Raw genomic sequence first — 60,948 nt, forward strand, 5'->3', positions numbered from 1 at the left:
AGGTATATGGAATAAGGAAAACATGAGTGAATTGTCTCTGAATTAACCTTTCATGTCTCAGCATCACAAGACCCAACTTGGGCTCATAGCAGGACAACAAAAGGCCTTGATTTCCTGAGGAACACTCCCCTGTCATCCTCTCAAGAAGGAGAGTAAATTTTCTTCCACACAGCTTCTGTGTGGTCATTTCTACTTCCTGTGAAGAATAATGTTCCTACGAATTTTTTTTAAAAACAGAAAAGAGAGGATTGAAAGAGATTAAAGATGGCAGCTGAGTAACAGCTTCCCTGCAACTGGGAACAGCAAGTCTGGGAGACAAGACTCCAGGCATCCCTTTCAAGATACAGGGAACCAGCAAAGGACTTCTGGACCCCAAGAGGAGGACAAAAACAGTGAAAAACTGGCAAGTGGTTGCGTGTGTTCGATCAACCTAATCACGCCGGCAACCGTAAGTACAAGCAGCAGTGAGACTGCAAACCGGAAAGGCCTTACCTGTGAACTGTTTTGGTGTTCTTGGACTTGGCACTCAGTTGAACTGCCTTGGGAAGAGCTTGAACACGAGTGTGGAGAACTTTGGGCATTGTCTGGGGCCCCAGACTGAGCCACTGAGCTGGGTGCAGGAAGCCATTGTGAAAGAACTGCCCGGGCAAGCTCCGCCCTCAGGGTCTCAGAGCAAGGATTGGGTGGGTCAAAGCAACCTACTGACTGAGCAGCCTAAAGGCGGGGACTGAGCTGCCTTACAGCCTTAATCCTTAGGGGCAGAGTGAGACGGTTTTGGCACACTGGAGCCTTGGGCTGTTGCCCTGGGTAGAGTGCTGTTAAGTCACAGCTAATTGCAACCTCAAACTCCTGGGCTTGGTGCCACCCAAACCTCCATAAGAGCTGTGCAGCGACCCCCGACAGGTGACCCGCACCCACCGGGCCTCCACATTCCCTGACCAGGAACTGTGGGAGCCACGCAACCCTGCGTCCTCCCTCCTGTGTCCTCCCAGCTTCCACACTAGCCTGTTCATCTGGACAGGGACTCTGGTAGCTGCGTGCCCTTTGGAGCCCTCCCTGCCTCTGTGCAGAGCTCTTCTCCTGGCCAGAGACTGCTGGAGCCTTGGGCTCTCTGTGCCAAAGTCACTGAGCACCTGGCACTCCCAAAACCTTGTGCACCACCCCCAGCCCTGTTGCGGGATCCGGTTGTGTCACAAACCGGAGCTGCTTCCACAACCAGAACTCCCTAGCAGCCCCAGAGGAACTACACCGGGTCACTCCCTACAAAGATCCAGCAACAATAGAGTGATCCCGCTGGGGTCTAATCTTGGAGAGACACCTCCCCAACTCTGAGGATAGCCAGAGGCAATGGTGAAAAACAATCATGAGGCGAAATCAACAGAAAAACTCTGGCAATATGAATAATCACAGTAGATCAACTCCCCCAAGGATCAATGGGGTAGAAACAGCACAAGACCCCATGCACAAACAAATAGCTGAGATGTCAGAAATTGAATTCAGGATCTGGATACCAAATAAGAGCGAATTAGAATTCGAACAGTTATCTCAAGAATTCAACGGATTCAGGGCGGCGCCTGTGGCTCAAGGAGTAGGGCGCTGGTCCCATATGCCAGAGGTGGCGGGTTCAAACCCAGCCCCAGCCAAAAACACACAAAAATAATAAAAAATAAAAATAAAAATAAAAAAAAGAATTCAACGGATTCAAAGACCAAATGACCAAAGATTTCGACACATTGAGACAAGAAGTTGCATCCCTCAAAGATCTGAGAAACACAGTAGAATCCCTCAGTAACAGAATGGAGCAAGCAGAAGAAAGGATTTCTGACATTGAAGACAAAGCTTTCGAATGCTCCCAAACCCTCAAAGAAGAAGAGAAATGGAGAGCAAAAACAGACCACTCTCTCAGAGAGCTCTCAGATAATTTGAAGAAAACCGATATTCATCTTATAGGGACCCCAAAAGTGACGAAGTGGCTTCACAAGGCACAGAGTCTCTTCTCCATGGGATTATGAAGGAGAACTTTCCAGACATGCCAAGAGATTCCGAAATTCAGATAGCAGACAGTTTCAGAACTCCAGCAAGAACTCAACCCAAATAAGACATCCCCCAGACACATCATAATCAATTTCACTAAAGTTAATATGAAGGAGAAAATTCTGAAAGCTGCCAGACGAAAGAAAACCATTACCTACAAAGGGGAAGAATATCAGAATAACTGCAGATCTCTCTGCTGAAACCTTTCAAGCTAGAAGAGGATGGTCATCGACTTTTAATCTCCTAAAACAAAATAACTTTCAATCCAGGATCCTGTACCCAGCTAAACTGAGTTTCATTTATGACGGAGAAATTAAATACTTCAACGACATTCACATGTTGAAGAAATTTGCCACAACTAAACCAACTCTCCAGGACATTCTTAGACCTATCTTCCATAAAGACCAGTGTAATTCTCCACCACAAAAGTAAACCCACCCAGAAAATTTTTGATCAAATTCCAACTTCCACAGTCACAAAATGATTAAAAATGTCCTCCGGTCTCTCGAAAGGCTTATCAATACTCTCAATTAATGTGAACGGTTTAAATTGTCCTCTAAAGAGGCATAGGTTGGTGGACTGGATACAAAAACTCAAGCCAGATATCTGCTGCATCCAAGAATCGCATCTTACATTAAAAGACAGATATAGACTCAAGGTGAAGGGATGGTCATCTATATTCCAGGCAAATGGAAAGCAGAAAAAATCAGGCATTGCAATCCTGTTCACAGACACAATAGGCTTTAAACCAACCAAAATAATTAAGGATAAGGATAGACACTTCATATTGTTAAAGGTAATACTCAATATGATGAGATCTCAATTATTAATATTTATGCACCCAACCACAATGCACCTCAATTTATGAGAGAAACTCTAACGGACATGAGAAACTCGATTTCCTCTACTTCCATAGTAGTTGGAGATTTTAACACCCCTTTAGCAGTCCTGGATAGATCCTCCAAAAAGAAGCTAAGCAAAGAAATTTTAAACTCAACCATTCAACATCTGGACTTAACAGACATCTACAGAACATTTCATCCAAAAAAACTGAATACACATTCTTCTCATCAGCCCATGGAACATACTCCAAAATCGACCACATCCTAGGCCACATATCTAACCTCAGCAAATTAAAAAAAATAGAAATTATTCCTTGCATCTTCTCAGACCATCATGGAATAAAAGTTGAACTCAATAACAACAGGAACCTGCATACCCATACAAAAACATGGAAGCTAAACAACCTTATGCTGAAGGATACATGGGTTATAGACAAGATTAAGAAGGAAATCACCACATTTTTGGAACAAAACAACAATCGAGACGTGAATTACCAGAACCTCTGGGATACTGCAAAGGCAATCCTAAGAGGGAAATTTATAGCACTGCAAGCCTTCCTCAAGAAAACGGAAAGAGAGGAAGTCAATACCTTAATGGAACATCTCAAGCAAGTGGAGAAAGAAGAACACTTCAACCCCAAATGCAGCAGAAGAAAAGAAATAACCAAAATCAGAGCAGAATTAAATGAAATTGAAAACAAAAGAATTATACAACAGATCAATACATCCAAAAGCTGGTTTTTTTAAAAGATCAAAAAAATAGATAAACCTTTGGCCAACCTAACCAGGAAAAAAAGAGTAAAATCTCTAATTTCATCAATCAGAAATGGTAATGATGAAATAACAACAGACCCCTCAGAAATACAAAAAATCCTTAACGAATACTACAAGAAACTCTACTCTCACAAATATGAAAATCTGAAAGAAATCGACCAATACCTAGAAGCACGCCACCTACCAAGACTTAGCCAGAACGAAGTGAAAATGTTGAACAGGCCTAAATCAAGTTCTGAAATAGCATCAACTATACAAAATCTCCCTAAAAAGAAAAGCCCAGGACCAGATGGCTTTACGTCAGAATTCTACCAAACATTTAAAGAAGAACTAGTACCTATACTACTAAACCTCTTCCAAAATATAGAAAAAGAAGGAATATTACCCAGCACATTCTACGAAGCAAACATCACCTTGATCCCCAAACCAGGGAAAGACCCAACAAGAAAAGAAAATTATAGACCAATATCACTAATGAATATAGATGCTAAAATAATCAATAAGATCCTAACAAACAGAATCCAACAACACATCAAAAAAATTATACACCATGACCAAGTCGGATTTATCCCAGGGTCTCAAGGCTGGTTCAATATACATAAATCTATAAATGTAATTCAACACATAAACAAACTTAAAAATAAAGACCATATGATTCTTTCAATTGATGCAGAAAAAGCTTTCGATAATATCCAGCATCCCTTCATGATCAGAGCACTTAAGAAAATTGGTATAGAAGGGACATTTCTTAAACTAATAGAGGCCATCTACAGCAAACCCACAGCCAATATCATATTAAATGGAGTTAAATTGAAATCATTTCCACTTAGATCAGGAACCAGGCAAGGTTGCCCATTGTCTCCATTGCTCTTTAACATTGTAATGGAAGTTTTAGCCATTGCAATTAGGGAAGAAAAGGCGATCAAGGGTATCCACATAGGGTCAGAAGAGATCAAACTTTCACTCTTTGCAGATGATATGATCATATATCTGGAAAACACTAGGGATTCTCCTACAAAACTTTTAGAAGTGATCAAGGAATATAGCAATGTCTCAGGCTACAAAATCAACACCCATAAATCTGTAGCCTTTATATATACCAACAATAACCAAGCCGAACAAACAGTCAAGGACTCTATTCCTTTCACAGTAGTGCCAAAGAAGATGAAATATTTGGAAGTATACCTAATAAAGGATGTGAAAGATCTCTACAAAGAGAACTATGAAACTCTAAGAAAAGAAATAGCCAAAGATGTTAACAGATGGAAAAACATACCATGCTCATGGCTGGGAAGAATCAACATTGTTAAAATGTCCATACTACCCAAAGCAATATATAATTTTAATGCAATTCCTATTAAAGCTCCATTGTCATACTTTAAAGCTCTTGAAAAAAATAATACCTCATTTTATATGGAATCAGAAAAAACCTCGAATAGCCAAAACATTACTGAGCAATAAAAACAAAGCAGGAGGAATCACACTACCAGACCTGAGACTGTACTATAAATCCACAGTGATCAAAACAGCATGGTACTGGCACAAAAGCAGAGAAGTAGATGTCTGGAACAGAATAGAGAACCAAGAGATGGATCCAGCTACTTACCGTTATTTGATCTTTGACAAGCCAATTAAAAACATTCAGTGGGGAAAAGATTCCCTATTTAACAAATGGTGCTGGGTAAACTGGCTGGCAACCTGTAGAAGATTGAAACTGGACCCACACCTTTCACCATTAACTAAGATAGACTCTCACTGGAGAAAAGATTTAAACTGAAGACATGAAACTATAAAAATACGTGAAGAAAGTGCAGGGAAAACTCTTGAAGGAATCGGTCTGGGTGAATATTTTATGAGGAGAACTCCTCAGGCAATTGAAGCAGTATCAAAAATACACTACTGGGACCTGATCAAACTAAAAAGTTTCTGCACAGCTGAGAACATAGTGAGTAAAGCAAGCAGGCAGCCCTCAGAATGGGAGAAAATATTTGCAGGTTATACCTCTGATAAAGGTCTAATAACCAGAATTCACAGAGAACTCAAATGTATTAACAAGAAAAGAACACGTGACCCCATCTCAGGGTAGGCAAGGGACTTGAAGAGAAATTTCTCTAAAGAAGACCGACGCACAATCTACAAACACATGAAAAAAAGCTCATCATCCTTAATCATCAGAGAAATCAAATCAAAACTACTCTGAGATATCACCTAACCCCAGTAAGAGTAGCCCACATAACAAAATCCCAAAACCAGAGATATTGGCAAGGATGTGGAGGAAAGGGCACACTTCTACACTGCTGGTGGGAATGCACACTAATACGTTCCTTCTGGAAGGATGTTTGGAGAATACTTAGAGACCTAAAAATAGACCTGCCATTCGATCCTATAATTCCTTTACTAGGTTTATACCCAGAAGACCAAAAGTCACAACATAACAAAGACATCTGTACCAGAATGTTTATTGCAGCCCAATTCATAATTCCTAAGTCATGGAAGAAGCCCAAGTGCCCATCGACCCATGAATGGACTAGCAAATTGTGGTACATGTATACCATGGAATACTATGCAGCCTTAAAGAAAGATGGAGACTTTACCTCTTTCATGTTTACATGGATGGAGCTGGAACATATTCTTCTTAGCAAAGTATCTCAGGAATGGAAGAAAAAGTATCCAATGTACTCAGCCCTACTATGAAGCAAATTATAGCTTTCACATGAAGACTGTAACCCAACTATAGCACAAGACTATGGGGAAAGGGCCAAGGAAGGGGAAGGGAGGGGGGAGGTTTTGGTGGAGGGAAGGTAATGGGTGGGGCCACATCTATGGTGCATCTTAGAATGGGTACAGGTGATTGCACTAATGTACACAGCTATGATTTAACAATAAAAAAATAAAAAAGAAAAGAGAGGATTTGCGAATGTTGACAGGCAGACCTTCTTGAATGCATTGCAATAATTGAAAAAATATTCTAAAGATGTGTTGTAAGTATGTAGAACAAAATGCTGCAATCTTCTCGGCGCCTGTAGTACAGTGATTACAGCACCAGCCACATACAATGAAGGTGGTGGGTTCAAGCCCGGCCTGGGCCAGCTAAACAACAATGAAAACTGCAACAAAAAAAGGCTAGGCATCATGGTGAGCACCTGTAGTCCCAGCTCCTTGGGAAGGTGAGGCAAAAGAATCTCTTCAGCCCAAGAGTTTGAGGTTTCTGTGAGCTGCGACCCTGCAGCAATCCACCAAGGGTAACATAGTGAGACTCTATCTCAAAAAAAAAAAAAAAAAAATGCTGCAATCATAAAGTCTCGGCCTAGGATCATTAGGAGCAAGTTATGCCACAGACCTCATTTGTATTTTTTCTGGGATTATCTGGCTGTCTTTGGCCACTATACTCCCATTGTAGCAGTGAGTGGATTGAGGCTTATTGTCATAAGCAAACCTCCTCTTGTCCTGACCCATACTCATACAAGGAAGTTTAGATTTTAATCCGTTTCCCGCATATCTGCCTCCACAAAGAGGATGTAGTGGCTAGAAGATGTGAGTGTCAAGTTCTCCTACAATTCTAGCCTTGTTATAACTTAAAATTATCTTATAAATTAGTCCCTTATGAATTTAGAATACTATAGAGATAAAATGAACAGACTTTGGAATCAGTACTGAATTCCAATCTCGTTTACTTTGTGACTTGGGGCTAGTCTCTCAATCTTTCGATCTCAGTTTCATTCCCTGTAAAAATGGAGATGGTAATTACTACATCAAAGATTGTGGTATTCACAGAGATGTTGGTGTGGATGTGGAGAAAAGGGCACACTTCTACACTGCTGGTGGGAATGCACACTAATACGTTCCTTCTGGAAGGATGTTTGGAGAACACTTAGAGACCTAAAAATAGACCTGCCATTCGATCCTATAATTCCTTTACTAGGTTTATACCCAGAAGACCAAAAATCACAATATAACAAAGACATCTGCACCAGAATGTTTATGGCAGCCCAATTCATAATTGCTAAGTCATGGAAGAAGCCCAAGTGTCCATCGACCCACAAATGGATTAACAAATTGTGGTACATGTATACCATGGAATATTATGCAGACTTAAAGAAAGACGAAGACTTTACCTTTTTCATGTTTACATGGATGGAGCTGGAACATATTCTTCTTAGCAAAGTATCTCAAGAATGGAAGAAAAAGTATCCAATGTACTCAGCCCTACTATGAAGCTAATTTATAGCTCTCCTATGAAGGCTATAACCCAACTATAGCACAAGAATATGGGGAAAGGGCCAAGGGAGGGGAAGGGAGGAGGGAGGTTGGCATGGAGGGAAGGTAATGGGTGGGGCCACATCTATGGTGCATCTTAGAATGGGTACAGGTGAAACTTACTAAATGCAGAATACAAATGTCTACATATAATAAGTAAGAAAATGCCATGAAGGCTATGTTGAACAGTTTGATGAGAATATTTCAGATTGTATATGAAACCAGCACATTGTACCCCTTGATTGCACTAATGTACACAGCTATGAGTTAACAATAATTAAAAAAATTAAAAAAAAAAAAAACAAAGATTGTGGTATTCAATGAGATGAAACACAGAGCTTAGCTCAGCCCCATGGATTTAGAGTGTTTGATTCATTTATTATTTCATTTGAGAAGCTATTATCACTTTTACTTAATGAATTCATCCCTGAGAGACTAATCCTCAAGAAGAATACCAATTACATCAAGTTCCTGAACCCACCCTGAATACTGGACCCTGGGTGAAGGTAATTATTCTACAAACCATCCGGTAAAGTCTCTTGACCAGCCAGTCAGCCATGGCGGGGACATCAACATAGCCATGCTTATTCCTTTCCAATTTCCGCATTACATTATATTTTGATTTTACCACACCATTTAACAAAGTCTTTTGTGATACTGTGGTAGACAGTATGGAGCCCTATGGGCTATAAGAGCCAGTAGTATTATTGAGTTGGCTTACAGCTACTTCTACATGTCATGGTTACTGAACTGAAAGAATCTATAAAGGGAAAAAGCTCTGTTCATTTTGCAAATATTTGTTGAGTGACTATTTTGGTGCCATATACAAAGGATATGGTAGTCTTCCCTCAGATTACAGACTAGCAGGAAGAAAGATAAATAAATAATCAAGCTGGGCGTCGCCTGTGGCTCAGTCGGTAAGGCGCTGGCCCCATATACCAAGGGTAACGGGTTCAAACCCGGCCCCGGCCAAACTGCAACCAAAAAATATGCCGGAGGTAGCGGGTTCAAACCCAGCCCCAGCCAAAAAACACACACACAAAAAAAAAAGAATTAACTAAGTGATACACAATAGTAAGAAAATGAATGACCCAATTTAAAAATGAGAAAAGAATCTTAATAGACATAAATTCAAAGAAAATATAAAAATGACCAATAAGCACATGAAAAGATGTTCAGCATCATTAACCATTAAAGAAATACATTATAAAAACCACAATGAAATACCACTTCATGGCCACTAGTGTGGTTATACACAGTAATCAAAAAGATGAACGAGGGCGGCGCCTGTGGCTCAGTCGGTAAGGCGCCGGCCCCATATACCCAGGGTGGCGGGTTCAAACCCAGCCTAGCCGGGCGTTGTGGCGGGCGCCTGTAGTCCCAGCTACTCGGGAGGCTGAGGCAAGAGAATCGCCTAAGCCCAGGAGTTGGAGGTTGCTGTGAGCTGTGTGATGCCATGGCACTCTATCGAGGGCCATAAAGTGAGACTCTGTCTCTACAAAAAAAAAAAAAAAAAAAAGATGAACGATAACAAGTGTTAAGGAGAATGTGGAGAAATTAGAACCTTCATACATTGCTGATGGAAATGTAAAATGCTGCAGCTGCTTTTGGAAAACAGTCTGTTAGTGGGCAGCGCCTGTGCCTCAGTGAGTAGGGCGCCAGCCCCATATGCCGAGGGTGGCTGGTTCAAACCCAGCCCTGGCCAAACTGCAACAAAAAAATAGCCGGGCGTTGTGGCGGGCGCCTGTAGTCCCAGCTGCTCGGGAGGCTGAGGCAGGAGAATCGCATAAGCCCAAGAGTTAGAGGTTGCTGTGAGCCGTGTGACGCCACGGTACTCTACTGGAGGGCGGTACAGTGAGACTCTGTCTCTACAAAAAAAAAAAATGAAAGAAAACTGTCTGTTAGTTTCCAAATGGTTAAACATTCAGTTATATCACCCAGTAATTTTACTCATTAAGTATATTCTCATGAGTATTCAATGCATATATCTGCACAGAAACTTAAACACAAATATTCATGGCAGCATTGTTCAAAAAGTGGAAACAACCTAAATGTCCACTAACTGATGAAGGGGTAAATAAAAGGTAGCATATTCACACAATTGAATATTATCCAGTCATAAAAAGGAATGAAGTACTGATACATGTTACAACATAAATAAACCTTGAAAACATTATGCTAAGTAAAATAAGGCCAGTACAAACCACATATTGCAAATTCCATGTATACAAAATGTCCAGACAAATCTATACAGAAAGAAAATAGAGACTTAGCGCAATGGCTCAGGCCTATACTCTCAACATTTTTGGAAGCCAAGGCAGAAGGGCCACTTGAGGCCAGGAGTTTTAAACCAGCCTGGATAACATAGAGAGACTCCATTTCTACAAAAAAATATTAAAATTAGTCCAAGCTAATGGGAAAATGAGATAGGAGGATCACTAGAACCCAGGATTTTAAGGCTGCAGTGAGCTATGATTACTACACCAACTCTAGTCTGGGCAACAGAGTAAAACTCTTGTCTCTAAAAAAAATAAGAGAAAGCAAATTAGTGGTTTTCAGAGGATGGGAGAAAGGAGAATGGGAGTGCCTGCTAATGAGTATGGGGCTTCTTTGGGGGGTGATGATAGTATTCTAAAATTGAATTGCACACTGTAAGTGGGTGATCGGTATGGTATGTGACCATCTCAATAAAACTGATACATCATCATCATCATCATCATCATAATAATAATTAACTAGGAAAAATGAGGAGGAGGGGGTGGATTCCCAGAGAGAAGAGTAGGAGATGGAGCTGAAGGAAAAAGCAGTGTGGGCGGCGCCCGTAGCTTTGTAGGTAGGGCACCAGCCACATACACCAACGCTGGTGGGTTGGAACCAGCCTGGGCCAGCCAAAACAACAATGACAACTACAACAAAAAAATAGCCAGGCATTATAGCAGGTGTCTGTAGTCCCAACTGCTTGGGAGGCTGAGGCAAGAGAATCGCTTAAGCCCAAGAGTTTGAGGTTGCTGTGAGCATGACACTCTACCGAGGGCGAGGGCGACATACTGAGACTCTGTCTCAAAAAAAAAGAGAAAAAGCAGTGTGACTAGATAACAGTGAGCCAGGGAAAGTAGACAAAGGCCAGACCCTGCAGGGACATGCAGGTCTTCAGAATGAGAGCCATGGGAAGCCATTAAAGCCACCAGGATCAAGGAGAACTACAATGGACATTTTGCATGAGCTGAGAATTCTAAAATCTGCCTAGTTTCTTTCATTTTGTATCCTATAAAATAGCGCTTTATATATCCAAAGGATGATAATAAGGATTCAGAACTAGCCTATTTGCTCCAAAGGACCAGGACCAATGAGTGAGAGAGGGTTTTGAGCTCATTTTAAGGGAAGTTTCACAATAATCAAGGCTTTGCAAAGACAACTCCCCAATACCAGCAGTATTTATGCAAAGGTGCAATATCTATATGGCATCTATAGAATTCTCCAGCACTGGGTGAGAATTCAGGCAACATGATTTCTAAAACTGGAACCCATTTAATCACCTCGAATCTATGTAGACCAACAGAACCCCCCTCACTTTTCCAAAACTGCCCATGAAGGAACCCTTTTCTACCCATTAACAAGGAAGACTCTTAACCAGCTGCTGTATTTAACCATTAGCCATAAAATCATGGTCCTAGACAAAGAGTCCAAAATATTTACTAAAATAATAATTACCTTTTCTATTTAAACATTTTATACTACTAATGTAAATGTCAAAATTCACAAATCTAGAAACCCTGGATGGGGCCCCAAACTCCCTATTTGGGGCCAAAGATAATGGCTTCTGCAAGGTCTTCGTGCACTGTTGAGTACCCAGCTAGAATTCACATGATCCTGGCAAACAGGGGCCCAGATATGACTGCCCCCCTCTACCCAAAACCCAGAGAAAAGGACACACCAGGGACCAAGAGCATTTTCTGGACCTCTTCATTCAACTGGGGAATAGATGAAAGAGGGGACAAACTTCAAATGAAAAAGATGTAGGACTGAAACAAGGAGAATGAGGTATATCTAAGGACTCAGGACAACTAGGACTTTCTCAGTCAGGCATACATCTAGCTGATGGGGCTAGGTCAAAAATATACATTAAACAGCACCACTCTGAAAAGGGTACAGCAGTTTCTCAAAGATTTAAAACAGAATCACCATTTGATCCAGCAATACCACTTTTTGATATATACCCAAAGAATTGAAAGGAGGATCTCAAAGAGTTATATGTAAACCCATATTCATAGCAGTAACATTCATATAGCCAAAAGGTGGAAGCAACCTGTGTTCGTAAAGGAGTGAACAGATAATCAAAATGCATTATGTCCATTCAATGAAATATTATGTAGCCTTAAAAGGAAATGAAATTCTGACTCATGCTATGGCATGGATGAACCTTGAAAACTTTATGCTAAGTAAAACAAGCCAGTTACAGAACAGATGCTGCATGATTCAACTTACAGGGTACCTAGAGTAGTCAATTCCATAGAAACACAAAGTGCCACAGGGGGTGCCAGAAGCTGGGGACAGGGGGAAATGGGGAGTCAGTATTTGACGGGACAGAGCTTCAGGCTGGGAATATGAAAAAGTTCTGGAAATGGATGATGGTGATGGTTGCCCAACAATGTGAATGTGCTTGATGCCACTTCTAAAAATGTAGCATAAATGGATAAAACGATAAATTTGATGTTATGTATATTTTACCACAATTATTTAAAAAGCCATTCTGCAGTACTAAGAACCAAGAGTCTTTAGTAAAATTTGTAACAAGAGATATGCTCCTTGCAAAGCGCCTAACTCATCAGATTTTGATGGGTTTTGGTTTTGTTGTTTTCTTATTTTTTCATAGCTCTTGTGAACTGAGAGTCTGAGAGAATCGGGAGGCGGCGCCTGACACTCTGCTCACGAGCGCCAACTCCGGCGGGACCGGGTTCTACACACAGAGCCCCACCGGGCCCAAAGCGCCTCAGAGAGCCTGGGGCGGGCTCGGAGGCGGGGTTCGGAGGCCGGCTCCGTCTTGCACAGGCACAGCGCTGGGGAGCGTTGCACGTTCTTCCAATCTAAGGGCTCCAGAGGCGGGCCAAGGGAACCACAGCCAACCACAACGGGTATATTTCCTGTTGCCCCGCCCTTCCCTGTTTGAAACTGGCGAGTTTCAAACCTACGGGAGCCAATCAGAGTGCGCGGACACGGGGCGCGCCGGCCCGGGCTCCAGGCGCGGCCTTTGAAGAAAAACTGTCACGGAGGAGTCATGGTGGGGCTGGGGTCCGCTGCGTCTGCCGCCGCGGGTGAGTAAGTTGCGAATGGGTCCCTGTTTCTTGAAGGCATTGGAACCCGAGCGGGGAAGTAGGAAGGCCACCGAGTGAGTTCTTCCTGGGGAAGTTGCCCGCTCGCTTGCCTGCCTGCCTGCCTCAGTCTCCCCCAGGCGCCCCCAGGAGCCCAGGTCTCGGCCCTCGGGGAGACGTCAGGGTCTGGGGTAGGGGAGGCTGCACGCAGGGCCACCTCACGGGCGTCTTCCCGGTAAGCCCTGCAGCTGCAGATAAAGACACTGAGGCCCTTTGCTCGGGCTCACCCATCAGAGGGAAGCAGCCCGCCCCGCCCACCCACGTTTGGCCCCAGGCGGAGCCGGCGGGGTCCGACCCCAACCCGGGTCTTCTGCCTCTGACGCGGGGCTTTTTCCTCCACACCTTTCGAACCTTCTCTGGCTGTAAGTTAATTGGTTGAATCTGCCGGAGCACTAAGGCTCCTGAGTTCCCTGTCCTAGATGTTCCTGGAGCCCTTTCCTGCCTTTCAAAATACTGCTAGTCGTTGCCACCTTCACGATGCTCAGCATGTGTTTTGTTTCATCCTTTGTGCATGTTGATGTCTACTGGGTCCTTGTAGAATTTACATAACAACCCTTACAGATGGGCATTTCTGTCCGCATTTTACAGGCTCAGCAGCAGCAAAGTTTGCTAACTTGCCAGATGTCACAGAGCTGGGGCTCCAGTCCTCTTTGTCACATTCCTCAGCCCCTGCGCTCTTCCTGGCATGGATCTAAGATAACGTTTCTCCGCAGTTATCTCACAAAGATGCATCAGAGCCAGAGCACAGAACGCGGGCAACTCAGTTCAGATGGGGTTAAGAGTAGTTAGGCATCCCTGCAATAGTTTATTAAAAAATCATTCATTTAATTTAACTTTGTCCAACCACCTATTTTCCTTACCCATTCCCCACCCATAAGCTCCCATAATTTTTTTCTTTGACTCTCTCTAATACTACCTAGATTTTGCCTTGTATTGTAATTTTGTTGTATTTATTGTATCTCCTCTACTAGATTGGAACTTCTTATAGGCAAACATTCTGACTATTGATTCCCTCACAAATGCCTTGCTTAGAAAGTCACAATACTATAGATATTTTCCATGAGTCTCTATAACCTCGCATATTTTAGCCTTAGTCTCAAAGGAAGCTGTGTAAGGATATGTGGGTAAATATCATCATCTCTGTCCCAAAAAAAAAAAAAAAGTAAGAGCAGGCAGCACAGTGGCTCACCCCTATAATCCCAGCCCTTTGGGAGGCTGAGGCAGGAGAATTACTTGAGGTCAGGAGTTTGAGACCAGCCTGGGCAACACGGCAAGATCCCTTCCCTATAAAAAAAAATTCCCTATATAAAAATTAGCTGGTGGTTGTAGTGAGTGCCTATAGTCCTAACTGTTGGGGAGGCCAAGGCAAAAGGATCACTTGAGCCCAGGAGTTCCAGGCTGCAGTGAGCTATGACTGCACCATTGCACTCTAGCCTGGGCAACAGAGTGACACTTTATCTCTGAAAAAAACAAACAAAAGAACAAGACCAAGTCTGATTTACCAGCTCAGGTGGGCCAATAACAGAATTTCTTCATGCAAAGCATACAGGGGTGTTCAACCTGCAGGCCATGGGCTGTATGCAGATTTGAAGATTGTTTTATCAATGGTGTCAGATACTGCAAAAAGTATTCATGGACTTTTTATTCTTTTGCTCATTAGCTTTTGTTAGTGTTTGTGTATTTAACATGCGACCCAAGAAAACTCTTATTATTCCAGTATGCATCAGAAAGAAAAAAGGTTGGACACTGCTGGATGTTGTAGCTGAGAATAGTAGCTATGAGCAACAGCTCCGGAGTTAAATAAACCTGTTTCAAGTCCTGGCTTTGTCACGTGTTAGCTAGGTAACTGAGCAGAGTGTTTCTGGAAGTAAAGACACTGTGTCTCACAACAGTACTAAAAGACAGAATTAAAGAGTCTTAGAGGCATCTGGCCAACATCCCTAACTAGTGGTTGTCTATCTTTTGCTTGCATAATTAATTCCATGGCTTTGAAACTCACTACTGATCACTTCTCAGCCTTTTGGCTAAATCGAATGAAACTCCCTACTGGAAGGCTCTTATAAAGTTCAGATACATCCCTGGGACTAACTTACAGTTGACCCTTGAACAACGTGGGGGGTTAAGGGTGCCAAAACCCCTCACAGTGGAAAATCTATGCATAACTTTTGATTGCTGTAAAACTTACCATATTTTGCCATGTATAATGCACACCCATGTTTTTGGCCTAAACTTTAAAAAAAAAATCTTTCATTTTAATTTTTTAATTCAAACTTTTATTTGTTCATGTTTAGGTACTTGTTTTTTGGTATTATAAAGAAGTTTTAGCTTTTTTTTTTTTTTTTTTTGGTCTCTTGTAAAGAGATGGTCTTACTTTGTCACCCAGGCTGGATTATAGTGGTGCAATTAAATAATCCCCCTGTCACAGCCTCACAAGTAGCTGGGACTACAGTTGTATGCCCACACATAGGTAGTTTTTTCTTTTTTTTTTTTTTTGAAATGTTCTAATCTTAGGAACACAAGATGCTCCAGGCTCATGTTGTATTTTCCTTTGCCTCATCCCTGGAATCAATCTCTTCTCCAAGGAGCCCTTATTCTACTTATTTATTTATTTATTTTATTTTATTTTATTTTATGAGACAGAGTTTCTCTTTGTCACCCTCAGTAGAGTGCTGTGGCGTCATAGCTCACACCAGCCTCAAACTCTTGGGCTCAAGTAATTCTCTTGCTTCAGCCTCCCAAGTAGCTGGGACTATAGGCACCCACCACATGCCCAGCTGTATTTTTTTTTTTTTTTTGAGACAGAGTCTCACTTATTAACCCTTGGAAGAGTGCTGTGGTGTCACAGCTCACAGCAACTTCCAAATCTTTGGGCTTAGGCGAATCTCTAGCTGGGACTACCAGCGCCTGCCACAATGCCCAGCTATTTTTTTGTTGCAGTTTGGCCAGGGCTAGGTTTGAACCCACCACCCTCGGTATATGGGGCTGGCGCCTTACCCACTGAGCCACAGGCACCGCCCAGGTAGTTTTTTTCTTAATTATTTTTATTATTTTTTTGTTGTTGAGAGTATAATCTTTATTTCAAACACTGTATTTTTTTATTATTAATCATAGCTGTGTACATTAATGCAGTCATGGGGTACAATGTGCTGCTTTTATATACAATTTGAAATATTTTCATCAAACTGGTTAACATAGCCTTCACGGCATTTTCTTAGTTACTGTGTTAAGACATTTATATTCTACCCCTAGTAAATTTCACATGTACCCTTATAAGATGCACCGTAGCATTTATTTTTTAACATCTTATGGTACAAGAAATTTTATGTAAAATAAAAGAGGTCCAAAGTATCTCGTAGCAGCTCTGTTACAATGCTCTTTAGCATATTTAATAACTGCTAGCTTAAAGCTCGCAATGTACAAAATCCATTTTGGCATTTTCCAAAAATTTTTGTAAAAATATCAACTAGATTGCTAGCTCCCACCTAAAGTGTATGAAAAGAAATAACATCAATATTGCTTTCCAGCTCTTCATTGGCCAAAAATGCTTTCATTGCAAATTTGTTATAAGTTCAACAAAACCAATTACCATATTCTAGGGTATTATTTTGCATACAGATATTGTTATTGCTTTTAGAGTTACACTTTTAACATGTAAACCTAAATAAAAGAATTTAAAACATTTACATAGATGCAGAATTAGTCCTACCATACATAATGCACATCCTTATTTTCCCTCAAAATTTGGGCAAAAAAGTGCTCATTACACACAGCAAAGACAGTACCCTCTCTCAATTTCAGACTGCATAATACCTTAATGGATGATTGTGTGGATTAAAAGAAGTAATGTAAAAAGCTTAGTGTAAGGTGTGGCATGTAAATGATATTATTGATGTTAATATTAACTTGAATGCCAATTTATAGAACCTAGGGACTTTATAACATGGTGCAAAGCCAAAATCATTACAGAAAAGCATCATCTTTTAGATTATTAGTGAATTGAAGACAGTCTCAAGCTAAAGTTCTTTTTGTTTTCTTGCCTATTTTTTCAGAAGAACGGCAGAGAAAGCTTCAGGAGTACCTAGCAGCCAAGGGAAAACTGAAGAGCCAAAACACTAAGTGAGTTTGTCTACCCACAGTTATGCAAGTTCATTGCCTTTTTTGTAATAGCAACTTAATGCCGTTATGAAACAGCCTTTTTGCTCATAGTCTGCTCAGATTGCACTGGGCTCCTAAGAAATCCTCAAAAAGAGGATTTCAGTCCGAGCATGAGCCCTGAGCCATATCTGGTCCACTGGCAAAGATTTAAATGTTGTTATAATGACAGTCTATAAAGGAAGGAGAGAAGGTTCTATAGAGTATTATGCACCATCCTGGAAACTTTTGTCTGCTTTTGTTCTTGAGAAAGTTAATTCTTGTGAAGGCAAATTTGGGTCACAAAATTGAATGACCCTGGCTCTGGTGTTTCTTGCTAACACAAAAGAGCCAGTTATAATAGCAGCACACTGACATCCTCCAGCCTGACATTTGCTACTGAAGTGAACAGAACGTGACCACCATGCTTTTATCTTTTGTCAACATCATATCGTCTTAGTGATGTTATTTATCCTTTTTGGGTAGCATTGATGTATTTTCTCCCTAGTTGGGTTGCTCAAGATTTACTTGAAAAGTAATTTTTACAACGTTAGCTTTCACGTTCATTTTACTTTGGATTTTTACTCACCTCTATTTCCTTGACTAAATGAACCTAATTCATTTATTCAACAAATATTTATTTGATACTATATCATATCACTCTTGATGCTGAAGATATGGTACTTATAAAGACAAAAGAGGTCCCTGCCCTCCCAAGGTTTATGTTCTAGATGGGAGAGACAAACACCAAACAAGTCATGATCACAGTTCCCGTTAGACTAGCAATTGGTTTTCATCCATGGAGATTGATTTCTTCTAAATTCTCCTCTGTTCTCCTATCTTTTTTTTTTTTTTTTTTTGCATTTCCTGTTTCCCTAGCTGGATTTCATGTATGTATGTTCCTGTGGTCTTTATTATATTACTTTCCTCCACTTTCCCTTCTGAAACTGACAAAGATAGTATTTGAAGATTCTTAAAACAAGGAAAAAAAAATTTTTTTTTTTTTGAGACATAGTCTTATTTTGTTGCCCTCAGTAAAGTGCTATGACATCATAGCTCACAGCAACCTCAAACACTTGGGCTCAAGTGATCCTTTTACCTCAGCTTCCCAAAGACCTGGCACTACAGGTGTTCACCAAAATGCCCAACTGTTTTTAGACATGGCATCACACTCTTGCTTAGGCTGGTTTGGAAGTCCTGAACATAAGCAGTCCACCTGCCTCAGTCTCCCAGCCTGCTAGGATTACAGGCATGAGCCACTACACCTGGCCAAAACAAGAAAATTTATTTTTTTTTTTAACTTTATTCAAATTATTATGAGGGTACAATTTTTAGGTTACATTGTTCTCACTTCAGGGTAAAGTTCCATTTGTAGAAGAGCCCCTCACCCAGGGGGCATGTTATACACCCTCATAATGTGCACAGTAGGTGAGATCCCGTCTCATGCCCTCCTTCCTGCCATATGTCCTCCTCCCCTCCCCCCTGCTTCCCTCTACTCCTGAACTGGACTGTTATTAGTGTTTTATTGTTCTTATGAACATATAATTATTTATATATTGATTTCATATTAGTATGGAGTACATTGGATATTTATTTTTCCATTCCTGCACTACTTTACTAAGAAGAATGTATTTCAACTCCATCCAGGTAAACGTAAAAGATGTAAAGTCTCCTTTTTTTTTTTGCAGTTTTTGGCTGGGGCTGGGTTTGAACCCACCACCTCCAGCATATGGGGCTGGCACCCTACTCCTTTGAGCCACAGGCGCCGCCCAAGTCTCCATCTTTTTTATGGCTGAATAATATTCCATGCTATACATATACTATAGTTTGTTGATTTGTCCATTGATTGATGGGCATTTAGGTTGCTTCCACGACTTGGCAATTATGAATTGAGACACAGTAAACATTCTAGTCTTTGTGGTACGCAAATGTCTTTGTGGTAAAATGATTTTTGTTCTTCTGGGTAGATACCTAGTAATGGGATTGCAAGGTCAAATGGAAGTTCTACTCTTAGATCTTTGAGGATTCTCCATACTTCTCTCCAAAAAGGCCGTATTAGTTTGCAATCCCACCAGCAGTATAGAAGTGTTCCCTTCTTTCCACAACCATGCCAGCATCTGGTGTTTTGGGACTTTGTAATGTGGACTAATTTTCCTGGGATTAGGTGATAACTTAGAGTGGTTTTGATTTGCCTTTCTCTGATGATTAAAGACGATGAGCATTTTTTCATGTGTTTGGCCATTCGCCTATCATCCTCAGAGAAGTTTCTGTTCAAATCTCTTGCCCACTTTTATAAAGTTATTTGCACTTTTCTCATTGTTTAAGTTCTCTGTAGATTCTAGTTATCAGGCCTTTGTCAGATTCATAACAGGCAAAAATCTCCCATTCTGACACTGTCTGTTTGCTTTGTTTGTAGTATCGTTAGCTCTGCAAAAACTTTTTAGCTTGATCAAGTCCCAGTTATTTGTTTCTGGTGTTGCTGCAATTGCTGGGGGGGCGGGGGGGAGGAGTCTTCCTCATAAAGTTTTTTCCCAGGCCAATATCTTGAAGTGTTTATCCCACACTCTCTTCCAGAATTTTTATTATTTTGTGTCTTAAATTTAAATCTTTTGTACAATGAGAATCAATTTTTGTCAATGGTGAGAGGTGCAGGTCCAGAAAAATAAGAAAATTTTTTAAAGAACCTGGTAATGATTTTATTTGGCATTATATACCTCCAATGTCTGGAACATTATAATGTTCTAGAAATGGCGTTTGAATGAATAAAACTATACAAATTGAAGGAAACAAATATACATATATCATTAATATTCTTAGGATGCTACATTTATACATAGAATATCTCTGAAATGACCACAGAAAAAATGGGTAAGAACAGTTGTGGTCTCTGAGAAGGAGAGTATAGATCTCAAGAAGGGATGAGAAGACTCTTTGTTGAATTAATTTTTAATTATTTTACCATTACAGAAATTCCAGTGATTTAAAATTCTAATCATAATTTTTGGGGATCCTTCTGTATTGATGATTAATTTTATTTTGTCTTTTGTAGGCCTTATCTAAAAGCCAAGAATAATTGCCCGAATCTACCACCTTCTAAATCTGTAAGTAGAAATTAGTCTTTTTAGAAACAGCCATTTTGGAAGTATAATTAGTAATAAAAATAATAAAGATGTTGGCAACCTAAACGTATATTTCAAAGATTTTTTTATAAATATAAGAGCGCTTTGATTTAATAAGTTACAGACTCATTTTTTGAAAAGTATAACATATTGTAGTTTAGTTTTATAAATCAAAAAAAAACTCAAAACTTAAGTGGACTTTGGTTATCGTAATGGATGATGTTTACTGAATATTTATTGTGTGTCTGGCATTGTTCTGACTTGCATTATCTCTGTGCGTCCTCACAACCCCCTACTTTATAGATGAGCAAACTAGTTCACAGAAAGGTTAAGTATTTTCCCCAGGTCACATAGACCTGAGAGCCAGTAGTCTTAATTACTTTGATATGCTGCCATGAAGCTCAATAGTCATTAAAAGAACATTTACCTTGGATCTTCCAAAGTATTTAACAAGTATAGCCTTCCTAATCAATTCAGTTCAGCTAGATTGTGGAGAGAATGGTTAAGGATCCTAATATACTTAAGGTTTAAATGGAAGAAATTAGACCTCTGAAAGGGATGCAAATTCTTCATCTGCAATAAGATAAACCATAAAAACCTCACCTTTAATTTTTAAAACTATAATTGTAGCTACAAGTTCTAAAGTGCAACTGAAATAGTACTGCCCAAAGTGAAACATCATCCCTGGTAAAATTTTAATAAGTTTTAGTGATTCACTTCACTGAATCATTTTATCACATTTCAGTCATGTGAATATATGCATATGTAGACATATGTATGTGATGTATATCCTTGATATCGTTAGATACTGGAGGACAAAAAAGGGTATATAAGACAAAATTGATGTACAATTATTCAAACAGTTGGGAAGTGTTACATTTCTACTTTATAAATATTGAGCCAGTATAGCATCCAAGGCTTAAGGAAAACTCTGCTGAAAAGGGCCCACATTCATCCCAGAGAAGCCTCTGGGAACTGACAATACTAACTTCAGTAAATCATCTCTTAAAGGAGAATGACACCTACTTTATCAGCTTTACACAGCTATAAAGTTAAAAATAAAATGGAAAAGGGAATTACAGAATTTAGGAGAAACTAAAAGCATTATGCAAATAATAGTCATCATTACTATTGTATAATACTTTATAATTTATATAACACTTTTGTTACACAATAGTAACAGCTAACATTTGAGCAGTTATTATCAGGGTACTGGGCAAGACACTTTACATGCATTATCCCAGTACTCCAAATAACCCTGTAAGGAGGTTAGCTATATCATTTAATGTCCAAACCAGGATACCTTTGAGAGCAAAAATGAAGTGTCATTACCAATTATGTTGGGTCAACAGTTATAAATCAAAATTATCTTGTGAAAACCAGGATATGCGGCATGATAGATAGTATTAGTATTCCCATTTTACAAATGAGAAGACTGAGGATTGGAGAGATTAAGTACTTGTGTAATATTATATAGTCAGTAAAGGTCAGATCCAGGATTTGAACAAAGATTCTCTCAAGTACCTTTACTACAATGTTGTTACTCAAAGGAATACAAAAGTTTTTCATTCTCTGTCTCTAGCCAGGAATTTTAAAACATTGAGAGAAAATATATTTAAGGATCTGATAAGGATCTAATACCCAGGATATAAAAAGAATCCTTACAACTCAACAACTAAAAGACAACCCAATTTAAAAATGAGCAAAGGACCTAAATAGACATTTCTCCAAAGAAGATATACAAATGGCCAATAAGGACATGAAAACACGTTCAATATAATTAGCTATCAGGGAAATACATCTGTTTCACACCTACTAAGATAGCTATAATCAGAAAAACCCAGGTAATTACAAGTGTGGGGGAGGATATGGAGAGAATTAGAACACTCATGTTTTGTCAGTAAGAGTATAAAATAGTATAGCCACTTTGGAAAACAGTTTTGCAGTTTCTCAAATGACCCAGCAATTCTACTCCTAGTAGAGACTCAGCAGAATTGAAAACATACAGTCACACAAAAACTTGTACACAAATATTTGTAGCAATGTTATTTATAATACCCAAAAAGTGAAAAGAACTCAAACGTCCATCTATTGATGGATAACCAAAATGTGGTTTATCCATACAATGGAATATTATTTAGCCGTTAAAAATAATGAAGTATGTGGTTACAGGGTATATAGGAACTCTATACTTTCTGCTCAATTTTGCTATAAATCTAAAACTGCTCTAAAAAATAAAGTTTATTAATTTTTAAAAAGTAATGAAGTACAGATACATGCTACAATATGGGTAAATTTTGAAAACATTGTGCTAAGTGAAAGAAGCCAGACACAAAGGGCCACATTCTACATGATTCCATTTATATGGCATGTCCAAAATAGGCCAATCCATGGAGATACAGAGACAGAAAGTAGATTAGTAGGGCTGCAGGGAGAGGAAAATGGGGCATGACTGCTAACAAGTACTGGGTTTCTTTCTGGGATGATAAAAATGTTCACTAATTAGATAGTGGTGATTGGTATACAGTCTTGTGAGTATACTAATATCCACTGAATTATACACTTGCTAAAATGATGAATTATATGATTTGTGTATATCTTGACTTTTTTAATGTATAAGAAAGAGCAACTAAAATAATATACATTTGGAAACTTGAAAACCAACATCCCCACCTTTTCAGTAAGCAAAGATAGAGAGATCTAAGGTGGATGTAAATGTTGGGGCTTAAGGAGTAACCCAGATATAGCCCTTGTGGGTGTACCATCCATCTCTCTGCCTGTACTCCCAGCTCTCCGCTACTTCATCCCTCACAACACCACACATACCAGTACCTTTTCAGGGTAGATACCTCTTTGTCCTTAATGCCAAATGGTCTGGTTAAACTTACCAAGAGTATAGAATAATTCTTCACAGTGTTGTCAAATCAACACAGAAAGCGTATGTTTTATAAATCTCTGTCAAATTCTCCTTTCTGAGTAATTGCTTTCACTGTGGATGTTCTGGAATCCACAGTGCCTTGCCCAGTTGTTTACATATCAATTCTAATCTCCCTTCCCTAATTTTAAAATTCTCTATAACCTAAATTTACCTTTCTTATCCAAAATGAAATCATATGACTCAACATTTCCTTATTGATAATGTAGACTCTAATCTTAAAACTCTGTACTAACTTCACAAATATGACTAACTTTCCACTAAGATGTTAGACATTGATTAAAAGCTGTTCCTACATATCTCAAGACTCGCATCATCTACCACTTATCTATCTCATTATCTCTCATCTCTGGGGCAAGACAGTTTCTTGAGTGATGCTGTGAGGTTTACAAAGGGAATGGTTTTTTAAAAAGATAATATAGCTGTACAAAATACTAGGAGAAACCCTCAGGAAGTACCCTAAGTTCATTATATATTTTTCCACAGTCTCTAGGAGGATACTACATTGGAACACAATGAGCACTCAGCAAATACTGTTCATCTGAGGCAAATTCATTTTTTAAACAGCAATTTTTGTATATTCACTGCATCTCTGCTTGATTCTGTCAAGTTAAAAGATTCTGACATATTTCTGATAGGAACTCAGTTGTAAAAATCACCTACTAGTGAGGTTTACTTTCTCAGGATTCAGATTTCTTAGATGAAATTCTACACAAAATGGCTAATATTTTTCTAGCATGTGTTTAAACAAAGTTATTTTTATCATTATTTTACAAAGAATGAGCTATTATTATTACAAATTTCTTCATATACATGTTTTCTTTGTCTTTTCAGACTATTAGACCTCAAAAGAATATTACCAGCCATGTCATTTTGCCTATCAAAGATAAAAGTTCCACTAGCATTAAACTCCAGCCCAGACCAGCCAGTATTACAGGGTGCCAGAAGCCAAAGTTGGAGCCACCAAAACTTCCAGGCAAAAGGCTGATTTCAACGTATGTTTCTACTAACCCAGACTGTAAGCCTTCTAGCAAGAGTTGTCAGCAGCATAAAGCTAGATCATCCACTGTGGGAGAACTGTCGAAAAAACCCACAGGGTCACTTAATATACAAGAATTGAAAACTACAAAGCAACAGGTCATAGATCAAACAATTGCTAAATGTACAGACTCTATGGACAACACTCATGTTGAAAATGAATCTTTGGGTGGCTTTCTAAAAGATACCAACAAAGAGAACTTGCTCCAAATCTTATCAAAACCTGAGAAGAACCCAGACCCTGAATTATGTACCAGAAATAAACCAAAAACTAACTCTTATAACCTAACCAAGAACAGTTTGGCTTCTAAACAAGTCTTGGGCAAAAGTTCAGTTAATAATGCTGTTCTGAAAGACAGAATGAATAAACAATCTGTTGGAGAAACACGAAACAGGACTCTAACCCTAAAATCACAGCAACCCACTAGAGGAAGAGATCTTGCAAGACCAGGAGAAAAACCCCCAAGGATAGCTCCTTCTCAATTCTCTCAGACCCTTAGTAAGACTCAATCATCAAAAAAAACAGTGGTCAAAGAAATAAAGGTTAATAGGAGTAAATATGAAAGACCAAATGAAACTAAGTTGCGGTTATACCCTGTTGCTGAACAGAAAGTAAAGCCTACCAAGCCCAAGACAGACTCCAGTCTGCTTCCTCAAGGAAATAACAACAGATTTTCAAACATCAGACAAAATCAGAGATCCACTCAACCTTGTTTTAAACCTCAATCAGCAGGTGTACTGCAAAAATCAAAAGCCATGAGCCAGAAACATAATTCGACAGTTGGCCATTTTAATTCAGTCATTTCAAGCACCCCTACCGTAAGAGCAAATGGAACCAGTGGTAATAAATGTGGCAACAGCTTTCAACAAAAAGCACAGACTTTGGACTACAAATTGAAAAAGAGTCTTCCCCAGAGCCATTTTCTGAACAAGACAGCTCCCAAAACTCAAGCTGATTTCACAAACAAAAATGGACAAAAAGTCCCAAATGGAACTCAAGCGAATACAAACATTAAAAAGAAGGCAACAGTTGAGGATCGAAGGTACTTTGCTTTAATTCCAAACTTTTGCATCTTAAGATGATTAGGCAAATTAATTATCAAGGATACTTGTTCAGGAGATAGGCTTTAAATACAGTTTCTAAGTAATTTTTAGCTATAACCTGATAAAAAATATATGAAACAAATATAACAGGTATTAAGACTTGATAAAACTAGGTGGTACACAAATGTGTTATAAGTCATTCTCTGTAATTTTGTGTAAGCTAAAATAGTTTATTTGTTAAAAAGAAATTGAAATACAGAAAATGGATGAGTAAGAAATTGGGTTACAGGCCGCACTGTGGCTCATATCTGTAATACTATCACTTTGGGAGGCTGAGGCAGGAGGGACACTTGAGGCCAACAGTTCAAGGCCAGCCTGAGCAATATAGGGCGACCCCATTTCTACAAAAAATACAAAAATTAACTGGGCACATAGCTTGCGCCTATAGTTCTACCTACTTGGGAGGCTTAAAAGGAAGACTGCTAGAACCCAGGAATTTGAGGTTCTGTTGAGCTACATGTATGATGATGTCCCTGTACTACAGCCAGGAGGACAGAGCAAGCCTGTGTCTCAAAACAAAGAAAAAAGGCATTGCAGATGTAGACTACGCTTTCAAGAAGTACCTCACAGCAATAGGACAGAATAGTGAGTTCACATAGCTAAGAAGTGGGAGAATAGTAGTCCCTTGTCAAGCAGACCAATGATCTAGTTCAAAACAGAAGTTATCAGGAAAGAAACAGCAAAGCTTCCATGAGTCTCAGTGGGCCAAGTTTTAGAAAATAAGTTAAGGCAGAGAGGAGCAGTCAGTTCAGATAGAGTTCAGATGACAGAAAGCAGGATCTCAGGCTGCTGGGCCTTAACATTAACATATAGTGTACTTGAAACTGAGCCAAAGGATTTTGTATTCTTTCCACACAGGACCAGCCATTGTTCTCATAATGTGCATAAGTCCCCCAGGAGTGGTACATATGTATAATATACCTTGTTGGAGTAGAAAATAAGGAAATTCCTGACAAGGGTGAAGGGAGCATGTGAAATTACATGGTTGCTAAAAACTGTAACAAAGTGAAATGAGGGCAGGCTTTAGTCTCCGCTTACAACCCTAAACACCACCAATAAGCTCTTTGTCCTCTTGAAAAGACAGGAAAGCTTAACAGCTTACTTAATTCAGGGTGATATGATCCAAGAGGGTAGGACTGGGATGGCTTCTTTAGATAGAAGAGTCAGGGGAGGTACTTTCAGCTGTGATATCTGAGCTGAGACCTAAGCCTGGGAAAAGGCTGGTGACAAGATGAACAATCTCAAGCAGAAAGAACAGGGAGTGCCAAGACCCTGAGCTGCTGAATAAAGAAGTCACTATCCCTGCCCTAGCACCCGTGGTCTAGATCACACAACAGAAGACTGGTCATAAGACATCGTGTTACCTATTGAACTTGTTTGACTACAAATGGGAATGAGTCTGGAGAGGGGCAGATTCATTCTGTAATTCCCCAAGTATTTCTTTAGCACCTGCAATGTGCCAGGACCTAGAGAGTACAGTGGTGAGCACACAATCATAGTCTTTGCCGTTATGGAGCTTATTATTTGGTGTATATATGGAAAGTCCTAAGGAAACTGGCTTTAGAAAAGGAAAGTTCTGGCTTGACGCCTGTGGCTCAAGTGGCTAAGGCGCCAGCCACATACACCTGAGCTGGAGGGTTCAAATCCAGCCTGGGCCCGCCAAACAACGACGGCTGCAACAAAAAATAGCCGGGCGTTGTGGCGGGTGCCTGTAGTCCCAGCTACTTGGGAGGGAGCCCAGGAGTTGGAGGTTGCTATGAGCTGTGACACCACAGCACTCTACCAGGGTGACAACTTGAGGCTCTGTCTCAGAAAAAAAAGAGAAAGAAAAGGAAAGTTCCAGCCAGGCACAGTGGCTAATGCCTGTAATCCCAGCACTCTGGGAGGCTGAGGTGGGTGGATTGCCTGAGCCCACAGGTTCAAGACCAGCCTAAGCAAGAGCAAGACCACTGTCTAAAAATAGCCGAGCGTTGTGGCAGGTGCCAGTGGTCCCAGTTACTCGGGAGGCTGAGGCAAGACAATCGCTTGGGCCCAAGAGTTGGAGGTTACTGTGAGCTATGATGCCAAGGCACTCTGCTGAGGGTGACAAAGTGAGACTGTCTCAAAAAAAAAGAAAAATCTCATTTGATTTACAATAAAACAGACTCATCTCTAAAAATGAAAGCAAAAAAGAAAGTTTTCTTTTATGATTAGAAGGAAGGTGAAGGAGATAGGAAGAATACCAGGAACACAGAGGAAATGCATGCTAGATGTCTCAACTTCTATCATTAAGTAGGTGGTTAAAGTGAAGATAAGAGGGAGTAGTTGGGACTAAAATAACATATGGATTGTGCTCTGGGGTCAAGGAGGGAGAAACAAGAATCTTTATATAATTGTCTTCATGCATTAAAAAATTGGTTATTGACGTTCTGGAAAAAACAAAATTATAAGGACAAAAATGTAGAACAGTGATTTCCAAGAACTTGGGGTTGGCGGTGGAGTTGACTACCAAGGAACGTGAAGGAATTTTTGAGGATATTGGAACTCTCGTATATTGATAATAATCATGATTACATTATTTCATTCATTGGTTAAAAACTCACAAAACTGTACGCTAAGAAAGATGAATTCTATTGTATGTTACTAAATACCTGTGTGTGCCAGATACTGTACGAGGGACTGGACCTCAGATTTCTGCCTTCATAGAGCTTGTATCATGTAGTAGAGGAGACAGAAAATACATTGATTAAATAAAACAGGACAATTACAGATAATTACCTCTTCAAGGAGGTGTCATTTGAACAGAGGACTGAAGAGACACAACCCTGGGGCAGGAACAAGTTTGGGTCAAGAAAGGGAAAAGTTCCTGAGAAGGAGAGTTTTATGACATGAGGTTGGAGAGGCAGGCAGGAGCCAGTTGACAATGAGCCTTTCAGCCAGGGAAAACATTTTGGATTTTATTCCAACAGCTGTTGGAAGTCTTTGGCAGTGGCATAATCTGGTTTACATTTTAAACATCACTTGCTGCTGTGCACAGACTGTATTAGTTAAGGATTAACAGGGAAGCGAGGAGATGAGTTAGGCTATTGCAGCATTTCAAACAGAAAGTGAGAGTGCTATAGACTGGGAGAGCTGTAGTGTAAATAGAAGCAATACTGACTATGTGATGATGTGTCAGATGTCAGGAAAGGAAAAGACTTCTCACAGACGACTCCCAGATGTGGGCCCTAGCAATTGGGTGGGTTGGGCTGCTATTTACCAAAGAAAGGAAAACTAGGAACAGATTTGGAAATGAAAACCAAGAAGTTTGTTTTGAACAATATTAGATTGGAAATGTCTGTCAACATTAAATCAAAGTTATCAACTAGGTAGCTGGGCTTTACAATGTTTGGAGCACCAAGAGGCGAGATCTGGGCTGGAATGTATATTTGCAACTCATCAATAATAGTATAGGTGTTCCCAGGTTATGAACAAGATAGGTTCCTTAGGTTTGTTCTTAAGTTGAATATGTATGTAAGTTGGAACAGGTACATTTACCTATTACCTGTAATAGCCTCCATCCATAAGTGCAAGTTGTATGTAAGCCAGATGTTTGTAACTCAGGAACTTCCTATAGGCGTAATTTTGAAAGCTAGAAAGCTTGCGTTCAAATGTTTGGGTCTACATGTTTTGATGTCCCTTACACCTCAAAACGCAGTCTATTGCTAGCTTAGAAGCAGGATTGGAGAACATGAACAGTGGGGGAGAGCAAGAATTAGGATTTGGTGCCATCAGAGACCAGGTATTTGAGAAAAGAGCCCTGAAATTAATGACCTCGCTTAGGAGAGAAAGGGAGTCATGTGTGTTCCCTAGAGGACTCTATGAGAGCAGAATACAGGCATGGGAGTCAGGGTTTAGTGACAGAAACCTTATGATGGGAGAAATACAGTGCTGAGTTAGTGATCTCAAAGACAGATGTCTCCGAAGCCAGTGTCAGGTAGCATACAGTGAAATAAACTTTCAGAGAAAAATAACAAAGAATAATCATGAAGTCAAAGAGTTTAAAGACTAAGTACTTAGTCTTAGTATTAGTATAATCCTAATACTCCTGGCATCTGCCTTCTCACATGTGGGAGCAACCTAGTACTATCATTACCCATGTGTGAATTGTTATTTAATTCCATTCTCCTGATTTTGTCAATAGTTGAGGTGTTTAGTCAGGCTTAATCTGTATGTATTATATACTTTGAAAGTTTGATTATATTTAAGAGAAAAGTAACCCCCTACCTTTAACTGAATGACAGGAAACAACTGGAAGAATGGCAGAAATCTAAGGGAAAAATATATAAAAGGCCTCCAATGGAATTTAAGACAAAAAGAAAAATAATAGAAGAAATGAATATTTCATTCTGGAAGAGCATTGAAAAAGAAGAGGAAGAAAGAAAAGCACAACTTGAATTGTCCAGTAAAATTAACAACACTCTTACAGAATGTCTGAAGCTCATTGAAGGGGTGAGTGAGAAAGATAAGCTAGAGCTTTGGCTCGGAGTCTTGGAAGTTATAAACATTTTTCTTAAATATAGTGTAAGGGAAATAGCCTTCCTCTGAGCAGAAGTTTAGGTACTCTATTAACATAGAATAATAATGGGCAGTGCCGTGGCTCACTGGGTAGGACACCGGCCCCATAGACTGAGGGTGGCAGGTTCGAACCCAGCCCTGGCCAAACTGCAACAAAAAGTAGCCAGGTGTTGTGGCCGATGCCTGTAGTCCCAGCTACTCAGTAGGCTGAGGCAAGAGAATCGCCTAAGCCCAAAAGCTGGAGGTTGCTGTGAGCTGTGACACCACAGTACTCTACCGAGGGTGACAAAGTAGGACTCTGTCTCTTAAAAAATATATATATATATATATAATAATAATAATAATGACATGCACTTAAATAGTGGCTTTTTTATGTCATTGCTTTTGTAAACAAGTAACTGAAGTCATCTCATTATCATGATTATTACTATGCCCACTTTACAAATGAAACTGAGGTATAGAGAAGTTGGAAAACTAATCCAAACAATCTGGCTCCAGAGAGATGGGAACTTTGCCTTCTTTAGGTGTCAAGGTCCAAAAAGTAATGTTTAACATTTGGATATGAAACTAAAGTCAAAAGACTAAGTCAGGCTCTGTGCAGTGGTTCACACCTGTAATCCTAGCACTCTGGGAAGTTGAGGCAGGAGGATCCCTTGAACTCAGGATTTAGAGACCAACCTGAGCAAGAGTAAGATCCCGTCTCTACTAAAAATAGAAGAAAAAAATTAGCTGAGCATTATGGTGGGTGCCTTTAATCCCAGCTACTCAGGAGGCTGAGGCAGGAGGATCCCTTGAGTTTAGGAGTCCTAGATCAGCCTGAGCAAGAGCAAGACCCTGTCTCTACTAAAATAGAAAAATTAGCCAGGCAGTGCCTATAGTCCCAGCTACCCAGAAGAAGGATGACTTGAACCCAGTTTTTGAGGTTGCTATGAGCTAGGCTGACACTGTGGCACTCTTGCCTAAGCAACAGAGAGAGACTCTGTTTCAAAAATAAAACAAAAGGCAGGGTCATATATTAAGTTGTAATATATTAAATGCTCTACATAGCTATAAATGGTGTCTAAATTATATCTTGGATTCTGTAGATAAGGATAAAATAAATGGTAGGCAAAAGGTATGATCCATATGAGATTTCATGAAGGAAAAATACATCAATAAAAAATAATGAAGTAGACTTTTAGATTAAGATACTTGCCTCAAGCAAAACCCGTGCTATACTTTGGTAATGTTGAACATCAGAATAAAGGAAACCTTCAGTTTAGGTCTGTTCTAGACAACATTTTCACAGTATGCATTTAAATATTAACTATTTCTCCTTTCTGGAAATGAAACTCGGTTGTTTTTTTAAATTTATTTTTGTTATTTCATTTTCATTATATTAATATATGAATATACTTTTATTTTTAAAATTATTTCAGGGTCAGGCACGGTGGCTCATGCCTGTAATCCTAGCACTTTGGGAAACCAAGCCTGAGCTCACTAGTTCGAGACCAGCCTGAGCCAGAGCAAGGCCTTGTCTCTAAAAATAACCAGGCATTATGGAGGGTGCCTATAGTCCCAGCTACTCGGGAGACTGAGGCAAGAGGATTGCGTAAGCCCAAGAGTCTGAGGTTGCTGTGAGCTATGACACCATGGCATTCTACCACAGGTGACAAAGTGAGACTCTGTCTCCAAAAAAAATTAAATTAAATTATTTCAAACAATACAGATAAATGGCAAGCCCTCTCCTCCACAGACATGTAAATATTTACACATCCAAAGCTTTCTGGAGGTGACCCCTATTGCTAGTTATTCTTCCAGACAGTGCTACCTAGAAAAATGAAGTATAGAGTTTTTTTGTGAGTTACAAGTATTTTAAATTTTTATATATGTTTCTTGATTATCTTTTTTTGTATGTTTCTAGTATCAGTGTTATACTAACTTTGTGAAATGAACCTGGATATTTTCCTTTTTGTCCTATACACTGAGCATAGTTTGTATAACATGAGAATTTTTTTTTTTTTTGAGGGTTTGGTAAAGATTTGCCCATAAACTCATTTGGATGATGCTTCTTTGAAGGATAGTTTTGTGTATATCTTTTCAATTTTTAATATGGTCATTGGTCTACTTAGGTTTTGTATTTCTTAAATCGACTTCAGTAAATTTTTTACCTTTTTTAAAAATTGGACTTGCCAAAGATTTTTCGATTTATTATGTTGATTTTTTTAAAAAGCTTTTTTGGAAGTTGCATTGATTTATTTTTCTCTTGCAACAAATATTTATGCCTATTTATATTTATTGTTCTTTTTCTAGCTTTTTAGTTGAAAGTTTAGTACATTTAAGTTAGTCTTATTTTCTTATACATGTATTTAATGCTATAAATTGGCCTCTAAATTTTGCTTTTGGTCATATTCCTCAGATTTAACTGAGTAATGCTTTTTATCAATCAGAGACAAGTCAGAAAAACAGAAGCCACACCAGGCATCTCAATACAAAGAATGTAATTGGTTACACAGTGTCTCGTGTGAGTTCACTAGAAGCAGACCTTAACAGGAGGATCTGTGTATAACTACCCTGTTTCCCCAAAAATAAGACAGTGTCTTATATTAAGGTGTGCTCCCAAAGTTGCGCTAGGTCTTATTTTCAGGGGACATCTTATCTTTCCTGTGGGTAGGTCTTATTTTCGGAGGATGTCTTATTTTTGGGGAAACAGGGTAGTTCATTAGGAAGAAACTCCCAGGTAAAACTAGGAGAGGAGTAAGGTTGTAGGACCAGTCTTGGGAAAGACTCCAAGCAGTATAATATGGCTTCGAGCAAGTTTATGGAGAGTGTCTTTGGCACAGTTCCACAGGGGCATCTATAGACAGTGTGGGTCATATCTCTCAAAGTCCTGATGGGGCAAGGGAGCTGCCATAATAAAGCTTTTGTAGTCATTTGCTACAAATGGCTGCTCCTTGGGGGACAGGAATTCTCAGGTACTTCGGACTCTCTGGGCACATGCAAAGGAAGCACAGATGCTGGATGTGAAAGCACAGTGTGAGCCTGTGGGCATCAAAGTGGTAAAGGGATCAGAGGGGATGCAGGTGCTATACACAGTAACATCCACTATACCCAGGGCTGACAGCCAAAGGGACCCTGAGGTGATTACTGCAGGAAGCAGCTAGTACCCACTGGGTCTGGACTCTAGAGGAACCATGAAGCAGGAAAGACAAGCGGTGGTAGAAATGGTACTCCAACTTTAAGGAAGGCATACTACCCCACAGATCCTGGGCTACAAGATCTATCCAGGGGCCCTGCAGGGCTGGGACTCAGACTTTGAGGAAAGGATGCTATCCATTTGGATTTCCTGTCTCTGAAGGACATTGAGAGGGGGATGCCAGAAAATAGGTGGAGGCTAGAGCCAACTGACGCTGCCAAGGTGAGCAGCCATTGCTAGGGTGATGACAGCAAACCAGAAAAAGCAAGTTTCTTCTCCCTTCTCCATCCCTGCAGTCTGGTCTCCCTCTAGTGTCCCACACTGGCAGAGCAGCTACTGTCAAAGCAGAAAGTGGTTTACAGACTTCAGCCCCAGCATCACAAAGCAGAGGATAGAAGGTGGATTTGGAGTTAAGATACAAAGATACAATAGCTTAATAACTGACATAATATCCTCATTGTTCATTTCTAAACAGTTTGAGATTTCCATTTGAGTTCTTTAACCCAAAAGTTATCCTAGAAGAGTCTCTTTTTAATTTCTAGATTTCTGTAGATTTTTTTTCTGGCTTTCTGTTAACTTCTTTTTTTTTTTTGTGGTTTTTGGCCGGGGCTAGGTTTGAACCCGCCACCTCCGGCATATGGGACCGGCACCCTGCTCCTTGAGCCACAGGAGCCACCTGTTAACTTCTAATATATTGCATTGTGGCTGGTGATTGTGGCCTATATGTATTTTGCTTGATGGAGTCTGTTAAAATTTTTTTTTGTGGGCTTGGCACCTGTAGCTCAAGTGGCTAAGGCACCAGCCACATACCAGAGCTGGTGGGTTCAAATCCAGCCCAGGCCTGCCAAACAACAATGATAACAACAACAACAACAAAAAAAAACAGCCAGGCATTGTGGCAGGCACCTATAGTCCCAGCTACTTGGGAGGCTGAGGCAAGAGAATCGCATAAGCCCAGGAGTTGGAGGTTGCTGTGAGCTGTGATGCTACAGCACTCTACCCAGGGCAACAGCTTGAGGCTCTGTCTCAAAGAAAAAAAAATTTTTCTTTGTGATCTTTAATGTCTTTAATGTCTAGTCATTCTTGCAAATGTCTCAAATATATTCTATTTGTTTATTATGTAATCTTTTGCTTTCTGAAAGAAATATGCCAAAGTCTCTCACTGGCACTGGAATTAGTCATTGACAATTTCTCTTTGTGTTTCTGTCAACTTTTATTTTCCATTTTCAAAGCTGAATTGCCAAGTACATAAAGATTCATGACTTATTTTGATTTCTCTTTTATCTAATTAATCTTGCCACACTTGCTTTTTGTTGATTTGAGAATATGTCTGATAGATCTTTTTCCATTCTTTTATTTTTAAACCTTCATAAATTGACTTATTTTAGGTACATCTCATATGAATGCATACAGTTAAAATTTTTAAATCAAATCAGAAGCTCTCTGCTTTTTAAAAGCAAATTTGATTCATACACATGTATCAATTTTTCATGTTTAAATTTATGCCTGTCATTTTATTTTATAAATCAATTTGTATGAATTGTTTCTTACTTTTCCTTATTTCTATGTTTGATCCAGTTTTATTTCATAAAAAAATGAAATGGTAGATGTAGGTTCAAACCTGATTGCAAATTATGTATCATATTTTTCTTGCATTCACTTTTGTTTCAAGTCTTTCATCTGAATTCTAAAGTTTACTCACTGGTAACTTTATGGTTTTAAATGGTAAGCCTTCTGAGTCCTTATTCTTGTGAAAATGTCATTATTTTGCCCTCATGCTGGAATTGTATTTGGCTGAGGAAAATTTCTAATTTTAAATTGTTTTCCCTGGAGATTTTTAAGTTATGGCTTCACCTTTTTTCTTTCTTTGTTCTTATTAATTTATTGAAGTCATGTCAATCTGATTCTCATTCCTCTAGAGATAGCCCTTTTTTTTTCCTCTCTGGAAGCTGTTTTTTAAATGCTTGGTTTTCTAAGTTTTTTTTTTTAATTCACCCCGTTTAACTCTGAGATTCTTTCAGTGTGAACAATTGTTTCTTTCTTCAGTTCTTGACATTTTTTGTTCTATAACTGCTTTTAGTGTGTGTTAAGCTTTGTTCTCTTTATTTTTCCTTCTAAAAATTCTCATAGATGGGTATTGGAATTACCCTGTAGTAGATTTATCAGAACTCTAAATTTTTCATTCATACCGTATTTTTGGTTCTATTGCACTGGTTTCTGAGAGAACTTCACAGCTAAATTTTCAGCTCACAAATTTATTCTTCCATGTGTCTGTACCATTATTCTGTTTGTCTGTTGTTCTTTTTCATAACAGCCCTTTCTAGTTTTAGAATAGCAATATTCTCTTTTATGGCTCTGAAGATACAACTAGAGTACTCCTAAAATATATTCTTCTTTGTTCCCTTGACTGCTCCAGTGTTCATTCTTGTTTGTTGAGTTTTATGCCTTTTTCGTGTAGTGTTGGTCTCCTCAAGCATTAGTGATTCTCAGCTGGAAATTTACCTCTGTGTCTCTCCTCATCTCAAGAACAGGAGAAGGCACTGCTTGGCTGAACATGCCAGTTCCTGGATTTCAGGGTATGTAGGGCTTCACCTTCCCTGTGCTCTGTGTCACTGCCCTTCACTGGACCAGACCTGTGAAGCCATTTCAAAGTTCCTCTTTGTGAGATTTAACCCTCCTTCATATACACCTGCATAAATCATTGGCACACATACATGTATACCCCAAGGCCCCTGCATGTCTGTGCCGTTCTTCATACCACTGTTAACATCATATGGAAATTCTGGTCACTATTCAGTGTTCACATTATTATGAATATAGAATGTTATGAATATGTAAGGAGTGTTGATGGTATGACTGTGGGTTTGTTTTTGCACCACATAAAAATGAGAACATATTTTTTTTACTTTCAGCTGTGATAAATGTTGTTCTGTGTTTTGCACTTATGTACCTCTTTGATAATCAGTGTCAAAACTCATTGAAACTTGGTTCGGCGCCCATAGCTAACTGGTTAGGGCGCTGGCCACATACACTGAGGCTGGCAGGTTCAAACCCAGCCCAAGCATGCTAAACAACAATGACGACTGTAACAAAAAACAGCTGGGCATTGTGGCAGGCACCTGTAGTCCCTTGGGAGCCTGAGGCAAGAGAATCACTTAAGCCCAAGAGTTTGAGGTTGCTGTGAGCTGTGACATTACAGCACTCTACCAAGGGGCAACAGTCAAACTCTGTCTCGTGTACATGTACATTGTACCTCAGTAAAATTGAAATTTTTTTAAAGTTCAAAAAAATCAGTAATCAGACTGATTTCTGCAGTACCTACTGTAATAAATATTAGGAGATCTGAGAGCAACAATGAAATGATAATAGCTACATTTGGGTATTTTCTTTTTTCCAGGGTGAATTTTCTAGTGAAATACATACCATATTGTCCAGCATTCCTGAAGCTGAAAAATTTGCTAAATTTTGGATCTGCAAAGCAAAGTTGTTGGCAAGTAAAGGCACCTTTGATGTTATTGGTTTATATGAAGAGGCCATTAAAAATGGAGCAACAGTGAGTATCTGACTTCAGTGGGTGACTTCTTAAAATTCTCTTTCATATGAGTTCTTTGTTATTTACAATGTAGCGATAATATAATGTAATGTTAAAACTTATAATTCATTTCATACAGTTATACATGGAATATGAGTACAGTATGTCCTTTATGAATATTTTAATTAAAATATTTACTTTTTAGAAAGCAATTTATGTGTAAAGCAATAGAATCAGTTTTCTTGTCAAGTGACTATGTCTCACTTAATACTCATTTTAGAAATATGTGCTAATAGAAAGTAATACCATAGAAAATTCTAACATGAGTATCCAATACTTACAAAGAACGTAAAAATATGTTAAACCAAACACATCAATATTCATAAGTCAATAATTCAGAGCCATTGCATGAAATAACTTTTAATCCTAAAACCTAGGGAAAAAACACTATGTATATAATTATTTTTTACAAAGACTACATCAAGCAGTTTTATAATACTTTCTTACATAAATGTCATTTTCCATGTCATACTCCGTATTCTACAGTACTCTTTTCCATAATTATTCAAAATCAGACTGGTACATGTACATAGTTTCAACAGATTAATAGTTCAATCAGTAAGGCCTCCCTCCCCCTTCTATTACCCTATCCCAGATAAAACAGATTATTTTTAAATTAACCTGAATAGTTTCAGAAAACATGCTTATGTTGCTAGTTTTTGATTTTTCATGTTTTTAAATGATATATAGACTTTTAGCTGTGTGGTATGAGGATTTAGTCCTCTTTCACAAACACACCTGCATAGATCCCCAGCAGTATACACCTCTATTTTTCATCCTAACACTGTGGGAGGCCAAAGCAGAAGCCAATTTTAAGGCCAAGAGTTCAAGACCAGCCTGAACAAGAGTGAGACTCTGTCCCTACAAAAAAATAGAAGAAAATAATGGGCATGGTGACACATGCCTGTAGTCTCAGCTACTCTAAAGACTGAGAAAGGAGAATCACTTGAGCCCAGGAGTTTGAGGTTGCTGTGAGCTATGATGACACCACTGTCCTCTATCCCGGGCTGCAGAGCAAGACCCTGTCTCAAAAAATAATAAAAATAATTAAACAACATCAATATTAAAACTATGTGATGCATTTTCTGTATGGCTAGTTGTAATCTTTTGGCCCAAATCTTTGTGTGGGAACACAAATTCAATGGTATTATGCAAAGCAATAGAAAATATAATTTTATTTAGAGGAATTACATTATAAACAACTTTAAACACATCTCTGCATTAAGATCAAGTATAGGCGGCGCCTGTGGCTCAGCGGGTAGGGCGCCGGTCCCATATGCCGGAGGTAGTGGGTTCAAACCCAGCCCCAGCCAAATTAAAAAAAAAAAAAAAAAAAAAAAAAGATCAAGTATACCAGCACTTACCTAAAATTTTCTGTTTCTTTATTTTACCCACAAAGCTCTAAAACTGAAAAGCCAGACAAGACATTTGTAGCTAGACAAGAGATTTAAAAAGAAAACATTTTTTTATTTTATTTTTTTCCAGAATGGGAAAAGATATTAGTATATTACTTTTTTCTTTTTTTTATTGTTAAATCATAGCTGTGTACATTAGTGCAATCACCTGTACCCATTCTAAGATGCACCATAGATGTGGCCCCACCCATTACCCTCTCTCCACCAAAGCCTCCCCCCTCCCATCCCCTTCCTTGGCCCTTTCCCCATAGTCTTGTGCTATAGTTGGGTTATAGTCTTCATGTGAAAGCTATAATTTAGCTTTATAGTAGGGCTGAGTACATTGGATACTTTTTCTTCCATTCCTGAGATACTTTGCTAAGAAGAATATGTTCCAGCTCCATCCATGTAAACATGAAAGAGGTAAAGTCTCCATCTTTCTTTAAGGCTGCATAGTATTCCATGGTATACATGTACCACAATTTGCTAGTCCATTCGTGGGTCAATGGGCACTTGGGCTTCTTTCATGACTTAGCAATTATGAATTGGGCTGCAATAAACATTCTGGTACAGATATCTTTGTTATATTGTGACTTTTGGTCTTCTGGGTATAAACCTAGTAAAGGAATTATAGGATCGAATGGCAGGTCTATTTTTAGGTCTCTAAGTATTCTCCAAACATCCTTCCAGAAGGAACGTATTAGTGGGCATTCCCACCAGCAGTGTAGAAGTGTGCCCTTTCCTCCACATCCACGCCAACATTTCTGGTTTTGGGATTTTGTTGTGTGGGTACTCTTACTGGGGTTAGGTGATATCTCAGAGTAGTTTTGATTTGCATTTCTCTGATGATTAAGGATGATGAGCTTTTTTTTCATGTGTTTGTAGATTGTGTGTCGGTCTTCTTTAGAGAAGTTTCTCTTCAAGTCCCTTGCCCACCCTGAGATGGGGGTCACGTGTTCTTTTCTTGTTAATACGTTTGAGTTCTCTGTGGATTCTGGTTATTAGACCTTTATCAGAGATATAACCTGCAAATATTTTCTCCCATTCTGAGGGCTGTCTCCTTGCTTTACTCACTATGTTCTTGGCTGTGCAGAAGCTTTTTAGTTTGATCAGGTCCCAGTAGTGTATTTTTGATACTGCTTCAATTGCCTGAGGAGTCCTCCTCATAAAATATTCACCCAGGCCGATTCCTTCAAGAGTTTTCCCTGTACTTTCTTCAAGTATTTTTATAGTTTCATGTCTTAAGTTTAAATCTTTTCTCCAGTGAGAGTCTATCTTAGTTAATGGTGAAAGGTGTGGGTCCAGTTTCAATCTTCTACAGGTTGTCAGAGAGTTCACCCAGCACCATTTGTTAAATAGGGAATCTTTTCCCCACTGAATGTTTTTAATTGGCTTGTCAAAGATCAAATAACGGTAAGTAGCTGGATCCATCTCTTGGTTCTCTATTCTGTTCCAGACATCTACTTCTCTGCTTTTGTGCCAGTACCATGCTGTTTTGATCACTGTGGATTTATAGTACAGACTCAGATCTGGTAGCGTGATTCCTCCTGCTTTGTTTTTATTGCTCAGTAATGTTTTGGCTATTCGAGGTTTTTTCTGATTCCATATAAAACGAAGTATTATTTTTTCAAGATCTTTAAAGTATGACAATGAAGCTTTAATAGGAATTGCATTAAAATTATATATTGCTTGGGTAGTATGGACATTTTAACAATGTTGATTCTTCCCAGCCATAAGCATGGTATGTTTTTCCATCTGTTAACATCTTAGGCTATTTCTTTTCTTAGAGTTTCATAGTTCTCTTTGTAGAGATCTTTCACGTCCTTTGTTAGGTATACTCCCAAATATTTCATCTTCTTTGGCACTACTGTGAAAGGAATAGAGTCCTTGACTGTTCAGCTTGGTTATTGTTGGTATATATAAAGGCTACAGATTTATGGGTGTTGATTTTGTAGCCTGAGACATTGCTATATTCCTTGATCACTTCTAAAAGTTTTCTAGTAGAATCCCTAATGTTTTTCAGATATATGATCATATCATCTGCAAAGAGTGAAAGTTTGATCTCTTCTGACCCTATGTGGATACCCTTGATCGCCTTTTCTTCCCTAATTGCAATGGCTAAAACTTCCATTACAATGTTAAAGAGCAATGGAGACGATGGGCAACCTTGCCTAGTTCCTGATCTAAGTGGAAATGATTTCAATTTAACTCCATTCAATACGATTTTGGCTGTGGGTTTGCTGTAGATGGCCTCTATTAGTTTAAGAAATGTCCCTTCTATACTAATTTTCTTAAGTGCTCTGATCATGAAGGGATGCTGGATAATATCAAAAGCTTTTTCTGCATCAATTGAAAGAATCATATGGTCTTTATTTTTAAGTTTGTTTATGTGTTGAATTACATTTATAGATTTACGTATATTGAACCAGCTTTGAGACCCTGGGATAAATCCGACTTGGTCATGGTGTATAATTTTTTTTTTTTTTTTTGGCTGGGGCTGGGTTTGAACTCACCACCTCCGGCATATGGGGCCGGCGCCCTACCCCTTTGAGCCACAGGCGCCGCCCAGGTATATAATTTTTTTGATGTGTTGTTGGATTCTGTTTGTTAGGATCTTATTGAGTATTTTAGCATCTATATTCATTAGTGATATTGGTCTATAATTTTCTTTTCTTGTTGGGTCTTTCCCTGGTTTGGGGATCAAGGTGATGTTTGCTTCGTAGAATGTGCTGGGTAATATTCCTTCTTTTTCTATATTTTGGAAGAGGTTTAGTAGTATAGGTACTAGTTCTTCTTTAAATGTTTGGTAGAATTCTGACGTAAAGCCATCTGGTCCTGGGCTTTTCTTTTTAGGGAGATTTTGTATAGTTGATGCTATTTCAGAACTTGATTTAGGCCTGTTCAACATTTTCACTTCGTTCTGGCTAAGTCTTGGTAGGTGGCGTGCTTCTAGGTATTGGTCGATTTCTTTCAGATTTTCATATTTGTGAGAGTAGAGTTTCTTGTAGTATTCGTTAAGGATTTTTTGTATTTCTGAGGGGTCTGTTGTTATTTCATCATTACCATTTCTGATTGATGAAATTAGAGATTTTACTCTTTTTTTCCTGGTTAGGTTGGCCAAAGGTTTATCTATTTTTTTGATCTTTTAAAAAAACCAGCTTTTGGATTTATTGATCTGTTGTATAATTCTTTTGTTTTCAATTTCATTTAATTCTGCTCTGATTTTGGTTATTTCTTTTCTTCTGCTGAGTTTGGGGTTGAAGCGTTCTTCTTTCTCCACTTGCTTGAGATGTTCCATTAAGTTATTGACTTCCTCTCTTTCCGTTTTCTTGAGGAAGGCTTGCAGTGCTATAAATTTCCCTCTTAGGACTGCCTTTGCAGTATCCCAGAGGTTCTGGTAATTCACGTCTCGATTGTTGTTTTGTTCCAGAAATGTGGTGATTTCCTTCTTAATCTTGTCTATAACCCATGTATCCTTCAGCATAAGGTTGTTTAGCTTCCATGTTTTTGTATGGGTATGCAGGTTCCTGTTGTTATTGAGTTCAACTTTTATTCCATGATGGTCTGAGAAGATGCAAGGAATAATTTCTGTTTTTTTAAATTTGCTGAGGTTAGATTTGTGGCCTAGGATGTGGTCGATTTTGGAGTATGTTCCATGGGCTGATGAGAAGAATGTGTATTCAGTTTTTTGGGGATGAAATGTTCTGTAGATGTCTGTTAAGTCCTGATGTTGAATGGTTGAGTTTAAATCTAAAATTTCTTTGCTTAGCTTCTTTTTGGAGGGTCTGTCCAGGACTGCTAATGGGGTGTTAAAATCTCCAACTACTATGAAAGTGGAGGAAATCGAGTTGCTCATGTCCGTTAGAGTTTCTCTTATAAATTGAGGTGCGTTGTGGTTGGGTGCATAAATATTAATAATTGAGATCTCATCATATTGAGTATTACCTTTAACAAATATGAAGTGTCCATCCTTATCCTTAATTATTTTGGTTGGTTTAAAGCCTATTGCATCTGCAAACAGGATTGCAATGCCTGCTTTTTTCTGCTTTCCATTTGCCTGGAATATAGATGACCATCCCTTCACCTTGAGTCTATATCTGCCTTTTAATGTAAGATGCGATTCTTGGATGCAGCAGATATCTGGCTTGAGTTTTTGCATCCAGTCCACCAACCTATGCCTCTTTAGAGGACAATTTAAACCATTCACATTCATTGAGAGTATTGATAAGCCTTTCGAGAGACCGGAGGACATTTTTAATCCTTTTGCGACTGTGGAAGTTGGAATTTGATCAAAAATTTTCTGGGTGGGTTTACTTTTGTGGTGGAGAATTACACTGGTCTTTATGGAGGATAGGTCTAAGAATGTCCTGGAGAGTTGGTTTAGTTGTGGCAAATTTCTTCAACATGTGAATGTCTTTGAAGTATTTAATTTATCCATCATAAATTAAGCTCAGTTTAGCTGGGTACAGGATCCTGGGTTGAAAGTTATTTTGTTTTAGAAAATTAAAAGTCGATGACCATCCTCTTCTAGCTTGAAAGGTTTCAGCAGAGAGATCTGCAGTTATTCTGATACTCTTCCCCTTGTAGGTAATGGTTTTCTTTCGTCTGGCTGCTTTCAGAATTTTCTCCTTCATATTAACTTTAGTGAAATTGATTATGATGTGTCTGGGGGATGTCTTATTTGGGTTGAGTCGTGCTGGAGTTCTGAAACTGTCTGCTATCTGAATTTCGGAATCTCTTGGCATGTCTGGAAAGTTCTACTTCATAATCTCATGGAGAAGAGACTCTGTGCCTTGTGAAGCCACTTCGTCACTTTCGGGGATCCCTATAAGATGAATATTGGTTTTCTTCAAATTATCCGAGAGCTCTCTGAGAGAGTGGTCTGTTTTTGCTCTCCATTTCTCTTCTTCTTTGAGGGTTTGGGAGCGTTTGAAAGCTTTGTCTTCAATGTCAGAAATCCTTTCTTCTGCTTGCTCCATTCTGTTACTGAGGGATTCTACTGTGTTTCTCAGATCTTTGAGGGATACAACTTCTTGTCTCAATGTGTCAAAATCTTTGGTCACTTGGTCTTTGAATCCGTTGAATTCTTGAGATAACTTTTGGAATTCTAATTTGATCTTATTTGCTATCCAGATCCTGAATTCAATTTCTGACATCTCAGCTATTTGTTTGTGCATGGGGTCTTGTGCTGTTTCTGCCCCATTGATCCTTGGGGGAGTTGATCTACTGTGATTATTCATATTGCCAGAGTTTTTCTGTTGATTTCGCCTCATGATTGTTTTTCACCGTTGCCTCTGGCTATCCTCAGAGTTGGGGAGGTGTCTCTCCAAGATTAGACCCCAGCAGGATACCTCTAGTGTTGCTGGATCTTTGTAGGGAGTGACCCTGTGTAGTTCCTCTGGGGCTGCTCTAGCTAGGGAGTTCTGGTTGTGGAAGCAGCTCCGGTTTGTGACACAACCGGATCCAGCAACAGGGCTGGGGGTGGTGCGCACGGTTTTGGGAGTGCCAGGCGCCCAGTGACTTTGGCACAGAGAGCCCAAGGCTCCAGCAGTCTCTGGCCAGGAGAAGAGCTCTGCGCAGAGGCAGGGAGGGCTCCAAAGGGCACGCAGCTACCAGAGTCCCTGTCCAGATGAACAGGCTAGTGTGGAAGCTGGGAGGACACAGGAGGGAGGACGCAGGGTTGCGTGGCTCCCACAGTTCCTGGTCAGGGAATGTGGAGGCCCGGTGGGTGCGGGTCACCCGTCGGGGGTCGCTGCACAGCTCTTATGGAGGTTTGGGTGGCACCAAGCCCAGGAGTTTGAGGTTGCAATTAGCTGTGACTTAACAGCACTCTACCCAGGGCAACAGCCCAAGGCTCCAATGTGCCAAAACCGTCTCACTCTGCCCCTAAGGATTAAGGCTGTAAGGCAGCTCAGTCCCCGCCTTTAGGCTGCTCAGTCAGTAGGTTGCTTTGACCCACCCAATCCTTGCTCTGAGACCCTGAGGGCGGATCTTGCCGGGGCAGTTCTTTCACAATGGCTTCCTGCACCCAGCTCAGTGGCTCAGTCTGGGGCCCCAGACAATGCCCAAAGTTCTCCACACTCGTGTTCAAGCTCTCCCCAAGGCAGTTCAACTGAGTGCCAAGTCCAAGAACACCGAAACAGCTTATAGGTAAGGCCTTTCCGGTTTGCAGTCTCACTGCTGCTTGTACTTACGGTTGCCGGCGTGATTAGGTTGATGGAACACACGCAACCACTTGCCAGTTTTTCACTGTTTTTGGCCTCCTCTTGGGGTCCAGAAGTCCCTTGCTGGCTCCCTGTATCCTGAAAGGGATGATTATAGGCAGATCCCACCGGCCAGAGATGCCTGGAGTCTTGTCTCCCCAAACTTGCTGTTCCCAGTTGCAGGGAAGCTGTTACTCGGCCCTTTTTTATTATTATTATTCTTGAGGATTCATTGAAGGTATGGAGAACCAGGTTACACTGATTGCATTTGTTAGGTAAAGTCCCTCTTAAAAAGAAAACATTTTTATTATAAAAAATGTATTTGATATTAAAGTTTCTTAGCAAATATTTCCACGAATGTTTTCAATACTGTTCATATATTTTCTTCCTTTCTTCTAGCCAATACAGGAGTTGCGAGACGTTGTGGTTAATATTTTGCAAGATCCAAACAGAACCACAGAAGGTACTGTTGTTTTAGTGTTTATATCATTTCATCTACTTGACAAATAAAAAATCATCCAGGAACATGTAAGAAAAAAAAGAATGATAATTCCCCTGAAATGCCTCTTACTCCTTGGTTTCCATGGCCTGGCCCTTTCAACCATTGTCATCAGCTGATTTATTTCAAAATTTAGAGAGTACAAGTGTTTTTGATTGCATAGATGAATTGTACTAGGCTAAAGTCAGGGATTTCAGTGTACACAACACCAGACTATTGTACTTTATACCAGTAAAAATCTAGGTAGATTTTTATTTCTAAGGAACAAAAGTTGTTTCCACCAGAATAGCCTAGATTAGAGTGTCCTGCTTCCCTAGAATCCTAGGCTGAAGAAGACAAACAGTTTTTTATGAGAAGAGACTAAGGCAAAAGGGAGAAATGCCTTGGTTTAAATTGCTTATTCAGTCATCATAAATCCACCAACACTCATCTACACTTGATCTTAGCCAAAAGGCCAAGAAGCGATGCCCAATACTCATTTAAATTCATGTTATCTCTTTAAAAAATAGCCAGCTCAGGAATCTCTTCACTTTGTTAACCATTACTATCATTGGTCAGAACTTTTAAGCTGTATACCAATTACCAACCAGTTCATGGCCTATTAGGAACCAGGCCACACAGCATCACTACCTGAACTCCACCTCCTATACCATCCCTTCCTTCCCCCTGACCCCCAGCCCATAAAAAAATTGTCTTCCATGAAACTGGTCCCTGATGCCAAAAAGGTTGGGGACTGCTGCTTTAGAGGACACTTCAATGAGAAACACTGTGCCAGACACAGTGAGTGACATTATAATCATATATATTATAATACTTGTTATGTGAGCAGAAAGAAAAAACAATCTATCTTTAGAAAATAAAATGGATTTTTAATATCTTAGAAGAGGACAAATCTTTTTCCTTTAAGAATAGATTTAACGGGCGGCGCCTGTGGCTCAGCGGGTAGGGCGCCGGTCCCACATGCCGGAGGTGGCGGGTTCAAACCCAGCCCTGGCCAAATTAAAAAAAAAAAAAAAAAAGAATAGATTTAACTTAGCCAGGCGTTGTGGCGGGCGCCTGTAGTCCCAGCTACTCGGGAGGCTGAGGCAAGAGAATTGCTTAAGCCCAGGAGTTGGAGGTTGCTGTGAGCTGTGTGAGGCCACAGCACTCTACCGAGGGCCATAAAGTGAGACTCTGTCTCTACAAAAAAAAAAAAAAAAAAAGAATAGATTTAACTGGGGAAAACTCAAGTCATGTGAAATTACATCTAAGTAACCCATCACTTTTAGGAACAATGTCAGAGAGTAGTAAATATATTTAATGCTAGACTTTCGGGGCTGAGACTACAATTCTGATATTCACTTATGCTATATGGCAGTGTTCCTCAAAGGAGCGAAGAGAGAATTCACACCTTTGGCACTTGTTGGTCCTGTTGACCTCCCTTAGAGTCTTGGTCTCTAGCCATAATATTTACTGAGTTTTCTCCAGTTAAATTATTTAAATCATAATGTCTGATTTTCTTCCTTCCATTTGGTTGTTGTGGTTAGGCTACTATGGAAACTACGTCAGGGCAGATGTTTTACACCCACTTTCCAAGGTAGTAGCCATGTAGTCTTCCCTGGATAGGGAGGAGTTTCAAAGGTCCAGTGAATTAACCCTAGTAAGTCAAGAAAATTGACCCAACATATAATGTAAGGATGGAAAGCCAGTGATTGGTCCCTAAAAGAGTTCTCTTGAAAGTGAATAAGAGACGGAGGTGTGTTCAGAGTTAGTGTAGAAAGTGTATAAAAGATCTCTCTTCATCTGTCTAGACTAGACATTGAACCAGCATTAGGAGGACAGCCTAATATAGCAGGGCATTGCTATGGAGCTTAGCAGGAAAAATGAGTTTTTTTGAAATGAGCCCCATTTCAAATCAGTTACTCTATTTAGTGTATGGAGTCTATGAAGATCACTGGGAAATCATTTTATGTATTTTTTTTTATTTAATTGATTCTTAACTTAAGCATTAAATTGCCATATCTTACTTTCCTTCTTGACCTTGCATACACATGAATTACTTCTGACTCTTTAGCTGCTAAAACTAATATAACATCAGTGGAAGAACTGACCAAGAATGCGGAATCTATAAAGTCTTGTCTCTCTCCAAAAAAGAAGGAACAAGTTGCAGCAACACCTCAAATAACCAAGGCAGAACAAGATAATCATCCTGGTATCAAATTACAGATTGCTTCAATCCCTAGGTAAGCAAACTCTAAAGCAGGCTTTGTGTTTATAGACATAATTCTCATCTAGTTCTCAATTTCTCCTTCCCAGATCTGGAATAGCAGCAGTTTATGTTAGTAGATAAAGCTGCTTCATATGTGGTCCAGGCAGCATAGCCTGTCTTTAGCATTTAGGAGCTAAGGGTGAGGGGAGGTTGGATATTTATGGGAAGGTCTGTATCTTTTCTCTCTACACACACATCAGTCCCTCCCACCACCTGTGCTGAGACTTGACCTGTAGTGAAAGGTACTGCCAGCCTCAGGAGGAGAATTGGAATGGTTTTGCTCCCTCCTTCCTGGAATCAGTGCTACCTCTTCACTCTCATTTTTTCTGCACCTGCAGATCCCTCCCACCTTTCCTGTGAGCCCAAATGGGGCTCAAATGGGAGGACAGGGCACAAAGTCCCAACTCTAGCTGTAGGAGGGAAGGGGTGGTAAATAGGCCTATAAGAACAAGGAAAGCAGTTGACTATGAGGCTGCTCATAATATCAGAGGCATTTTGCTTAACAAGAGTAAGTTTAAGGCAGAATCCGTAGTAATTTTAGAATTTGTGACAGGATGTCAATATCATTTTCTAAAATGTTAGTATAGCATTACTCTTCTCTATTCATGATCTAGAAAGGCAAATTCCAAACAAGAACACCAAGATAACAGTTCTGTTTTTCAGATCCCTGGAAAGCACAGCTGGGCCTCTTCCAGTCCCAATCTCCTCTCTCAGACAAGCCATTTCTCCACTGCAGTTAGCTCATGGGTGGATGAAAACAGTCAGTTGATCTGAAAACCACCTCTTAAAGGCTCTAGAGTTTATTATGACAGCTTATTAGCAGATCCTGCCTGCTAATTTTACTTAGGCTAATGTAATCAGTGGTTTCGTGAATTGTGGAACAGACACGCTCTCTGCATCCTATTCTCCAGGCTACTCTCTATTGGAATGCATTTACAGACTTACAAGGAAGATGCCCAACTTTTGCCAGCTTCAATTAATGGTTTGGTCCACCATCTTAAAAGATGCTTTTTGAATAATTTACTCTCAAAGCTAGAAAGAATCTTAGAATTCTTTAGTACAAACAAATTTGGGATTAGGCTCAATTTCCTTAAAACCTTTAAAAGTTTATAGATTAAACAAACACCAATTGCCAAGTAGCTGACTTCAAATAAAAACCACATTTCACACTTCATTCAGTAAATTCCTGTGGTCACACCATCCAGGAGTAGATGGACACCTTCAGTACATCCTAGAAGTCTCGCCTTAAGCATCTTAAGATATGCTTTCAACATATCTCTTGTATCATCAACCTGCTTTGAAATGTCTGTCATGTTTAATTATGGAATAATAAACAAAAAAATAAATAGAATTTTTTAAGTGATAAGGTCTTGAATGCATCTCTTTTGCTGCCTTCAGAATAAACGGGATGCCAGAAGTGCAAGACATGAAGCTTATTACTCCTGTTCGGCGTTCGGCAAGGATTGAGCGAGCAGTGTCCCGCTACCCAGAAATGCTTCAGGAACATGATTTAGTAGTGGCTTCTCTTGATGAGCTATTAGAAGTGGAAGAAACAGAGTGTTTTATATTCCGCAGAAATGAGGCTTTGCCTGTAACATTAGGGTTTCAAGTCCTCGAATCATAATTTTTGAATGCTTTTTTCTTTTTTAAGTGTTTCAGCATCTTCATGAGACAAGAAATTCCCTTGTCCAATTGACCTGGAAAAAAATATGTCATAGACATCATGGATGCAGAATATGGACTCTCCGGACCTAGGAAGTAACTCACTGGACTTACCCTCAAATTTTATATCCCCATGGGAACATATTTGGTTTATGTGTTTAAGACTACAGTTTGCCACAGTTTTACAGCATTTATACATTTCAAATTTCTGAATATTAACACCACAGCTATGTTAAAACTTTGTACTTTATCAATCTCTGCATATTGTTTATATGTTGGTCTCACAATATGACGGACTTTTCTTTCTGTATCCATCTTAGCAGACAGAGCAAGTCCTTACAGCATGGAAGACCTGAGCTTTGAAACTAGCTTTCCAGGCTGAATGGAACTTTATGGATAAACCAAATCCCCTCATTTTTACAAATGAGTTTACACTAGCTACACCTTGGCTCAAAGAAAGCAAATGACATTTATGTGTGATCTTTGCCCTCTACCACTGTATCCTTGTAAATGAGAGGTAATTCTGTGTTAGGGCTCCTTAAATGAAACACAATCCTGAATTGGGTTGTTATCTACCTTTTTCTATCCAAACCTAATTTGCATTTGTTGTTCAGAAACAATTCAAGTAAAAAAAAAAAAAAAAGTACAGGGGAGAGACCTGCAGAAGGGACACTTGCTTCAGTTCTTTGCTCTGCTAGGGGTAGCGGGTCTTAGAAGGCAGTGCAAGTCGCAGAGATTATAGTAAGTTACTTTTCCTTCCTTCTGGCAACTCTTCTTGGAAAAGTAAAATATAATGTATAGAAAAACCTGGTTAACACATTTTAAATTTTAGCTTTCTTAATATTTAAGTATCATCTATAATTAAAAAAATGATTAAGTTTTTGTTCATTCTTCCTTATTCATTTATCGTATTTGTTATAGATAACAGTGATGATGACTTGGCATAGAGAATTAGGGGTTTGTCTTAGGAAACACCAATAGGCTATCCTAAGAGGCCCCGTGGGGAGCAGTCATTACCCAGGAGAATTTACTTTGATCAGGGATCTATCAGCCCACCTAGGAACTGGGTTTTTTCATTGTAAAGAAAACAGATCTATTTCTCAAGGTCAGACTTTACAATAATGAAGTTCATAAAACAGAGCTATAAAACTATAATTCGACAGACTAACTTTCAATAAGAAATAGACTCTTATAACTCAATAACAGAAAAGCAAATAACCCAATTACAAAATGGACAAAGAATCTGAATAGACATTTCTCCAAAAAAGACATTAAAATGACCAACAAGTATATCAAACATCAGTAATCATGAATGAAATGTGAATTAAAATCACTATGGGATATCACCTCATATCCATAAAGATGGCTATTATCAAAAAGGTTAGACTTACGCGGTGGCTCACGCCTATAATCCCAACACTTTGGGAAGCCAGGTGGGTAGATTGCCTGAGCTCACCAGATCAGAAGACCCTGAGCCAGACCGAGACCCCATCTCTCAAAATAACCTGCCTGTGGCAGGTGCCTATAGTCCCAGCTACTAGGGAGGCTGAGACAAGAGAATTGCTTGAGCCCAAGAGTTTGAGATTGCTGTGAGCTGTAACACCACAGCACTCTACATAGGGTGGCAAAGTGAGTGTCTCAAGAAAAAAAAAAAATCAGACATAAAAAATGTTGGTGAGGGTATGGAGAAAAGGAAATGCTGGTTCACTGCTGGTGGGATTGTAGATTGGTGCAACCATCATGGAAAACAGTATGGAGGTTTCTAAAGAAATTAAAAATAGAACTACCATGTGACCCAGCAATCCCTCTTCTGAGTACATGCCCAAAAAAAATGAAATCACCACCTGAGAAAAATAACTGCACACACTATGGAATATCATTCATCCTTTTAAAGGATGATTCTGCCGTTTGCCACAACATGGATGGACCTGGAGGACATCATGCTAAGTGAAATAAGCTGGACACAGAAAAATTATTACATCATCTCACGTGTAGAATATTTTTTTTAATCAATACATAGAGAATGAAACTGGTTGCTACAGATAGAATAAGAGGAAATAAATAGATGTAGGTCATGCTACAAAGTAACATGTAAAATAAATAAATCTAGAGCTAATGTATACCATGAGGACTAAAGTTAATCAAATTGTATTGTCTTCGGGAATTGTGTTAAGTAAGTAGATTTTAGCTGCTCTTGTCACCAAGAAAAACCTATATGACATGGTAGACACATTAATCTTCTTTACTACAGTAACCATATTACTATTTATATGTATCTCTTAACACATTGTAAACCTCAAATATATCCAATAAAATTGATTTTTAAAAAAGAGATTGTCACCACAATCAAAATGCAGAAATCCACATGGCCAGTCTTTTCCTTCACTTTAGATCAGTGTTTTTCAACCTTTTTTATCTCACGGTATGCTTAAACCTATAGTTAAACTTCTGCAGCATGCTTAAATTATGTTGATTAAAAAAAAGTAAAAAGAATATATTCACTGTGCTCTGACCTTTTTTTCGAAAATAATTTAAATGGTCTTTAAGATTTTTGCAGCACACCCAGGATTCTGTCATGGTATATTAGTGTGTTAGGGTATAGTGGTTGAAAATCCCTGCCATAGACAGATTTACATCACCTATGAAGTCAGATAATTCTCAGAAGTTTGTGTAGTGTTTACAGTATCTGAACAGGAGTCTTAGACAAATCAAATATTCAAAGTCACCAAGTTAAGAGATTCTGAAGCAAATCCTTCCACATTAGGAAGGGCCTCAGACCTCAGACACTGTCCTTAGACCACTGGTTAGGTCCTCATGATCGATCCTGCTCTACCACCCTCTGCTTTGGCTTCTAGAATCCTTTATCTTTGCCACCCAGTGCCCTCCCTCCACCTCAGGCCTGGAAGTCAGTTGTCTCTTTATGGTGTTTTTATGTATCTGTCCTCAAAATTGTCTTGATATTATGGTTTTGTTCTCAAAAGAGCAGTTTTATTTCTTTATTGCCAATTCCTTGCATGATACCACACATTACCACCTGGCTATTAACAGTGTAGATCTAACTATTGGTATCTAAGAATGTATAAAATTCAGAATGATAATTAGGAGATTTTGAATGGCTTGATCAGACCAGTCTTCCAGGCTCAAAAGGATATGGAAATGATTGTGGATGCTACAACAACTGCAGAAGACTGCACCGTAATTCTCAGACTCTTCATAGATACTCAATAACCCTCTTGTTTAGTAAATAGCTGTTCCTAAACATAAGGCGCAGGAGGGAGAGAAAGTGAGAAGGAAAGAAGGTTAAACCTTTAATCGCTCGGGAAGAAGGTTCATAGGGAATCATAATGGAACTATGCAGAAATCAAGCCTAATATTGTATAAGGATGCCTTTTTAGAGGAGGTAAATGTAAAGTGAGTTTTAAAGGAAGATAATATGGCATCACCGTTCAGTGTGACCACACACCAGAAGATGAAGGAGATTCCTGACAGTTCACATTTTATTAGCACTTCCTACACCAGGCACTCCACTGAGTCTTAAATGCCATGAAAGAAGGTTTTGTTTTTGTTTTTGCCTGCCTGGCATATACTTACCCCCCTTTCTAATAAAAGCACTCCAGTGTCCCTACTACTACCACCTCTTTCCCACTTAAAGTCAGTGGTTTGAGAAGAATGAACTCCACTTGGGTGAACACATGGCCCAGAGCTGGCCAACCAGAGCCTGGCATCTCTAACCAGTGATATTGATTGGAAGAGTCTTGTCTCAGAACCAGTGAGATACCATTTCCCAGGGTTTTATTGAAAACACACTTTTCCTGGTAGAATTGTGAAAAGATAAGGTAGAAATCTGGAGTTTGGGAGGGTCTACCTTATAACCACATGGACAAAACCTGCCAGAGAACAGTATCAACAAAGAATAACCTAAGAGAGCTGGAGAGAGCAAGGTTATGTCCAATGACATGGATTTGAGCACCTAACACGAAGCCCATCCAGCCCTGGACTTTTAATTTAGTCATATGAGCCAATAAATTCTCTTTTTCCTTAAATTAGTTTTACTCATTTCTATCAATTGCTAATGAAAAATAAGCCTTGCTTCTGGGCTCAGTGGCTCATGCCTGAAATCCCAGCACTCTGGGAGGCTGAGGTGGATGGATTGCCTGAGCTCAAGAGTTGATGACCAGCCTGAGCAAGAGCAAGACCTCATCTCTAAAGACAGCCAGGCATTGTGGCCGGCGCCTATAGTCCCAGCTACACAGGAGGCTGGAGCAAGAGGATCACTTGAGCCCAAGAGTTTGAGGCTGATGTTAGCTATGACACCATGGCACTCTATCCAGGGTGACAAAGTGAGACTCTGTCAAGGAAGGAAGGAAGGAAGGAAGGAAGGAAGGAAGGAGGGAGGGAGGGAGGGAGGGAGGGGAGGGGAGGGGAGGGAGGAAACAGGAAAATAAGCCTTACTAAGGTACACACATACACACAAACTTAGTATAGTAAACTCTCATTTATGCTTATTCAAGCTCAAATCTCACTACATCCTCACTATGGCTTTCTGACATTGATATGGAAACACAGCATTTAGAGAGTAAGTGACAGGCCTGCAGTTTCAAACTTAGGGCTGTCTGGCTCCAGATCCAGACCATTTAACTCCTGTCTTTTTTTTTTTTTTCCTTTCTTTTTTTGAGACAGTCTCTAGCTGTTACCCTGGGTAGAATGCCATGGCATCACAGCTCACAGCAACTCCAACTCGGGCTCAAGTGATTCTCTTGCCTCAGGTTTTCTATTTTTAGTAGAGACAGGGTCTCGCTTTTGTTCAGGCTGGTCTAGAACTCATGAGCTCAAGCAATCCACCTACCTCAGCCTCCCAGAGTGCTAGGATCACAGATGTGAGCCACCGCCCCCGGCCTTAACTCCTGTCTTTAAAGTAAGGAAATGAGGACTGGGACGAGGAGGAAAGAGCAAGTCTGAGAAAGAGAAATTCTTAAACTGTTCCCAGTTTACCAAGCAGGAATCACTGTGAGAGTCAAAGTGCTATCATTTATTCCGCAAATAAATGAACACATTTTTACCATAATTCACGACCCTGGGCGTGCTGCTCCTGTTCTCTTCATTCCTTGACTGCTGAAGACTTGATGCCATTACTGGGATATCAGTTCAGCTGCTGTAACTGCACCTAAATGGAAATGCATTTGTCTTTCAAATAAGCAGTCCAAGGGACAGTCCAGTGCAAATATGGTGCCAGGCCCAGGCTACATCTACCTTGTATCTCAGTCATCCCTTGAGGGCAGCCTCATCTGTGTGGCCAAGAGGAGCTCTTGATCCTCTGAGAGCTCTCCAGCCAGTGGGAAAGGGGAAGAAAAGAAGGCAGCCTCTCCTTTCAAGTCAACAGCTTGAAAGTTGCATTATTTCTGTCCAGGATGGAGGGGCCAGAACGTGGTCACATGTCCCCACCCATCTTCAAGGAAAGCCGGGAAAATCTATCAGGTGAGCATGTGCCCAGCTAAAAATTTTCCAGAAATGGGGGATGATTATCAGTGTCTGCGCACACACTCTTACAAGTAATGGTGTATATCTGTGAAGGGTAAATAAACTGGAGTATAGAGGTGACATCAGGTTAAAAAGGGGAAAAAAAATACCCTGCATCAAATTAATAGCCCCCAAATAGAAATATCTGTCTTACCCTACCCAGACAAGTTCCTGAGAGTTTAGGAGAATTCTAAGCCAGGCTTTGTCTCCTATCCTTTGCCTCGCCTTTTCCCCTGAAGTTCTACAAGCAGCACCAGAGCAATAATAAACTGGGTGACATGCCTGTTGCGTGACCGGAGACGCCAAAGAACACCATTTTTAACCCATTACAGACTTGCCTTGTGTGGCTTATGTGGGACAGTTTAACCCACACATGCCTCGTTCAGTAAAACATACAGGACACTGTAGATGGCAGAGATACAAGAGAAAGCTAAAAGAACCTGACCCTTTGGGACTGAGTCCAGTGGGGGCACCTGTTAATCTAAGAATCACAAATGTAGCGATGTAAGTCCTAAGAGAGAGGCCTAGGGACAAGGGACTAAGAAGAAAGTGGTCTAGTCAGGGAGGCCAGGAGGTCCCCCGAGGGCTGGACAAGAGCAGGTGTAACAGGGAGAAGAGGCAGGGAGTGCTATGGACAGGCAGGAAGCACTAAGAAAGCCCTTTGCCCACCCTCCCTCCCTCCCTCCGAGCCTTAAGGCTTTTTTGCCTTATCCAGCAGTCCTTGCCTGCATTCTTTCTACCTTCAGTGGGAATTCTAAGGGCTGATTTTCATAGACTTAGCTACTATACAATATTTCATGACCTTTCAAAAAAAGCATGGGCCCTAGGCTCTGAGAAGTTTTCCTGATAAAATACTATCCTCTAGCCCTTGAATAAGAATCTAGTGTTTAAAGACACAAAGCCAGTGTGACCTTGTGCTTGCTGGAGAACCTGGCCTTGGAAAGCCTGGCTCTGCAGACTCTGGCTCCTGAAAGTCAACCCAGGGAGAAGAAAGGGTCTTAGCAATGCTAGACCTGGAAGCTTCTGAAATGCCCAGGAGATATAGAAAAAGTATAAACTCTCTGAGCACAAGGCCTGCTGTCCCTTATTTATCCTCAGATATTCCAAATATTTCCATTGTTTATCCAAGAAAATGAAAGAATGGACTGCGTCATCAGACCTGTTCCTTCAAGGGTTTGCTTTGTTATTTCAAACACAGACATTTATTCTGAGTCTCCATAGAATGCCATATGGTATCCCTAACAGACAGAAAGTAATTCAATATGAGTAAATTCAAGTCAGTGTCATCAAAACAATGAAGGCCCAGGGTGTAATACCATAGAGAAGTTTCAAGAAATCTAAAGAATCATTTTTAAACTATGAGCATGACTTTTTATATGTTTTAATGCATGCATCCTCCCTAAAAAAAGTGCTCATGGTCTCTAAATCTACTACATTTAGGAGATTTCAACACAGTTGCTTTTTCCTTCTTCCATATGTCTGTTACCTAAAAAATATCTCAAGTAGATGACCCATGATGCTGGCCTGTGTCTGGAATTCAGTCATCCTGAATGTAGCCTTCTTGGTCCTTGGCTCTCTCTTTACCCTCAGCCCATAAAAAACAAAGAAAATGGCTACGGAAACTTTCTTTCCAAGTTCACACAGAGACTCCCAACCAGGGGCAGGAAATATGTCACAATGGCCTAGGCTGGATCTGGGTGGAGTGAGGACAGAGATGTTCACACTTCCCAGAGAGCCCACCATCTCTAACAGGAGTGCCTCTGGCCCCTCTGGTGGGCTGGAATGGAAAAATAGTTGCAAACCCCTGATGAAAAGTTAAGAATGAGCTTGAATTTTGAGCTTCTCCTAGGCAGGAACAAATTAGCATATGGTTCAATTTCTATACTGCCCCACACAAGGAGGTACTCGGTAAACACTGGTTCAAAGAACACATACTATGCCTGGACCCACCGAGTGAAAGGGAACCTATGAGATGGGTACTATAAAAAGCAAGCCCCAAGGAAGCCAGCGTAGGGACAGGAACCCTAAGGCAGGCTTTGGGGATGCAGAACCCAGGAAGGAGAGGAGCGAGCTGGCCACTCACGCCTCTAAAATACCAGGCCAGCAATGTTGACTAAAGGTCAGATCTCTTTAAATGTTTCGCCTCGTCACTGGGGGGTACTTTCTGTTCCCCTGTCTCACCTCTATTTCTTAACAGTATGGATGGCTATGTCTGGGACTCCCAACTTTGCCAATAGGAAATTCTCTGCCCCAGCCATAGGTGAGATGAGCGTGAGAGTGTGCCAGAGCAGTGCAAGGCGCAGAGTGTGCCCCTGGAGTTTGACAGCCTTCAGTTCAAATCCCAGCTCTGGGGTCCACTAGCTGTGTGACAGCAAGTTATGGGTTCTCTGTGCTTCTATTTTGCTAATGGTAAAATGAGAACAATACAAAAGCTATTTTGCTGAGAGATTGAGCATTAAACGTGATCAATGAAAAGCACCTAGCCCACTGCAGGAAACATAGCAGACAATAAATGATTTTTCCCATTTCAAACACTTGGAAGGCAGCCAAGAGTGGCAGAGAAAGCAGGCGACAGGGAGCCAGAAGACTTGGTTTCAAATTCGGGCCCTTCGCTGTAGACCGTACATCTTACAAAATGGACATAATGATGCTTTGTTGGGAGAACTGCATCCTTGGCCCCCACCAAACCTTGCCCAGTGACATCATAGCTGCCTCTGCTTCCCTGATCTCAACCCAGGAGCCTCCTCCAGTCTCCCGAGGAAAACCAGCTGAGGTGTTTACTCTATCATCTGCTGCTTCCTCCACCTCCTTGGAAGTCACTCTTTATTCTAGCAAGGAAATGCTGAGATAGTGTGGTCTCAGTTTAAAGCAGACTGAAGGTTGGGCACTCCCAGCAGAGGCAGCTCATCTCTATCACCTTAACTCCTCCCGTGCCTTTTTAGGGTGTGGACAGTTATTTGCAAGGCCCTTGTGTCTGGGGGGTAGAAAATTGAGTATGGCAAAAGCTCTAGGCTGGGTGGGGACCAGTGGGTTCCTCTAGGGTGGACAGTCAGGGACCCACCAATTCCAGACCACCCAAAACAGCAAGCTGAGCAGACAGTGCAGGAAGTTGAGGCAGGTAGCAGTGTAGAGGTTGGTGTAGCATGTCAGCTGGCTAGAGAAGAGTGTCGGGCAGAAGCCACAGCACAAAGGCTGTCCATGGTACTGTAGCACAGGTCCAGCTCACAGGTGCCCCTCTGGCCAGAAGAGCCGACAGTGAAATAGGATCCCAGCCCACCTGCCCTGCACCGCCCAGAGCTATCCTCCCACCTTGAGAGTGATGCCCCCACTGGCACCAGCCCAGCCCAGCCCTGCCCTCACCTACACCCTCCCTGGACAACCTTGCTCTCCCTGAACAACCTTGACCTCCCTGGGTCTCTCACCTTGGGGTCACTGAAGCCTGTGCCCACCTGAAGGGAAGGAGCTGCATGATTTAAACTCACAGGACTCACACTTGTGCTTTTGAAGGTGGAGCAACTCTCTACTTCCCCACAAGACCCACCTTGAGCTTCCCTCACAGTTACCTTACTGGCCCTGAAGAGTGACCACCAAGGACTAAACCTGTCACAATGTCCCTTCCAATGGCCCAGAAAAGGGTTTGGCAGAGGCCCTCACCCCACCAACAGGCCCTGCTTTTAGAGACAGGGTGACGCTCTCTGACCCTCAGTTTCCTCATCTGTAAAATAAAGGTGACAATCCCTGCAAGAATGATCAAATCACTGTGCTTTAGACACCTTACGCTTTACAACCTGCAAAAGGCTCTGCAAAGACCTTTCATTCTTGGTCCCAGCCGGGCATGGATGGCCAAGTGGCCTGACTCCGGTTCCTTGCAGGGCCTGGGGCAACTCCCAGCTTAGGCAGCTGGTCAGTAATGCCACAAAGGAATGTTCTCCTTTCTTCTCACATTTCCTTAGCCTCTTCTATGGCTGCCCCCAGCTGTTGATCAGAGCTGGTTAGTCGTTTACCTGAGGGCTCACCCCGGCAGGTGGGCACTTCTTGGGGAATTCAGGGACCGGAAGCGGGCCAGCAAACAGGCTCAACTCAGCCCTCCCACAAGAGCGCGCCGCAGTCCTTTGGGGCATCGGCCAGCAGAGGGCGCTGGCTCACAAGGCAGGGGAAACTGGGGAGAAGCCGGTGACCGGACGGACCTGCCCAGCAGGAGCCAGAGGAAAACCCCCTGCCGGGCCAGCAGTCCTCGTTGGCTATCCTGCTCTCACCTGATCTCCTTCTAGGTGGCGTTGATGACTTGCAGCCTGCAGCTGCACCCATTCGTGTGCCTGGATCAAAAATAGCCACGTGATCCAGGAGGAAAGGCACAGAGCCTCAGTTCCAGCCACAACTTCCCTAAATCTCCTGGGAGACAGCTTCGGGGCATCCAGGGTGGGTGCTGGGCTGGGTGTGTGCACCAGTGTGGGAGGGCTGACCCTTGTTCGGTGCTGGTGGCTTAGGAGGAAACCCCTAGAAGTCAGAGAGCATGGGCAGTCCCAAGGGGGTTAGAAGGGTCCCCAAGTCCAGTTCACTAGGGGAGCCCAGCCTGAAGTAGGTCTTCTGACTTTCTAACCACCTTCACCATAGCCTTGCCAGTAGGCCTGGATGTGAGCCACCACCCCTCCATCCCTCTTCCTGTCATCCCCCCACCCCTGCTCCAGAAAGGCCAGGGTCTCACTGTACAGGTCTGCCAGCCCTGTGTCCAGCCTCTTCAGCCACTCCAATCCCTCTGAAAACCACCAGGGGACACCAGAGGTGGATGACAGCCTGGGTCACCCAGTAGCCCTGCTTGCCTTTGTTTGCCTGGGCCCAACCCAGGGATTACCTCCCCCCCACCCCCGGAGCTGTTCACACAACATCCACAACCCTTTATGTCGGGTGAGACTGCCCAGAGCCGAACAGGGACAATGCAAGCTCCACAGGCCCCGTGGGGCAGGGGAGGAAGCCATTTAGGGAGTCAGGTGATCTTCCCGAAGTCACATGGCAATGACTCAAAGCCTCAGCTCTTAGAACAAATTCCAAATTGTCTGAGCTCATAGCAACTCCTGACTCCGAAGATACTTCAAGTCATTCCTGGAGGGGAAGCAGGTACCTGCCTCTCAATACAAGTCCTCAGGACAGGTGGGAAAAGAGCAGTCAGGGAAGGAAGAAAGCCCCAGGCTCCAAAATGTCACCGGACTCTGGAGTCAGGAAATAAGGATGAAAGCCCAGCTTTGCCCCTCGTGCTGTGTGACTTTGGGCAAGCCTCTTAACTTCTCTGGGGCTCTGATGTATAAAATAGATCCTCCCTTGTAAGCGCCGAAGTGAACACGATTCCTATCACTACTAACCCTCCAGGGCAGCAGTTCTCAACCTGTGGATCTCGACCCCTTTGAGGGTCAAATGACCCTTTCACAGGGGTCGCCTAAATATATCCTGCATATCAGATATTTACATTACGATTCACACAGTAGCAAAAGTACAGTTATGAAGTAGCAATGAAAATAATTTTATGGTTGGGGGTCACCACAACATGAGGAACTGTATTAAAGGGTCGCAGCATTAGGAAGATTGGGAACCACTGCTCCAGGAGAAAAGAGAAAGACAATTAAAGGGCCTTCCACCTGCTCCTCGCCCCCCTCCCCACTATGGCTCACCCTTCTCTGGGACCCAGATGCCCAGCTCCCAGGACAGCTCAGGAACCACCAGGCAAGTCCGCCAGCCCAGCCACTTCTTAGACTTGAGAATGTCCCCAAAGATGTGATCCCTGATGTACAGGATGTCCTTTCCCCCCACCCCCAAACAGCTCTCCAATAAGCCTGCCACCAAGGGAGCACAGACATTGTCTCACCCTTCTTGTTCCTATGGGGCAAGTGAGGTACATGGGCTCCTAGCTGAGGCAGGGTTGGTGCCGAGGAGCCGCGGGTGGGTGAATAGACTGCATAGTGCTGAGGACGCCCAGTGTAGGTGCTCACACAGAGCTTCCCTGAGTCCTGGAGGGGCAGAGGGGTGCCCTGAAGTTAGGAAAACCACATCTCTACCCCTAGTCAGGAAACTGGGGGCTGGGACTGGCTGGAGGGGGAAGAGAGAAGCACCAGGGGCCCTGAAAGTGTCCCCTGGTCCCTACCTGCAGGCAGACAAGCCAGCTAGGCCTATCAACGCTAAGGTACCATGGCCTCTGGGTTGAAGTGGACTGGGCCTGAGCACCTGCCATCAGCACCTGCCATTACTGTGTTAATGTGCCTCAAGACAGTGCCCTTTGCAAAGAAGCAGGGCTTCTGTGCATCCACCACAATCAGGTCGAAGTAGGACCTCCAGGGCCTGGCTGGGACTTCAGCCTGCGGGAGGTGGGGCATAGGTGAGTGTCTGTAGGCTCTCTGGTACACAGCCTGGAAATCTGACCCAGCCACAGCTGGCTCACCGCGGCCACCTGTCCCACTCACCTGCCAGCAAGCCAGATGAGATCTCCTAGGCCTGAGAAACAGAAGGTCTCACTGCCCAGTGGCCCCAGCC

General features: G+C 40.8%; 1 protein-coding gene across 1 annotated transcript; it reads left to right on the forward strand.

Moving 5' to 3' along the window:
- The first annotated feature begins 13,135 nt into the window (after positions 1-13,135).
- Positions 13,136-49,794, forward strand: CKAP2L (cytoskeleton associated protein 2 like). Its single transcript, XM_053589831.1, has 9 exons — positions 13,136-13,219; positions 17,326-17,392; positions 20,457-20,508; positions 24,296-25,542; positions 29,866-30,073; positions 36,712-36,867; positions 44,903-44,966; positions 47,056-47,224; positions 48,649-49,794. The coding sequence occupies exons 1-9, from the start codon at positions 13,183-13,185 to the stop codon at positions 48,872-48,874; spliced, it is 2,226 nt and encodes a 741-aa protein (XP_053445806.1). The 5' UTR covers positions 13,136-13,182; the 3' UTR covers positions 48,875-49,794.
- Positions 49,795-60,948: the final 11,154 nt, after the last annotated feature.

The sequence above is a fragment of the Nycticebus coucang genome, chromosome 4 (genome assembly GCF_027406575.1).
Source record: "Nycticebus coucang isolate mNycCou1 chromosome 4, mNycCou1.pri, whole genome shotgun sequence".
In the NCBI taxonomy this organism is placed as follows: domain Eukaryota; kingdom Metazoa; phylum Chordata; class Mammalia; order Primates; family Lorisidae; genus Nycticebus; species Nycticebus coucang.

Coding starts and splice junctions, on each gene's coding strand:
- CKAP2L (XM_053589831.1), top strand. CDS start 13,183: ATGGTGGGGCTGGGGTCCGCTGCGTCTGCCGCCGCGG. Junction 13,220..17,325: donor CGCTGCGTCTGCCGCCGCGG/GTGAGTAAGTTG, acceptor CTATTTTTTCAG/AAGAACGGCAGAGAAAGCTT. Junction 17,393..20,456: donor CTGAAGAGCCAAAACACTAA/GTGAGTTTGTCT, acceptor TGTCTTTTGTAG/GCCTTATCTAAAAGCCAAGA.